The 72,089-nt window shown below is 40.3% G+C and overlaps 1 long non-coding RNA gene, 2 other non-coding genes and 1 pseudogene across 3 annotated transcripts; 3 read left to right on the forward strand and 1 right to left on the reverse strand.

Moving 5' to 3' along the window:
- Positions 1-13,550: 13,550 nt before the first annotated feature.
- LOC145590422 (small nucleolar RNA R71) lies at positions 13,551-13,646 on the forward strand (annotated as a pseudogene).
- An 11,096-nt stretch (positions 13,647-24,742) lies between these two features.
- Positions 24,743-24,848, forward strand: LOC145590472 (small nucleolar RNA R71). Its single transcript, XR_014102066.1, has one exon. It is a non-coding gene; the product is annotated as a small nucleolar RNA R71 (small nucleolar RNA).
- A 4,800-nt stretch (positions 24,849-29,648) lies between these two features.
- LOC145587669 (uncharacterized) lies at positions 29,649-31,101 on the reverse strand. Its single transcript, XR_014101347.1, has 2 exons — positions 30,624-31,101; positions 29,649-29,969 (listed from the first exon to the last, which is right to left on the reverse strand). It is a non-coding gene; the product is annotated as an uncharacterized LOC145587669 (long non-coding RNA).
- A 29,781-nt stretch (positions 31,102-60,882) lies between these two features.
- LOC145590288 (small nucleolar RNA R71) lies at positions 60,883-60,988 on the forward strand. The gene has a single exon (XR_014101924.1). It is a non-coding gene; the product is annotated as a small nucleolar RNA R71 (small nucleolar RNA).
- Positions 60,989-72,089: the final 11,101 nt, after the last annotated feature.

Raw genomic sequence — 72,089 nt, forward strand, 5'->3', positions numbered from 1 at the left:
CATTTCTCATGGTTTACGGTGCTGAATTCGTCTTGCCCATCAAGCATCATGAGCCGACTATATGAGTCATGCCATATAATGAAGAGGCAAACTGGGAGGCCATGCGGCTTGCATTGGACTCACTCCCAGAGCGCAGGGGCAATGCCGCCTTGCGTCATGAGATTTACCGTCTGAGAATGACTCGTGCCTATAACAAGAGAGTACACAAACAACCCTTGAAAGTTGGGGACTTTGTGTTACGAAAAATGGAGGCAACCGGTAGGGTCAATGAACAAGGAAAGCTAACTCCTAATTGGGAAGGCCCCTACCGGATCTATGAAGAAGTGAGAAACGGCACCTACTAGCTGGAAACCCCAGACGGCAGGCGGCTGCCTAGAACTTGGAATGTAGACAAGTTGAAAAAATGCTACTTCTGAGACTAGTAAATTTTTGTAAATAAAAAGCCCACCAATGAAAAGTTGATTTTTATTTCCAATTGCTTTGTATATACATGCGCAACAATCTACTACCGACTATGGAAATCACAGATGGTCTATTGAATAAATAATCTAGGATAAATACCTAGCGGCTAACCTGAAATAGAGGCCAATGGCCGGATGCAAATTTATTTTATAAATTCATCTGCTCCAATATGAGTATGGCTTTCTGCGATGCCCCTCCGGGTGTTATCGTCGCAAAGGGCATTCTATCGTTTGCTCTACCAGCATATACAGACGGCAAATATTGAATGACCTAATTGGTTAACTCATAGTTGTCTGACAAAAATAGTCTAAAAGAATGATTAAGCTTAAAACCGGATGTCAAGTGACATCAGCCGATTAATTACTGTTCTCTATTAGATTATTCAACGAAGTTGTACCAGTCACCCTAATGGGGCAGACGAACCAGGTGCAATGGATTGCAGGCACCCTAGACGTCCTTTAAGCCGTCTGAGGACCATCAAGCAGACGAACAATATGTTCCCTATTCCATTAACTACCAGGCGGCAAGTTCTCGTCTGGCTCACAAAGAAATGAAATGTAAATGCAACAAAAAGGGGAAATAAGGCTTTGATCCAGCCTACTCCCCGATTGGGTAAAACGGCTACTTATTGATTCTGTGGACGGCTGTGTATTTGGTTTGGGGTAATCACTACTGTGATTGATTAACTTAGGAACATTCCATACTCTTTAAAGTATTAAACATTCAAAAGCCAATCAATTAAAGTAGTACTGAAACCAACCACACAGCCGCCAGGGGCAAGAATAGCCGGTACACTATTTGAATTACCGCATGCTCTAAAAAGTTAGGCAAAAATTCAAAAATCAAAATTAAATTTGAAGAATTTAAGTGCAGAAATTGAAACAAAATCAGCAAGCCGACTTAGTCGGCAAACTTCATTCAAGTCGGTAAAAACCGGATAGTAGTGTTAACAAGATAACATCCGGGACAAAGAAAATAAAAATTGTCACCCGACTCCTTAGTCGGTAAAAATATACAAATACTCGGCACGCAGGTCAGAAAAGCTAAAAATTTGGCATACTGCCGCAGAAAATTCAAGGCTAGGCCGCCTGGTTCTCCTTTTTGTGATTCTCCCCATCAGATTGGAGTTCAATGGTTTCTCCTTCTTCGAGGAGCTCCTTGGCAGGCTCCTCAAGATCTCTGTTTGCCCAAACCTCGAAGGACTCGAGCTCTGGCTCTCCTTTTTCTCTTAAATACACTACATTTTCAGCATATCGAAAAGCCAGAGCCCACATACCATGGTCCTTATTGGGGTAGAGAGCATTCCAGGAGATCTTCATCCGGGCGTCGGAGTCCGCTTCATTTTCAGCAATCAGGCGGTCTTGCTCCGCCTCGATTGTTGCCTTGATATTCATTTGGACTCGCTCCGCATCCTTCTTCAGCTTCTCAACCTCCGCCTTGAGATTAACATTCTCCTGAAAGGCACCGTGCAAGGCCTTGAGGTCTTCCTCTTCCTTCTTGAGCTTGGTTTCAGCTGTGTTGGCCTTCTCCTTGGCCTTATCCGGGGCTTTTTGAAGACCCTTGATCTGATCCGCCTGTTTCATCAATTCGGCTTTAGTTTCAAGTTCATTTATTGTACATTGATATTCAACAATATCTTGAGAATCCTTTACTGATCTAGTGGCTCTCTTTACCTCCTCCCTCTTCCAGGCATATGGCCGTTTGAGTCCATCAACCCTGAGCATGGCCTGCAGACACAAACGGTGTTAATCATGTGGGATGTATTATACTTAGTTCCAGAAAAGGGGAATTAGGTATACCTCAGACAAGAGTGCAGTGATCCGTTCAACATTGAATGTCTCAATGCCTAGGATGGCATCCTTCTTCTTCTAAGGGACGACCGCCAGCATGGACCGGGCATGCGCCTAGACGTCCAGCCATCGGGGGGATTGATCTGCACCATATGTGAAAGGGGTTGAGCGAACTATATAGGCGGCACCAGCTTGATGCCGGCTGTCGGACGAAGAATTCTGTTGAGAGTGAGATTTCACTCGCAACGGCCATCCTAGCTTAGGCGGAGATTCGAAGGGATTGTATTTACCTTCAGGAGCTTGTGGGATTGCACCACCCACAGGTGCAGAGAGGCCGGATGGGACCATATCAAAGCCCACTCCAAAGCCTCCGATGGTAACATTTCTCCCCCCGATGCGGAGGCGGTTCCTCTCAAAAGAGCCTTCGAGGCTCGTCTTACCTGAAGCCGCTTTAGCGGACTTTACAGGCTTGGTTGGGGTGGAGGCGGTCTCATCCCGTCCCCGTTTGAATAGGTTCTTAGTCAAGGACCTAGGTGCCTCTCCACCCTGCATTTAAAGAAGTATTAAATATACAACCGGCAATACCTGTTGGAAAAACAGTGCAAGGAGCTAGACGGTTCTTTACCTCAGCCTTCAGCTTGGCGGCCTTAGCCTCTGCCAAGTCTCTCCGGATTTGTACAGAGGACCGCTTGGGAGTCTTCTCGTCAGCTACCATATTCAAAGCTTCTTCTGCAAAAATAATGAACACATGATTAGTGCAAAATCATAATTGGCTAACAATAGTACAAGCGGAATTAAACCGGATGTATATCAAACATACGCTTTGGAAACATCGGGTTAAGCCCACAGGCGGATAAGAACGCCTCATCTCTAAACCATGCGCACATGGGAATCCAATTATTAGGGACCTTTATTACGTCCCCGGTTGAGAGTGTCTCCGGATGGAGCTCAAAAAATTTTGTTTCCATGATAGCGTCATAGTCATCCCTTGGGATCCGAGGAAGGGCACATTTGCGACCTATTAGGTTGGGCTTTTTATTATACCAGCGCAGCTCCCGGTTCTCTTGATGGGTTGGGGAAGACAGCAGGTAGAAACGGGTCTTCCAACCGTCATATTTGGACACCTTGTCCAAAGTCATTTGATAATTAGCGAGGGTAGTCAAGGTGTACCACGCCCTCCAATAACCTGGGTTGCGGCTGAGATAGTTCATGTGTGCAAAAGCCTCCCAGCTAGGATTCAAGTTTTGCATCTCACAGGTGGCAACATATCCTAGAATGTTAGCCCATGAATTTGGGGAGAGCTGCCAGATGCCTAGGCCATAACCCCTGAGTATGGCTCTCACAGCATTGTGAAGCGTGAACCGGAGGCCTGCCAGGAATGCTGCATCATAGCATCCAAAGTAGGCATTGGCGTTTTCCTGGTCATCTTTCCAAGAGATGGTGCGTAGCTCAGGCGGCACCTGGATGGTATATCCATTCCCAAGGGGCCGCTTCTTTACAAAGCTTTCAATGCCCTTTAGCATTGTCCGCCTGTCTTTGGCGGAGATATGGATCTGAAAGGGATCATCCTTTGCTTCCCATTTTTTCCTCTCTTCGGCCTCACTATCCTCAAGCGGGGAAAGAGGGGCATCACTATCATCCTCAGGGCTAGACCATGAGGTGGAGCTTTCACCGTCTCCCTCGTCACCGACTGACCCCGATGTAGACTCTTCTCCGTCTCTATCTTCGGGGCCAGCTTCATCAAGGTCCATTTGGGAGACGGCTCCCTCTCCGTCTCTACCCTCATCGTATAAGATTGTGTCACTTGGGGTTTTAGGAATCCCAGACGGGGAATATTCCCCTGAGCCTTCATTGCTCTCTGACCCCTCAACTGGGGTTACCTCATTAGACGGAACTTCCAAAGTACCGTCTCTTCGACGCCGTCTAGTGGCTGTCTGTTTAGTTCTAGCCATCGTGTCCTACACAGACACATAGATGGTCGGTTGAGGAGTAAAAAATTGCTCCACACACCCAGAGCCGGCACTCCTAGTCCTAGACTCAGCCGTACCAGGAGATCGGCTGACTACTGACCTAGGCCGTGTCGTGTGTGTTGGTAATGAGTCCATTTATTGAATGAATGGAAGCAAATGTAAATGAGCTGAAGGGGGTAGAGGCGGTACCTTACGTTTGTCTCTAAAAGGGGGGCAAACGGTGATGACTGATTGAGATGCTGCTGGAGTTGACTTTGCTTGCTTGAGGCACAGGCGGTTGTTGAACAGCTGAGGCAGGCGAAAAATGAGCAGAGCTTGTGTTTACACACGGACAGACGGCATACTCTCTCTCTAGAATTGGTGATTTTCTCTGTCTAGAATGTTTTGGAAATGTCCAAATAGAGGGGGGGGGGGGTAAATCGTGTATTTATAGAGGGTTAAAAAACAGGGCATCCTGGTAATTTCCTCGGAATGTGAAAGGTTAAACTTTCACAGTAAAAAAAAAAACTTTATTACTATTCCTATGGCTAAGTGACTTGTGTCACAGATGCCACGTGGCGCGCCACGTCACATCTATAAGGGGCAAATGTTTTGGGTAATTTTACCCATGCCATGTGGGCTAATCATGTCCTGACACGTGTCATGCTCTGGTTGGTCCGAATTGGACCAATCTCCATTTGACATGTATCCTTCCTAGAACTTGGGAGAAAAAGGCGGCCTTCAAGGGCCCAAATCCTGAGAAAGCCGTAATACAGCGCAGCCTAGCAGAATTAGGTCAAAGTGACCTAATTAGGGACACGTTTCCCAATGACCCTATAAATGGGGAGATTCCCCCCATATTTGTGGCATCTACAATTTATTACAGCATACCCTACATTCTCTTACATTAGAGAATTACCTGATCTCGGAAGCTGAGAAGATTTCATTTCATTTTCCGCACCTTCTCCTACTCATATTCAAGTACTAACTTGACCGTTGGAGGCGGAGCTCCTATCACCCGGAGTCTCCGTTGTTTTGCAGGTACAGGCCGCGTGCAACCAGTCTTCGAGCCGTAACTCTCCCAAGGGACGAAAACACCCAAAACACTTTCAATTGTAGAATCATGTCTTCAACTATCGACAACAATCTAATGTGCCCGGAACTTCCCGAAACGTTACCATTTTGCTTGAATTTGGTGAACTTTAAGGAATGGGAAGAAGAACTCTGAAAGACCCTCCGAAATTGCTACCTAGAGCATATTATGGATACGCCCATCCCGAGTTTCTACTTAAAAGGGGTTATGAGTGATGAGGCTCATGAGGAGTGGAGTTATGATTGCAAGAGAGTCTCACGAGTCATGGAAAAGTCCATTCCGGAACAATGGAAGGGGATATTCTTCAACTATTTTCCGAATATGCTCCTCAAAGCTCTAGAGGATGTAGTCAATTTGAGGGTCATGAAGAGCGTTAGAGGCAACTATGATGGTCATGTGGAGGAGGTGACTAGGTCACTCTCTAACATGAGGATCAAGCCACCGCAAGATGGGTTTCTCAGCAAAGAGAGGCAAGAAGTATGGGCTAGGGTCTATAGTGTAAGACCCGGGATGCCACTTCAAGCCCATGTGCTTAAGATGACAAGGTTATTCACCCACTTGGAGCTAATTGGCAAACTGATGGAGGATAAGCAAGTGGCTCACATGCTTCTAAGCTCCCTTTACTCGGGCTATGTTGCATTAAAGATGCGACTTACTGCCAAACGGAACAAACTGTCCTTAGAGGAAGTTATCCAAGAGCTTCAGAAAACCTATTCTTGCAAGGGAGCTAAGTTTTCTCTGAGGCCTAAGAGGAAGGAGTTCAAGAACAAAGCTAAGATGCGCTGCTTCTATCCTTATAAGCAAAGACACTACAATAGAGAATGTATCATGTATCTAGAAGATGAGGGAAGAGGAAAAATAGCCTCAATCTCAGGTATCATCTTTACACTTGAATATAAGCAATTTATAAGGTATTAGATACCGGAAAATTAACTCACTATGTGCTCCTATTTCAAGAATAAAGTGAGCAGTGCTTTTTAAGTGGATATGAGTACACAAGTGGAAGATGAAGATAATCTGTCCAAAGAAAGCTTGTAATCTCATGTTTTGTCTAGTATGAAAACTTGTTTAGTTTTATTAACCATACTTTGATCTCTTGGCGTTGGACGTCATTTTGACTTCTTTGATCATAAGACTTATATTTTATGTCTTGCTTATATTTATGGAATGAAACGTTTATGTGTGTTTAGACAAACATGTTTACAATGATACCAAAGCTAAGAGTCAAATTAAACGTACTTGTGGCATTGTTGTCTTGGCCACATTAACATCGAACGCATCAACAAACATGTTCTTGACTCATTCGATTTGCAATCGTTTGAGAATTGCGTAGCATGTTTATTAGGCAAGATGATTAAGCAGCCATTCTCCAAGTTAGGAGAAAGGGCAGGAGACTTGTTGGGTCTAATACACACCGATGTATGTGGACCAATGAGCTCTGTTTTGGATAAAATTACCCTGTCCACGTGGACCAATCTGAGAGGACCACGTGTCAAGCCTAGGTAGGTCCATTTGGGCCAATTGCGAGCTGACACATGTTAACCTCAGATGCTTCCTGAATTGCGGCCTTCAAGGCCCAATTCCCAAGAGCGCCGCAAAACGGCGCAGCCCACCAAATCTAGGTCAAATGACCTAGAAGGGGCACGTTCACCAATGACCCTATAAATAGGGATATATTCCTCAAAATTTAGAGGATAAACAACCATTTATTACACCTACCCTACATTCTCTCACATAAAACAAACAACTGATCTCAGAATCCGAGAAAATCTCATTTCATTTTCCGCACCTTCTCCCACTCATATTCAAGTGCTAACTTGATCGTCGAAGGCGGAACTCCAATCACCCGGAGTCTCCGTTGTTTTGCAGGTACAGGCATAGTCGGATCAGTCCTCGAGCTATAACTCTCCCGAGGGACAAAAACACCCAAAACAAGCTCTGCCACAAGGAACGGACATCGATATTTTATCACCTTCACAGACGACTATAGTAGATATGGCTATGTCTACCTTATGTCGCACAAATCTGAATCGTTTGAAAAGTTCAAAGAATTTCAGAGTGAAGTTGAAAATAAACTTGGCAAGAAAATCAATGCCCTTCGATCGGATTGAGGTGGTGAATGCTTGAGCTAAGAATTTGATGACCCTCTAAAAGAAAAGGGTATACTTTCAGAACTGACACCTCCATGAACTCCACAATGGAACGGAGTATCTGAAAGGAGAAATCAAACCTTGTTAGACATGGTACGATCTACAATGGGTCTTAGTGATCTTCCTATCTCTTTCTTAGGACACAAAATTCTAACTGTGGCACTAACACTGAACCGTGCTCCATCAAAAGCTGTAGAAAAGACTCCATACGAGTTATGGACGAAGAAACCTCATAGGTTGTGTTTTCTAAAGATATGGGGATGCGAAGCATATGTCAAGAAATTGATTTCTAACAAACTTCATCTCAGATCTGACAAGGTTTACTTTGTGGGCTACCCAAAAGAAACCAAAGGGTATTACTTCTACAATAAATCCGAGAACAAAGTGTTTGTTGCTCGCGATGGTGTCTTTTTAGAGAAGGAGCACCTTTCCAAATGACAAGTGGGAGGAAAATTGAACTCGATGAAGTTCGAGAGGACAAGCAACAAAATCAGATTGACAGTCAAAGTGCTCAAACAACATCTGTTGATGCTACTCAAATGGTTAAAATGTGCAATGTCAAACCGAATTTGCAAATGCTCAGTCCGTTACCCTGCATAGGTCTCAGAGGCCGAGATCTCAACCTGATAGATATCTTGTTATTGTATTAACCGAGAATCAGGACATCCTAATTATGGATGGAGATGAACCGGCAACCTACAAGCAAGCGATGACAAGCACCGACTCTGCTAAATGACAAAAGGCCATGAGATTTGAAATGGATTCCATGTTTGAAAATCAAGTCAGGGACTTGGTTAACTTACCCGAGGGTTACACACCTATCGGGTGTAAGTGGATTTTCAAATAGAAATCCAACAAAGATTGAAATGTATTAATTTACAAATCTAGATTGGTAGGAAAAAGGTTATATGCAAGTTCATGGTATTGATTACGATGAAACCTTTTCTCCAGTCGCAATGCTTAAATCCGTTTGGATCCTCCTAGCGATTGCTGCATATTACAATTATGAAATATGGCAGATGGATGTCAAAACTGCCTTCCTCAATGGGATTTTCAAAGAAACTGTGTATATGACACAGCCTGAAGGTTTTGTCAACCAAAACAATGCTGGGAAAGTTTGTAAGCTTAAAAAGTCCATTTATGGGCTAAAGCAAGCTAGCAGGAGTTGGAATTTGTAATTTGATGAAGCCATCAGTAAGTTTGGTTTTATCAAGAATCCAGATGAATCTTGTGTTTACAAGAAGGTCAGTGGGAGTGACATCGCCTTCCTAGTCTTATATGTCGATAACATATTTCTTATTGGAAACATCATTCCGGTGTTAGAGTTTGTAAAGGCCTGGCTCGGAAAGTGTTTTTCAATGAAAGACTTGGGAGAAGCTCAGTACATATTGGGTATCAAGATCTATAGGGATAGATCAAAAAGGATGATTGGATTGAACCAAAGTACTTATATTGATAAGGTACTGGCACGATTAGCCATGGAGTAGGCCAAGAGAGGTCACCTACCCATGTCACATGGCATAACCCTAAGCAAGAAGCAGTGTCCACAAACACCTGATGAGCGGGAAAGGATGAATTAGATTCCATATGCTTCGCTAATTAGATCGATCATATATGCCATGATATGTACTAGGCCAAATGTATCGTATGCCTTGAGTGCTACGAGCCGTTTCCAATCAGACGTAGGAGAGGCCCATTGGACTATGGCCAAGAATATCCTAAAGTACCTGAAAAGGAACAAGGATAAATTCCTAGTGTATGGTGGCTCAGAAGAATTAGTTGTTGAAGGTTATACCGACGCAAGCCTCCAGACAGACAGAGATGATTTCAAATCACAATCTAGATATGTGTTCTGTCTAAATGGAGAAGCATTTAGTTGGAAGAGTGCCAAGCAGAGCACAACTGCAGATTTTACAACTGAAGCCGAATACTTGGCAGCTGCTGAAGCGACTAAGGAGGCTATTTGGATTCATAAGTTCGTTGGTGAACTTGATGTTGTACCCTCTATCAAGGGTCTAATAGCCCTCTATTGCGACAACAATGGAGCTATTGCCTAGGCTAGAGAGCCAAGGGAATATCAGAAGGTCAAACATGTCAAGCGGTGATATCACATGATTCGAGAATGGAAATCAGAAGGTGAAATCAGAATTTGTAAAGTTGGAACGGATGACAATGTAGCCGATCCACTTACTAAACCTTTTCCTCAAGTGAAGCACAACAAGCACGTTGAGGCAATGGAAATCAGGCACGTTGGAGACTGGCTTTGATTTACCTGTTTAGTGTTTTAGTTGATTTTAAACATTTTAATGTAAGACACTAAGAAAAACCATACAAGTTTTAAAGTAATTTAAATTTCATGCAATTTTATCACTCTGTTTGCTATTTAATTGTGGTTTATGATTAAATAATGAGTCCATTCGATTTTGAGAATATTCAAAATAGGGTATCAAGACCAGTCTTGATAAGGAAACACCTATTAAGTGAACATTGAATATTATAATCGAAAATTATCCCTAATCGAGGTCATTTAAATGATGGACGATTAATGACCACTTGAGATTAGTGTGTAGTTTGATTTATAGCACCGTTTCTTGTGCTACAAGGACATGATTGTCGTAAATCATTTGCACAGGTATTGGTTTGGAACCATACTGGATCGACCTATGAGAATACTTTAAGAGAATTAAAAATCGTTATAAGTATACTTCTCGTTATGGCTGTCGGAACCTATTTCCTCGACCATGAGTATTGTGAGTTCTCTTGTATGAGTACGAGTCCGCTTTGATGTTGTCAAACGTCTGCCGTAAAAGGGGATTATAACAGCAACACTCGGGCGACTAGGTCCTCTCAGTAAGAGAAGCTGCATTACAAGACTAGGAATGTCTCCCTACTAAAATAGGGAACAAGTCTTTGTTGTTTACAAGGCCTCTCGAAGAGTGAGACTGTAAAAATACATGGCCGTGCTTAGATGAATTTTAGAAATTATCTGTTTATTAACAATCAAACTCGAGATCGAGAAACAACTTTGGACATAATAAGGATGACGAATAAATCTTACCTTATAGTTCATGAATAGACATTAAGCAACATAGGAAAGAGGCTATACACTAAATGCTCACTTGTACGGAAGGACAAGTGGGAGATTGATAGGAATGGTGTCCTTCGAACAAGTGTATTATTCCGATAGAGGGTTCGAAATTATTAGAAAGCTAATTATTCAGTGAGGTCAAGTGATCGGAATGCCTAGCTGGAGGCCGCTTCCGATCAGTGATATTAATTTATAATTAATATTATAGCTTAATCTTGACTGAACCGTTCGGGTCACACCCAAGAAACAAACGGACCGACACGGCGAATTAATTTGGAAAGAATTAATGAGTCACTCGAGTAATTAATATTTAGACATCGGAAATTCGAGCTTGGAGCGTCGAATTCGAGCGTCGAAAGTCGAGTCAAAATAATAAAGGACGAGACGGTAAAATTACTAATAAATCAACAATTTACCGAAATACCCCTAGGATCGGAATGCCCCGAGCAAACCGATGCCTAAGGGCATTAAGTAAAAGTCGGGTGGTTACAAAATGCACCAACCCGAGCCTAGGCTAGCTGGTGCATGCTAACACACCACGGCTAGCATGGTGCTAGCCACGGCAGCCGGCCAAGGGCAGCAGCCGCAACCAAGGCCAGCAGCTAGTTGGGTCGAGGCTACAGCCGCAAGCCGCGCCTTGGCCGCAGCTGCTGGGCCGTGGCAGCAGCCAAAAACCGTCTACCTTGGTGCTCCTCTTGGGGTGTCACGTGGCAGCCGGGGATTGTCATGTATGGGGATAGGTAGCCGGCCAAATGGAGCTCCTTGGGGATCAAGTTTGGTCCCCTCCCCTCCTTGTGGTCCTCACCAAACTCTTCTCCTAAATATGCAATTTGTTGATTTATTAGTTGCCTGATAATTAATTTTATTTTTGTTTTAAAAATAAAAGGAATAATCAATTCTCCCACATTGATGGAAGAGCAAATCTCACTCATGCTTTTCCCTATAAATACCCAAGTTGTGGTATTAGGAAAATCACTTGAGTAAGGTGTTAAAAAATGCATCTCCATTGAGAAGACCTTTAAACACATATAATTACTCGAGTTTAGGTCGGGCTTAGCTAACCTCTAAGCATTGGACCTTTTCGGGGTCGTGTTGTGGGTGGACTTCCGTTGGAGGTCTTCGTGCGAGCGAGACTAAAAGCTTTGCGAAGTAAGAGCTCTTGTAGTGAGCGAAGCACGCGTCAAAGGTATTAATCTTTCCTTAATTCTTGTTGTTTAAGTTAATTATGTCTTGTGATTATATTAATTGTGAGTGTGGTCTTGGCTCGGGTTTTCTTCCGCGGTGATTTAGAATCAACGAAACCCAACAGGAAAAACGTTGCCACTCTTCTTTCCGATCTTGGTTGCTTTTGGGTCCATTGTTTGATTCTATAGCTGATGTAGCTTAACTCCATCTCTCGTATTGGCTAATCAATGAGTGGGGGCATGAGAAGTAGGCTTAGCTGCTCTCATGCAAAACAAACACTTTCTAGGCTCTTAAAGGATGTCTTAAAAGATAAGATATGGCTATGCGCACACAAGCTAACTTTAGGTATGAAGTTAGTTCTCAAGCGATTCCCTTGTTTACTTCGCATCTGAGGTGCAACCTTAGCCTTAGAGAGCTTATTTTGGAAGCTACTCTCCTATAGTGAGGAAACAAGGTTAGGCGTTGGGTAGCAAAGCGCATCTATTTCGATTACAAAAGCGACGAGGGGTGCTAACCCAACCACCCAACCCAGCAGGTCAGGGGTGGGCCGGTCATGGGTTCGAATCCTGAAGCCTTTCTTGTGGATCATCTTGTTGTTACCAGATCATGGGAATAACAGAAATTTTTAAATGAGCACGAAATGTCAATAAAAGAATTATTTCATTATTCGTTATTTCCGAGTCTTTTCATTGCATTCACTTACAACAAGAAACAACCACCTGCATTTTGGTGTATTCTTTTTTCTTTCCTTAGTATTTTGTTCTGTCATATTCCTAATAACTTATCCAATTACAACGTATTAACCGCTAATGCACCTTTCTTTTATCAAATCTCAGGGACATGGTCTAATCATGAAGGTAGTATTTTATTATGGTGTAGAATCCCAAGTTTTTATGGATTCCTTCTTTGTCACCGGGGTTAACCCCAAAGCCATAATGTCTCAACATGAGGAGGTCGTAGAGAAAGTCTTCTTTTTTACTTTATCTTAAACTTCGTGAAGAACTCTATTCTATCTCTTCCTCGTTACGAACAAAAAAGTAAAGTTCTTCACGAACCCCAGTTATACACTCTCTTCGTTCTACGAACTCTGGTTGATTCTAAACTTTGTTCGTGAAGGAACCGGACTTTTAACGGGTCAGTTATTTTTGATGCGCCACTTTACCCTGAAAGGAAATGAGCTTTGCTCGTTTGGGCGCTAGGCGCTCTTGTGGTTCACGAGAAGGAAAAAGGACTCATCCTTTGTTGCATCTGGCACGAGATGATACAGAGAGAGCTTTGTCTATCAATGAACAACAGATTAATGGAGCTCTTGGCATTGCTTTCTTTTTCTTTCCTTTCCTATCAGCGAGTTCCGATCCTAATTCATGTACAACATCGAAAGGGGTTTGGGAGTCACACAAATTCATGTATTGTTGAGAGGTGTGATCATAATTCTTATAAATTTCACAAGATATAACACATAAAGGCATTGAATTATAATCATGTGAGTTAAAGCCAATACCATGGCCTCCCTTGGAGGAAGAGAAGGTGTGACATTATTAAGGAGTTGACTTTTTGGCTCATGAAATCCTCCATTTTCTTGGACATCTTTGTAAATTGGTTAGTGAGATTGGCGATTGCATTTGCATAATCTAAAAAATACACCGCTTCTTTGCTTGAGGAGGTCTCTCTTTCACCCTTATACCAATATTCATAATGTTGTGAAACCTGCTCGATGATGCTCTCTACCTCATCTTCTCCGTTGTTCATAATAGGACCATCCGCACCGGTATTAAGGCTTGTCCTCACTTAGTGTGAGAGGCCACAGAAGCTTTGAATAATTTCGAACCTAAGGATCCATGATGAGGGCATTGACGTTGAAGTTCTTTATACCTCTCCCATGCCTTAAAGACTCTGTGTTCTTTTGGAAAAAACCTTTTATCTTGGATCAAGCATCGACGATTTTTCTATGGTTGTAGAACCGCCTCAAGAACGTTGAGGAAAACTGATCCCATATTGTAAGGGAATTGGGAGGCACCTCCTTCTCTAGCCATTCCAAGGCTTTCCCAACAAGAGAGAAGGGAAACATCTTGAGCCTTATGTATTCTTGGATGACACCATTGATCTTCATTGTGTCGTGATACTTCACGAACTCCTTACGATGCTCATGGGGGATTTCATACTTTCCAGCAGAAAATTGTTTACGCACAATCAATGTTATCAAATGTGGCTATATCTTAAAGGTCTTTCCTTGTATATTCGGTATCAAAATCCCACAATCAATATGACCATTGATCTGCTACTCTTTGTTGAGTGTTGCTTCCAAATTCTAAGCCGAAGAAAGGATTGGAATCTAAGCTTGAAGAAGAAGATCTTGGACTAAGTTCATCCTCACTTGAAAAGGATGAGGGAGTTGAGGTTTGGTTGACCAGCATTGTAGGAGTGTGGTGATGAGTGTTGATGCATCTACTTCAGGATTTTGCTTCTCTTATGAGTAGGGATAGAGAACGTTCCAATTTGAGATCAATATGAACAAAAGATCTTGAACAAGTTTGTCCCCTTATTCATACAACAAAGTTAAGCACAAGATGAGCAACGACAATTAACTAAAGTAACTAACATAAACAAAAAACTATGGACTGGTCTCAATAAGATAACACAAAATGGAAGTTGTTCCTTGGCAACGGCGCCAATTTGGTAAAGGATTAAACAGGTCGTCAAATGAAAACCTCTAAATCAAATACAATTTATAAAACCTAAGCAAACCTAACATGAGTATAGCGAAAGGAATGGAGTCTATCGAACATGTGTATTATTCCAATAAAAGGTTCGGAATTAATTAGGGAAGCTAATTATTCTATGAAGTCAAGTGATCATAATGTCTAGCTGGAGGCTGCTTCCGATCAGTGAGATTAATATACTACTGTATAGGATAGCTCCTGTTGAGCTATCACCAGGCTCCCAGACTGGCCCACGGGTTGCGCACTCACTGCTGGAAGAACAATCAGAAGGGCTCATCAGCCCAATAGAGTCAACCTGCAGGCTGACCAAGTAAGATACTCCTCAAAGGAGATCATACACCTATAAATAGAGGTTAAAGTACAACGGAAAAGAGGTTAGACACATAAGTTATTACACTTTATACATCTCTCTAAGTACACTTTCTCTCTCTAAACACATTCTAACTTAAGCATCGGAGGGGGGTTCCTCGAGCCACCCCCGAGGTCAGTTCACGTGTGTTACCTTGCACAGGTCATCAACGGGACCCAGCTTGTGCCAACAGAACCCTTAGATCCACACCTGGAACAGTTGGCGCTAGAAGAAGGGGTAGGATCATCTAATCTGAGGTTCACCAGCTGAGCAAGGGACTAGTAGTTGACAGAGCGCCATGGCCAGAGAAGAAACTGTACAAACACCGGTCTCTAAGGCTATCGAAGGCAACCAAACACCACAAAAAACAGCGTTAGTAACTCTTGATCCAAAAGGATCGATTAAAAACCCAAATCCAATATCTCTCAGAAATCTAACCCAACCGGATCGGCGTCTGCTGCAGCCAAAGCGGCGGCGAAGCCAGTAGATCTGGTGGGGTCTAGTTCCTCTTTTAAGTTTCGAATGCCATTGATAGGCGCGAACAATGAACCCATCATTTCAACACCAATAACCTAGAAACCGCAGCCCGTCAATATGCCAGCCATCCTGCAGAACCTCTCTAAGTGTAGTAAAGAGCAGTTGGTAGCCATGACAACAGTCCTTACTAATTTCGATAAAGGGACAGCCTCCCCACCAGTAGCTACAGCTACAGAGCCAACCGTAAAGAAGGCAACACCTATAACTCTCACCCCGGAGCAGAAGGAGCTGGTCCAGCTGAGGAAGAAGATGTTGGAACTGGAAGCTCGAAATCTGAATCGAGAGTGGAGTGTAGAGGAGGCAGCCTAAGATAAGGGCAGCCCGGAGACTCGAGTCTCCCGCGGCAGATCACCAGCCTCTAAGCGAGGACAAAGCCTAGACAAGGAGAAGCGAGCGCAGATCCAGGTGATTGCAGATGATTCCCCATTTTGCACGGAGATTCTGGAGGAGCCGATGGAGAAAAAAAAGATGCCTAGTTGTAAGTACAATGGTACCAAAACACCTAAGAACCATGTTTCAGCGTTTGAGAACCACATGGAAATCTACACTATGACAGACATAGTCTGGTGTAAGGCATTTCCACCGACCTTGGAGGGGTTGGCAGCTGAATAGTACGGAGCCATCCCGAAAGGATCCGTTTATTCTTATAATCAGCTAAAGAGAATGTTCATGGAGCACTTTGTCACCCCTAGTGGATCGTACAAAAATGACCACCGAGTTGATGTCATTGGCTCAAGGAAAAGATGAGCCCCTAAGAGAGTTCATCACTAGATTCAACAAGGACGCAACAACCATCCCAAATATGAGTCAAGAGGTAGCGCTGCTAACAAGGCTCGCCATTAAGAGCGTACATGGGGCAAAAGAGCCTCAAAACGCTAGCTGAAGCGTTGGGAAAAGTGCACAAGTTCAAAAAAACAGATGAAACCGACAGGGCAATGTTGAACAAAAACGCACCAAGTGACATAATTAAGCGAGCTGAAGCCACTCGAGCAGAAAATACAGCCAGGGTGGACCAGCCCAGCAAAGCTGAGCAAGGTCGCAGGGATGCAGACACGGCAGTGGGAGTAAGAAGATCTGACCAGAAACAAGGAGGCAGGCCTGGAAGCTTTGATCAATACACTCCGCTCACCCATTGTCAAAATTGTTAATCGATTTGTGATTAAGCGCAATTAAAATAGCTCAAATAAATAATGAAGCTCCCACTAAATTCCGCTTCCAACTTAATTAATCCGATTAATTAAGTCGGTAGACCTAATATTTTGCCAAATTAAAAAAAAAAATTGCAAGTGCCACTCAAAACCGAGGCTTATCCTACAAAATTTATCTAAATTAAATAAACATAATAAAATAATTAAAACGGCAATAAAACGCAAAATTACATAGTCGACCGCACGTAAGTGGAACGCGCACCTAGACTAGCTAGGCGCGCGCCATTGTGAGACATGGCTGCGTAGCAGCTCGGGCAATACGGCATAGTGCGTACAGCCGTACCACACCAACACATCACTGCTAGGTGCTCCCGTGGGCATCCTAGCAGAGTTTGCTTTGGGCTGCAAGGTGCAAGGCGGCACGCACTTGGCTGCCTGCCCATCGCACCACACCAAGGCTGCGCACAGCAACCTGCTCGAACACAACGCACACACAGCATGCACCAAGCTTTTGCCCCATGCGCGCACCATCGTAGCACTGCACACACCGATGCGCACAGCACGCATCGTCAGCAGCCACATGTGGGCTGCTGTGTAGTCCGGCTGGTCGGGAGATGCTTGTGCTACTGTGCCTCGGTTTGTGTGCAAGTACCTCAGGATTATTTCCCGATTTTCCGTGTGACATTTTTAATCAATTCTAAATTAATTTTAGAATCAATATTTTTAGCAAAAACGAAAATTAAAACAAGTCCAACTTAATAAACAAGTCCAACTTTACTTGTGAATCTTTGAAAAACTACATCCTCCAATATGAAGATTAATTAAAATTCAATCACAAGTTTGAAACTTTATGATTCCAATCAACTTAATAAATGATTAAATCAAGAAAGTTCAAGAAACAATCATGGAATTTAGTAACACAAAGTTCCAACTAACTAAAATAATTAAAGGTTAGATCTTTAGTACTTAAGAGCCTCAAAACACAAACTTTTCACACTTAAAGCAATTTATTTGCAATTATGTGAAAATTTGAACCAATCATTAAACACCAATTACTACAAAGTAATCATGCTCAAAAGTAGTCTAAAATTATAGAAGTATAAAGGAAAGAACCAAACACAAAATCACAATTAATATTCCATTAAGATTCAAGGTTTAAAAGATTTAAAAATTTTCGTCAAAACGAAAAATCCCTCGAAACTGGCATTTCTGGGCAGAATTTGGCTTTTCCAAAACCCTAAAAGGATCAAAATATTTCCAGAACATCGATTCCACCCAAAATATGTCTCGGTTTCACCCTCGGTCTTGCTCGTGTTTATAGGTGTGTTCGAGGGTCAAGGCATGTGCTACAATTTCCAAACGGACTGAGTTTCGGGTTTGAGACAAGGGCATCATGAGCTGCCCTGCTTCTTGCTGCCCCCTTAGCCTTCACCCCATCTGTCCCTTATCCTCCACCACACCAAAACAGCCAAACTCCCCTGCTCCCTCACTCAATCACTACTATAACCCACAACCAAACCAGCCACCATTCCCAACCAAATCATAACCCACAATCACCACCAGACCACCATTTCAGTCCACCGAAAATAGCCGCATAAACCCAATAACACCACCTGCACCACCGTCAACCTCCAACCGCACTCTACTACTCACCAATTACAACAACCAACTGAACCTCACCAAACCACAACTCCGACCATCAGCTCCCTATCTCCTTTCTGCCCTTAATCATCTCTCACTCCCAAAACACCGAACCAACCCCCTTCACTTCACCAAACTAGCAGCTCCTCACCGCCACCAGCACCACCGTCAACCCACACCAAAAACAGCCACACAACCTCCACCTTCCACCAGCCACCGAAATCACCATCAATCCTAGCCGCACTTCACCTCTGCCCCAACCTCACGCAGCAGCAACCGTGCAATTCCAAACCGCCAACAACCAGAGCAGCCCGCATCTCTAATCTTCACCTGCCATCATTTCGCATAGAAACCACCCAGCAGCCCCTACACCTCTCTAGCCACCAACCCGTATCATACCTGCTGCTTTCCCAAACTGCAGCCCATCTATAACACCCAAACATCCCTCACAACAGCCACCTTAACCTCACGTTCAGCCACAATAAACACCCATGACTCCACCAAACCATCTCCAATCACCACCGCAGCCAGCCAAACCTCCCTGCTCTCTTGTACATTCCCTCACAACCGCAACATGCCGCATCTCAGCCCACGACTCCACCTGTTCCCACTGACCCACTCCCTCACGCAACACCAATTTCAGCCACATCAAACCACTGCACGCCGCACCCCTGCACCAATCTCCACCTCACGCACACCACAACAACAACCACCAGTTCGCAGCCCTGACATCTCAAGCCACCGCAACAACTGCAACCGCAATTCGGCCCCTTAATTAAGCCCCAAAATCAGAGTAAATTGCAAGTTCATTTGGGTTCGGGCAAACTGCATAAAAGTTCGATCGAAGTGCCAAAAGTGTCAAAAACGGTCAGGAAGTCATGACGTTTTCTAATTTGAAGAGGTGTGGTCGAACACACCCGTGGTTCGATCGAACCAACCCATAGTTTGGCCGAACATGCCCTTGGTTCGACCGAACCACTTCACGAGCTTCGCACATGATAATTAATAAGATCTAATGGTTGAGATTGAAGATCGAAGATGATATTCAATGATAGCCATTGATGATGTTGATGAGCGGCGGTGATGAAAGTTCAGAGCAGCGAAATTTGAAGAAGAAGAAAATGAGTTTGGGGGGGTCAGACGGTTTCATTTTGGTGGGATTTGTTTTCTTTCCATTTTCATTTTTTTGTTTTCCTTTTCCTTTTATTTATTTTCCTTTTCTTATTTCTTATATCTTCTCTAGTTTTATTTTATTTTGTTTCTCTTTATTCTATTTTCCCTTATTTTATTTTTCTATTTTTATTAACTTCGTAAAAATACCCATTTTGAGGGTAATCATAGAGAACTATTATTCTACACTCTTAATTAGTTTTAGGAGAGCTTCTCTCTCTAGGTTTAGATTAGGTTTAGAGTAATTTAGAGAGAGAAAGTGAGGATTTCTTCATTGTTGATCTTGGATTTTGAAGAAAAAGCTTATTCAACCTCTTTGTAGATCTTCAACCTTCAATCAATGAGCATGTCCTTAATCTTTTCTCATTATCTTGCTATTTGATTATTATTGTAGTTGTTAGTATTGCTTGGTAATCATGTTTATGCTCGATTATTTATTGATTAATCTTGTTGTTAGCATGATTAGTGAGTAATTTCCACATTAAGGGGATGGTTGTTATTTAGTTGGATCTTGAGTATATTTTGGGTTTGGAGTTGATTTGTTTGTGATTAAAGTCTTTATATGCTTAACGTTCTTCAATCTACTTGCAAAATGCATGTTATTATTTGATTGAGGGTGAATTATTGCTTGATGATGCGATAGCGAACTTAGCAAGATTCATTTGTATCAATTGCTCCTTGATTGCACCTCTTAGTATATGGTCCTAATGTGAGAACATAGAGGCTATGTTAGGAGAAGTCAATTGACCCTGAAAGTTGGATAGATTGAACCCCTTATATTGATATTCATGCATGTTTAGTTCATGATTAATTCAACTTATATGCCTTTGTTTATGTTTGAGTGAATGTTATACCTAAACCATTACCCTTAATGTTTTATTTCTTGTTTTAGCATCTTTAGACTTAAGTTTACTTATCTCCTATTCCAGACTAGCTTAGTTGTCGATAACATTTGGTGGTGATTATTCGTTCCTTGTGGTTCAAACCCTATGCTTGCCTTATACTCGTATTGGGTTTGTTTAGGTTGTATAAATTGTATTTGATCTAGGGATAGGCATTTGACGACGTGTTTATTCCCTTGTCAAATTACTTGATTTCACCTTTTAATATATGGTTCTAATGTAATAGCATAGAGGCTATGTTAGGAGAAGCCAATTGACCCCGAAAGGTGGCTAGATTGGATCCCTTACATAGATATTCGAGCATGTTTAGTTCATGATTAATTCAACTTCTATGCCTTTGTTTATGCTTGAGTGAATGCTATACCTAAACCGTTTCCCTTAGTGTTTTATTTCTTGTTTTAGCATCTTTAGACTTTAGTTTACGTATCTCCTATTATTCCGGACTAGCTTAATTGTTCAGAACATTTGGTGGTTGACAAGAGGAAAATGTAGGTCGTTATCAACCTCTCCCTAGAGCCAAACCTAATTTGTAAACACTCGACCAACCTAATACAAGTATATGGTAAGTCAAGGGTCGAACCCAAACGAATGAGTAGGAACGATGCTATAGCCTATGTCAAGCTAATTCGAAGAATATAAATGGTTGTGGTTGGTAACTAAAATGTCAAAAAGCTAGACAAATCGAAGAATTCAATATGCTAAACACTAGGGATATAGGTTCCACATGCAAGCTTAATGAATATGCTAATTTATAGGTCACTCAATCGATTCAACATCACAAGGGAAAAACAATAGTTGCAATCAAAGGAATCCAAAAGCTATCTCCTATAAGCCAAGCTAGGGTTCACTATGAATAGCTAACAAGGGAAATCACAATCAAATTCAATCAATTAAAGCAATTCTCAAATAAAGGGTTCATGTCATTGAAATTTGCAATGCAATCTAGATTACTCTTATAGGTTGATCACTCCTAGTTTAATTAATCACATGCACAACTATGTCAACCAATTTAATTACAACAATCCAATCAATTTAGTATCATCAACTAGCAAAAATCATCAATCAAGCATGCTTCCCCTTCTCCCTAGCAACTAATCTACTCACTAATCATGGTGAAATTAAGGAACAAAACAAATTCAATCAAATTCATATTCTTTTAAAGCTTAATCAAAGGAAAATTAATCAATCAACGAATTCTAGAGCAAGGAATGTAATCTCAATAAAAATTCAAGAAACTAGAAAGAATTGCATTAAAAGTAAATCAAAGGAAAGAAATCTTACAAACTTTCATTGAATTTAAGAGGGAATTTCAAGATCCAATTGAAATCTAAGATCAAATTCACTTACAAACACGTAAATCTTAAGCTTCTCTCTCTACTTTCTCTCTCTACTATTTTTGGAAAATCATATCTAAAGTACAAAAGTTCTGTCGTCATAAAAAAGAAAGTCAAAAGCTATAAATAGAAAAGGGGGCTGCATAGGGCCGTGCGCATGCACCACCAGCCGCGCGTGCGCACAGCTGGGTCTACGCGCACGCACCCCTGTGCCGCGCGCACGCACCCTTGTGTGGTGCACGAGGCCTTGGCTCCTTCGCTTTGCTTGATCAAACTCCGCGATCCCAAGCATCCCCATCATCAGTGCACTCGAGATGATGCCCGCGAGCAAGGCAGTCCCAAAATGAGCAAATTGACTTGATTATTCACCTACAACACACAAATAAAACAAAGAGAGAAAGCATAACAAAATAAAACTAAAAATAAAACTATGAATTATTAACTAAAAATATGAAAAACTCGTAAAAACTAATCGAGAACCAAAGTGAATTATAAAAAATGGAAAATCAAATAAAACTAAGAAAATTATATGAAAATAATGAAAGAAAATAAAGAAAATGAACCTAAATCTTATTCTTTTAAGCTCCATAAACGATGCTCATCAAATTCCCCCAAGCTAAACTTTTGCTCGTCCTCGAGCAAAATAAAATCAAACCCAAGGGAAAATGATGACACTATTCAAGCAAAGAAAGAAACAAGAAAACTAGAGAAGATGAGAATATACACTAACTCACTTTCGTAGGAATCACGGTCAATTTTAGCAACTAAAGACAAGCCATTTAAACCCCTAGATCGCCCTAGAGGACGAGTGTTGCTCTCGTAAAGGTTTCCAAAGAGGTTAATCTATAATTCTTTTTATTAAAAGGGAGGCAAAGCATAAGAAAAGAAAAGAGAAAGTTTAAAACCTTGAAAAGAAAAGAAATGCTTATACAATGGACTTTTGCACATGATCAAAGCACGAAGGGTATCAAACTTTCTAAAACAACAATGGTAATCACGTTTTAAGATATCGAGGGTTGATTGAAACATAGGGCATGCTAAGTGTAGAGAACTAATGAGGCACAATCCACTTTCATCCCAACTAATCTAACCGCGTTCCCCCTAATGGCTTCAAATCTTCCCTTAGTAAGCGTCTCTATGGTTCCTCGTAGGAACAGGAAAAGAATAAAATTTGAGGGTTCTCGACATCTTGACCTAGAGAATCAACAAAACATTCTCAAGAGCATCGTTAGAAGTGAGCAATTGCTCATGCATTGAAAACACAACATGATCAAGAGAATCAATCAACATGCAATTTTCTAAAGAAGAACTTGGATACTTCATGCTATCATTCAAATCAAATTCTATCACCTCATCCCCTACTTTGAGTGAATATTGTGCACTTTTCACATCTATCAAAGCACCCAAAGTAGCAAGGAATGGTCTCCCTAGAATGATAGGAATATTAGCATCTTCGTCCATCTCAAGCACCACAAAATCCACCAGAATAACAAATTTCCCAACCCTCAAAGGAACAACCTCTACCTTACCCTTAGAAAACTTAATTGACCTATCGGCCAATTGCAAAGTGATGTTAGTAGGTAAGAGTTCGCCTAGATCAAGTCTTTGGTACACCAAATATGGCATAACGCTAACACTAGCTCCAAGGTCACACAAGACATTCTCAATTTGCATTTTATAAATGGCACAAGGGATGGAAAACTTTCCGGGGTCTTTTAGCTTAGGTGGCATCTTGTTCATTATGATTGCACTGCAATTTTCGGTCAAGTTCACCGTCTCTATTCCATCACAAGTACTCCTACCACTCAAAATGTCTTTGAGTAATTTTGAGTAGTTGGGAATTTGGGTGACAACTTCGGTAAATGGTAGAGAAAGGTGAAGTTTCTTGAGCATGTCAATGAATCTTCCAAATTGATCATCTAACTTCTTTCTCATGAATTTTTTGTGGATAAGGAAGCTTGGGTTTCACAATTTCTTTCTCCACTCTCACCTCACTAGGCTTCTCAATCTCAACCTCACTCAAAGATGCACCATCTCTCTCATATTCAACAAAAACTTCCTTTGGGACTTCCTTAGTTTCACTCTTCTTAGGCAAACTTTCCTCAAGAACCTTACCACTCCTTATAACAATAGCATTCACGGGTCTCTTGGGATCTAAGCCTTGGGAAGGTAAAGAAGAAGGACTAGCATGGTCTTTCAAAGCATTAGCAAGTTGAGAAATTTGGTTTTCAAGCACCTTATTATGGGTCATCATTTCATTAAATTTCTTGTCACTTACGGCCATGTAAGTGTTCAACAACGTTGTTTGATTTTCAATGATTTCTTCCAAATTTGTTCTATGTGAAGAAGAAGAGGATTGAACATAGGAATTATCATTTTGGGCCTTTGGAGCAAAACCGGGTGGAGGTCCTCTTTGAGCATTGTTTTGAAAATTGCCTCTACCTTGATTGTTCCAATTACCCCTATCTTTATTTTGACCATAACCTTGATTATGGTTACCACTACTTTGATTATGATTCCCAGAACCTTGGTTTTGATTACCATAATTTTGGTTTTGATTTTGGCTACTATAACCTTGATTGTTATAGTTACCTCAAGAACCTTGGTTCCTATAACCACCACCTTGGTTATAGTTGTCAAAATTGCCATGATTGTTGTAATTCCTATTCCATTGACCTCTTTGATTCTCAAACCTAGAATCATGATTGTTTGACACATAGTTCACATGCTCATTCACATTTCCATCTTGATCATCACAAACATCCATACATGCATGAGGGCATTTAGAAACATCATGCTCATACGACCCACAATCATCACAAACCAAGCATCCACTAGGCATGTTACTAGAAGAAGGAAGGGGTTGAGAATTAGAAGACGTACCTCTCCCCTTAGTTTGGGAGGGAAGACTTGAAACTTGGTAGGTAGCACTTTTCAACTTTGCCTTGATAGCGGACATCTCCTTCCCTAAGTTCGTCATTTGTGAGGATAGATTGTTGATTGAATTTAGATGATCAACCGAGTACACCAAAGATCTACTCTTGCTAGTTGACTCTCTTTCTCCATCTTGCCAATCTCTATAATACCTTACAACGTCTTGAATTATGTCCACCACTTCCTCTTCTGTTTTGTTCATGATAGGACCTCCGGCTCCTCCATCTAAACATGATTTTCCTAGAGGGCTAAGGCCTCCATAGAAGATTTGAATCGTTTGATAGGTTAGAATTCCGTGATGAGGACATTGTCTTTGATACTCTTTGTATCTCTCCCATGCTTCATAGAGGCTCTCACTTGGCTTTTGTTTGAAACCTTGAATCAAAGCTCTAGCCTCCGCCGTTTTCTTTTGTGGATAGAAACGGGATAGAAATTCCTTGGTAACCTCGTCCCATGTCCTTAGAGAATTCGACTTAACCTCCTTGTCTAGCCATTCTAAAGCACGCCCTATGAGAGAAAAGGGAAAGAGCTTGAGGCGGATGAATTCTTGAGAAACTCCGTTCACCTTGATAGTATTGCAATATTTTTCGAATTCCTTGAGATGGTTTAGCAGGATTTCATGCTAGGCCCCACTAAATTGTCGCCTCTCTATCAAAGTGATCATTGCCGGTCTTATTTCAAAATCATTTGCCGGTGTTGTAGGTGGAGAAATTCCACTCTCAAATCTATATGCACCGGGAATCCCCAATTCTTTCAATGCCACTCTCGGATTTTCTCCCATTCTTGCTTGTTCCTCTTATTGTGGTTCTTCTTCACTTAAAATGCTAGGGCTCAAAGATCGTCTAGTACCCCTTAACCTTGCAATAGTTCTCACAATTTCCGGATCAAATGGCACTAGTGAATGACCACGTGCTCTATGCATAAAATCTCAAAAGAAATGGTTAGTAGCACGGTTACAAGTGTAGCCTAAAAGAAAATCTTTTTGTATTTTCAATTAAAGGTGAAATAGACTCAACAACTATAACAAGGCACCAATATCATTCCCCGGCAACGGCGCCAATTTTGACAAGAGGAAAATGTAGGTCGTCATGATGAGATAGGAGGAGCTACCCGTGTTTATGAGGATCTGACTAACCAGCTGGTTGGCGACCTTGCATTCAATGACGACTTGGTCGTCATGCGGTCGGCGAACTTTGCCCCGGTCCTTCTCATTGATGAGGACGTTTGGGAATGTTCAACTTGAGGACACCTGTCCATCATTAACCGAGTGAATCATCCTCTTCAGATGATCCTTGGTGCCCCGGATGGTCGGGCCACCACTTGCGAATCCGCCTGCTATAGTGTAAATTGGATCCTTGTCGGTATCCAAACTACTAGTAGGCTGGACAGTTTTTTACGACTGCCCCGGATTCGTCTTAGAAGTCGCTTTGGACATCAAGACATAGGACTTCAACAAGCCCTTGTTAGCCAGACGATCCAACGTCCGCTTGAGACTATAGCAGTCGTTGGTGTCATGGCCCACATCCTAATGGAAGTGGCAGAATTTATTCTTGTTTCGCGATTAAACAGAACTCTTCATAGGATTCGGCTTCTCAATAGTCAGTCGGTCCTTCACCTCTATGAAGATGGTGTAACAGTCTTTATTGAATTCATACCGTGAGATATACAGTTTGAATTCCTTCTTCTTCTTTTTGGACGGCTGATCAGGTTCCTCAACCGCCCAGACTTCTTTTCGCTTTTTGCTTTCTTCAGCTTTCTGAGCCGGATAAGCAGTCCGACTCTCCTTTTTCCTGTCGGACTTCTTGGAGTCCGATTGGTGGCTGGACGAGCAGAGGTCGGTGGCTTGAATAAAGCTCTCTGCCTCTATCAACGCCTCTTGAAGGGTGAAAACCCTCTTTCGGACAAGGTCGAACTTAAAGGTCGACTTGTCCTTCAGACCCTTGAAGAAGTCTGTATAGGCTACCTCGTCAAACAGCCCTTGGATTTGAATTCTCACCAGGTTGAACCGCCTGACATAGGAGCGAAGCCCTTCTCTATCTCCCTACCGGATGGTGCTCAAGTCAAGACTTGTTTTCTTGGCAAGGATGTTCATTGAGAAGTTGGAGGCAAACAGGAAGGCCACCTTCCTGAAGCTGTCGATACATCCGACTAGCAGGTTGCCAAACCATTGTTGGGCAATGCCCTTCAATGTAGCCGGGAAGCACCGGCACCACACAACATCCTCCAGCCCCTGCATGTGCATGAGGTTAGAGTAGGCCATGAGGTGGTCCTCTAGGTTGGTGGTACCATCATAAGCACCCACCACCACATTCTTAACCTTGGCCGGCTGTGCGGCCTCGGTTATCACCTTGGTGGAGGCAGAAGTTTGTTCACCAAGTTTGAGCAGATGGAGCTGCTAGTCCAAAGGTTGGACATTATATGCCTCCTTACCCCCAAAGAGGGTCGGCCGCATGAAGTGAGGAGAATACGGACCGTAGACCATAGGAGGTACATACGGTGCATTCCCAATCATCTGAAGGCCAGAATGGACGGTATTACCACCTGTGTGGCTCTCATGTAAGGATTGAATGTTCCTTGCAGATGTATTCTTAATGCTGTCCGAAAATCTCAAAGTAGAGGCTGACTCAGACAGTTGCTGACTCCTCCTACGCTCAATGATTTGTCGAGCGTCAGGACTAGATTTTTTGTTACCCACCAGCTGTTCCTCCCGGCGGGGACTTCTTGGATTCTTATGGGCAGAAGGATCTTGGACCAGTCTAAGGTCTCGGCTGCCTTGTCCTTTGGATGCAGAGTTGGCTGCCTGTCCCTGATTGGCTTCCTCCTCTCTGGAGGAGTCTTCCTGGCCGACTGACCCTTGCTTGGGCCAGCCTTACTTTTGGTGATCAGATCCTTGATTTCACCCTTTAAACTGGTCATGAATTTCATGAGTTCGTCCCGAGTGAATGAGGCGGATCCGTTTGCTCTTTGGGTTTCCCCTTCCGGCTGACTAGGGGGCCTGCTAGTGCCCGCCTGGCTTGCACCCCATTCCAGAGTGTCTGGGACGGATACACTTGGTGATTAGAGAGCCATCTTTGGCTATGTACGTTTCCACCTGAGGATCATCATCCTCGTGGTCAGTAAAGATCTCCGGCTGATTAACCGTTTGGTCAGGAGGCGGTACAGACTCTTGAACCATCCTTGAGGTATTCTCCCCACAGACGGAGTCAACTGTTTTGGGTGTTTTTGTCCCTCGGGAGAGTTACAGCTCGAGGACTGATCCGACTGCGCCTGTACTTGCAAAACAACAGAGACTCCGGGTGTTTAGAGCTCCGCCTCTAACGATCAAGTTAGTACTTGAATGCGAGTACGAGAAGGTGCGGAAAAGGAAATGAGATCTTCTCGGGTTCCGAGATCAGGTGTTTCTCTGATGTGAGAGAATGTAAGGTAAGTGTAATAAATGATTGAATGTCCCCTAAATTTGGGGAATATCTACATATTTATAGGGTCATTGGAGAACGTGCCCCTTCTTGGTCATTTGACCTAGATTTGGTGGGCTGAGCCATTTTACAGCATTCTTGGGAATTGGGTGCGCCGCTCTGGGTCCCTTTTTTTGCTCGGTTTCGTTTCGCGCCTTCTATAAATATCTACTTGGAACCCGATTTTAAAAGAGATTCTAGACATATTTTTTATCATATTCTTAGCTTAGTTGAGAGCTTCTCTCTATAGTTTTAGGGTTAGTTTAGGTGTAGATTTAGAGATAGAAGGTAAGGAATTTCAATGGTGATTGAGAGATTGAAGATTCAATGGTGACAATTGTGTTGAAGATCTTCTCTACTATCAAAGAGCATTTCTAACTCTATCTCATTTTATTGCTTTGTTTAATATTCAAGTTTGTTTGGATTGATTTTGATGTTTGATGCTTGATTAGTGTAGTTGTTCTTCATATATTGTTGATTTGTTATTTCCTTAGTTGTTAATTGATTAGATGATGATGTTAGAGTAGTTGTTTAGCTAGGGATTAGGTGAAACTTGGATGATTGATTGATTGTGCTTAATTTGGGAATTGTGTTGATTAATTGTTGAGATTAAAGTGATTTATGGATGTTGTGCATGTGTGTAATTCGATTAGGGCTTGAGAATTATGCTAGATTGCATTGTGAGTCTACATTGATACGGACCATTGATTTGTAGCTCATAATTGTCGATTAAGTTCGGTTAGTGACATTCCTAGTTAGAGTCTATCGTAGTTGGCGCTAGTTAGACCTCTAGGAGATAGCTTGTTGAGCTCTTTTGATTGCTCTTACCATTAGTCTTCGCAACCTTTGATTTGCATGTTGTTCAAGAGTTGCTGCAATTGTCATGATTACTTGTTGATCCCCGTTCCTAGTGTTTTATTTCCTTGGTTAATTGTTTTGTTAGTTGGTTAGTGTTTACCTTTTATCCTTAGACTTTGACCTAGCTTAGGCATTGATTGAAAGCATTTGAACATTACCGTTCCTAGTTGTTCGACCCTTGACTTACCTCTTTAATTGTATTTAGGTTTGTTAAGTGATTATAAATTTGTTTGACACTAGGGAGGATTAGTCAACGACCTACATTTTCCATACGTCAAAATGGCGCCGTTGTCGGGGAACGGTGTCTATGTTTGAGTGTTTTTGATTGCTTGAGTCTGGGTCTTTGTATATACTTTTTTTTTATTTGATTTTTGCTTTTTTTGTACAAAAAAAAAAAGGCATGTTTCTCATTTCCTCAATATGATTATTAGCCTTTTTGTGAATATTTCAATAGACTTAAGGGATTTTTAGACTATAATCACTACTACAAAAATAGGCTAACAAACCCGTCCAAATTGGCTTTAGAGACCCGTCTTGAACGGGTCTCTATCTCAGAGGTCTGTTTGATAAAGAGACCCCCTCATTTAGAGGGGTCTGTTTTTAAAAACAAAATGACCTGATATTAGAGTTAGGCGGTTTGTTAGGCGTGGTGTATAATAGTTATATTAGAAGGGAAAAAGACCCATTATGTGTGACATGGGGTCTTTTTGAGGGGAGTGAAATAGACCTGTTATGTTATATAACGGGTCTGTTTGATCCCTTTATTTTCCAAAAAAAAAAAAAATTTAGTGTAATATTTATTTGAATTTTGAAAGTTTTAATTTGTTACCGCTCCATTTAAATTACTGAAATTTTAAAATTTGAATTACACCAATACAATTCAAGATTAAATAAAATAACATTAATAGTATAGAATTTTACAACTACAATTACTCAATCACCAACATAAAATTAAACCTCTTTGGTTCAACAAGTTTAACAAAGACACTTAGCATTCAAGAACACTAACAAAGTATTGTAATTGATGTGGAAAAAAAAGGTATTGCAATTCATAAACTTGCCAATTGTGATTATTTGGTAATGGAAAGCTAACTAGCTGAAGAAGCCTCAACCATAATCATATATTTTCTTCTCATAATCGGACTTTTGCTCACCAAGTCACCATCTCCATCCAATTCATTTCAATTACTGCAATTGTCACGAACTGGAAAACAAATCAAACACAAAAATTCAAAATATATTAAAAAATCAAATTAAACCAAGCATAATTTGGAGTAAAACATCATATTTTCACCAACACAACATTCAATTAATAGATCATGAGCTTCTTATTTTAGTCATTGTCGCTGGAAATAAGTAACAAAATGTATTGAAAACTCAATCAAGTCACAGAATATAATGACTATTGACTATTCTATTCAAACCAAGGTAATTGAAGTTTAAAATCTTTGGGAATTTAGTCACAAAGCTAGCTGCTTACTGAAAATTTAAGTAACAATTAAGGTTTATGACATACTGTGATGCTACCGAAATTCCATAAAATCGGTAAAATCAGAAATAAGACATTTGGGGAAAAAATGGAGAAAAAAAAAGTCAAGAACAAAATTAAACAATAGATCTAGACATTAAGTCTTAATTTAATTAAAAAAGTTTAGATTATAGAAGAAATTAAACCGAAAAAAAACAAGGAACAGTAAATATTAATATGAAACGAGGATTGAATTGGAAATGGAAACTCAATAAAATCCAAAATTCAAGATAAAAAATTTCAAAAAAAAAGATAAATTCACCAAATATGAAAACCCAATAATCTTCATGTCACATATAAACTCTAATAACATAAGAAGTATAATTATACTTAGATTAATTGAGGTTGTAGAAGGATTCGAAGTTAATAAGGTTGCCGAGCCTTTTACAAACTCTTCTCGTCAAAACACCGCAGATCCAACGGCGACAACCAGGACAAGAAGTACAAACCAGCAGCACCACCCATACGAGTCGACAGAAAGCAGTGAACAAAAGCAAAGGGTGTTGAAGCTAAGCTGTAAAAATGATTGTTCCATCCTCAAAGTGCAAGCTCGGGGAGGGGGGATTGCTCCAGCTTTTGGGTTAATAATTAAAAAAAAATGGAGGAAATACATGAAATAAGAGATAAGAGGATAGGAAAAAAAATAATGAGTGGATGAAGGGAGGAAGAGTTATGTTTGTGAAAGTATGAAACTTTAGCAGCTATGGAGTTAATTTCAAGGTGAGTAAATAAGGGAGAGATGGGGGTAGAACTTGTGACTTGAAACTTTGTTAGGAATTCCAAAAAAGGTTTGATTTAAAAAAAATAAATAAAAAAGAAATGCAAGAGACCCTTTTATTTGGACAACGGGTCTCTTATATATCTCTACTTTTTTTTTCCAAGTAAGAGAAGTGGGCCCTCGTGCACATAAAAGACCTGTAACAATGACAACGGGTCTCTTATATCTATATATATTTTTATCCACCAAACATAGTGGGTCCACATGCACATATGAGACCTGATATCATTGTTATTAGATCTCTTATTTCAATCAGACCCGTTGATTGAGAAAACGGGTCTTTAGTTAGGGGTCTTTTTTCCAAGTTTTGTAGTAGTGAATTGTTGTAGTCTTTGGGAGGCTTGTCAGATTTGTTATTTTGGTTTGAATGTGCAAACTAGGAATGAAGTTGAATGCATGCATAATGGTGAATTTAGAGCATTTTCAATTAATGATGCTTGGGATTTCCATGTTTGGTTTGCTTGGGATGTTTACAATAAGGGTAATCATGTTTCTAATGTTGATGTTCAATGTCTTGATTCTTCTAATATTAGCATGATTTCCCATGGTTTGTCACATGATCCCATTAGTGAACCTAGAACAAATGATTTCAATTCTATTTCCCCTTTTGTTCATGATGATGAGGTGCATGCTCAAGTTGATGCTAATGGTGCGTTTCAATTTTCTCCATTATTTACCATGCCTTCTTGTAATGTGCTTCGTTCCCTCAATAATAAATCTCATATGCTTGATTGTACCCCCACTCCCCAATGTGATGTATATGCTCATGATCTTAATGTTGATTCTTCCAATCTTGGTTATACTTCTTCTTCTTTTGTTGAACCTTAATCTTCTACACCTTTTGAATCTCTTGTTGCTACTTTAGAAACTCAAATTAGGCATATTGAGCTTAGTAATGATCTTGGGCCTAATAAGGAGTCAATTCTTAATTCTATGAGAAGTCAATTGGAGATGATGAAAAAGAGTAAGGAGTGTCTTAAAAAGGGAAGAAGGAGACGTGGAGAGCTTGATAGCCAATTGTCATCTTTGATGCTTGTGTGTGAAAACTTCAAATCTAATGTGTGTATTGAGGATGATGATGAACATTTTGAACAGCCAAGAGAGTGTAAGGATCCCATTGTTGATCATTTGAGTGATGGTGAAGAAGTTGAGAACGAAGAGAGTGTTAAATTTGAAAATCCTAACCCTCTTTCCCCATCTTGATGAGCCTCAAGTGTATGTTTGTGAGCCTTCAATCTATGAGTACATAGACTCTTTTGAGGTAATGTCCCATTTGTTTTTTGAGAGTCATAAGACGACTTATAGATTTTTGGATGAGTTCATCGAGAATGCTTTTTGGGACTTTGATGAGTTTGTGATGACTTTACCTCCATTAATGTACGGTTTTAAGGAGTTGGGTTTTGAGATAGTTGAAGGAAAGGTTGTTTATTGTGGTGGAAAGGAGGTTGAGGTTGATTCCCTTGGAGTTTTTGAGCTTGAGGGAGGTGTAGATTGTGAGAGTTCTTCATTTGAGGACTCTATGATTGATTTTCATGCCCTCATTGGCGATGTGAGACCTTGTGTTGAGGGAGTAGCTACCCCTTTTCCCATTTCTCATACCCCTTTTTCTCAAAGGTTTGACCACATCCCTTCTTGCCCTATTTTTCTCCCTTCCTATCTCAAAGGGCCTATTGGGGAGCCCTTTTCTATAGAAGATTTTCATGTCCCTCATTTCATCATTGTTGAGGAAGAGAGGAAATATGCCAGCCAAAAATTTAGTGAGGAGGATTTGCCTTTTTCTTTTTCTTTCCATTCTTCTTTTCCCCCTTCTACTTCTTATTCTCTTGAATTTCCTTTTGATCCTTCCTCTTCTTTCTTTTGGCATCTCTCTTCTCACTTGCGTGCAATGATCTTGTTGCACGTTCTCTTTTTGTCATGTGCCTACTTGTTATCTTACGAAATGTGTAGTAGTGCATTTCACAAGCTCTTGCGTGCGTTGAATTATTATTTTCTAGAGCGGTCAAGCTTGGACCTTAAGCAAGCCTTTCTCGGGAAGTAACCCGTGTTTTATTACTTTCATTTTCTTTTCTTTTTAGAATAAATTTTCTCTCATTGAAATGTTTGTGTGCCTTTTTCTAGGTACATGACTCGATATACTTTGGTGCATTGGTTTGAATCAAGAATCAAGGAAGATTGACTCCTATTTGGCTAGCATATGAAAAACAAGATTCAATTCTAGAGGAAATTAGCTTTGAAAGGTTTAATTGGGTCATTTGCGAGTATTTACACCCACCTAAATCCAGTAACATCTTTCCTCGCTCTTTCTCTAATGGTTGATGATTTGTTGGACATGTGTTGGTATTGTTGGTTTGATTTCTTTCTTTTCCCTCCCATGGAATATTTTATTTATGTTTGAGCATGTTGTCTCATTCAAGCTTGGGGGAGGGTATTCTATCATGTTTGGTGGGATTTTTGATTCATATATGTCATGTACATTTGTATATGCATTTCCATGTTCTTTTATCTTGAAAAACTCCAAAAAGATTTTTGTTTCTTTCAAGGCAAATTTGCAATGTGTTTTGTTTTGTTCTTGCTTTGGACATCATACTTTTGGACTTGTATAGTTAAATGTTTTTCTTCTTAAATGGTAACGGTGTGAACGGTTTGAGAGTATCTTTGGTTGATTCTAAGATAGAGTATGCTAAGGTAGTCGTTTAGAACTTTTGGGACCTTGAAGCCGGATTCTATTGTTTTTGAAAATTTGCAATTGCTCCCTTTTAGTGAATTTGAAACTAATAGTGAGTTATTGCTACAACCATGTGAGGTTTTATGTCTTCTTGCTTTCAACATTTTTTGATTGAGCGGCGCATGGATCCTTGGCTATTGTATGATTTATCTAGAATTTGACTTTCATCTCCCGAGATCGCGACCGAGCCATTTAGGAAGGACAAAGGCATCTTTTCGGGGTGGTAATTTTTCCCTTTCTACGATAGTTTTCTTTTATATATTTTTGGTTTTCATTTTCTTTCTTGCTAACCATTTGAGCCATATACCCTTCTCTTCAAGCCACATCTTTAGATCTTGAGCCTTTTGTTTCATTCTTGTTCCTATCATTGGTTTTTGTGAAGCACTTGGTCTCTTATGTTGGAGTTTTGGTGTATGAGAATGATTGTTTGGTTCTTATGCTGTAAGCAAGTTTGTGTTGTATAAATTTTGTGAATAAAAAGCAAATGCAAAGTTGAAAAAGCCGTCCATAGTTAAAAGACTCGAGGACAATGAATAAAGTGAAAAATTGAAAAAATTGAAAAAATGAGAAAAATCAAAGAAAATTCAAAATGCTTTGGAAAAAGTAATTAAAAAGTGAAAATGAGAAAATTCAAAAAATATTTTGATGTAAGTGTCTTTCTCCCTATTTTAAGCATTGAGGACAATGCTTTGTTCAAGCTTGGGGGGGAAGCGTTCGTACGCTTTTTGTACATATGTTTGTGATTCTTAGCTTTGAATAAGCTTGGGGGTGATATGTTTTTGTTTGGTGAATACTTGCTTTTGGTGTTAAGATTTGGCCAATCTTTGCTTCACAATTTAGGTATACCACCAAATTTCAAATTTTAGCCTACCCTCGCCCTTCTCGCCTTTACATTACAACTCTTTCCAAGACCTTTTGACCTTTGTGGTTGAGTCACTAGTCGGTGGAGGGAGATGTAGGTCAAGCTTATAGAGCGGGATGCAATAGTTGAGACATCAAGTAGCCTCAAATCTCTTTCTTTTTCCGGTTCCTTCGAGGAACCATTGAGATGCTTGCTAAAAGTAGATTTGAAGCTAATTGGGAGAATGTGCTAAAAATGTTTTGAGATGAAAGTGACTTGTGTCTTGATAAGTTCTCTATGCTTAGCATGTCCTATGTTTCAATCAACCATAGATATCTTGAAACGTGCACTCCCTTACTTGTTTAGTAAGATTTGGATTCATTTATGCTTGTACATTTGCAAAAAGTCCACTCATGAACATTTATTTTCTTTCCTTTTCTTTTTGCTTCTTTTTCATGATTTTCCTTTTTTGTTTGGTTTATAAGAGTTACGGGTTAATCTCTTAGGAAACCCTTACGAGAGCATTACTCGTCCTTTAGGGCAATCTAGGGGTTTAAATGGCTTGTCTTTAGTTGCTAAAATTGTCCGTTATTCCTACGAAAGTGAGTTAGTGTATATTCTTGTCTCCTCTCTTCTTTTTGTTTGTTTGAATAAGCTCATCATTTTACATCCCTTGGTTTTGTTTTGCTCGAGGACGAGCAAAAGATAAGCTTGGGGGTAATTGATGGGTGTCATAAGGCACCCATTTGATGAATATTTAGGTTGTTTTTACCTTCTTTTTATAGGTTTCATTCTTAATAAATGCTTAGTTTTATGCTTTTGCTCTTTGTTTTACCTTTTCTCTCTTATTTTGTGGTTTTGTGCATTTCTATAGTTTTTCTAGTCTTTTCTCCTTTATTTGCTCTCTTTTCATGGTTGTAGGTATTGTACGAGGTCCGGGTCTTGATATTGGTGGTTTACTGAGGTGGAAGATGCTTTTGGAGCAAGAACATGGTAATAGGAAAGCTCAAAATGTAAGGAAGTGGATTCTCCAAGTTCTAGCTCTTGTGCTCTCAAGCTGTGCTCTCATGAAGATAGGGTGTTGAACCCACTGTCAAGTGCTTTTTGAAACTGCCAATCTTAGTGTTCATCATCATCATATTGTGCGCTCATTCGAAGCCATTAGTGAACGCACGAAGCCTCGAGAAGAACCGAAGAAACCCAGAGGAGCGCGGGTGCATAACCCACGGGCGCGGGCACGCCACTCCGGGTCCCTGTTTTTGCTCGGTTTCATTTCGCGCCTCCTATAAATATCTACTTGTAACCCAATTTTGCAGGAGATTCTAGACATATTTTTGATCATATTCTTAGCTTAGTTGAGAGCTTCTCTCTTTAGTTTTAGGGTTAGTTTAGGAGTAGATTTAGAGAAAGAAGGTAAGGAATTTCAATGGTGATTGAGAGATTGAAGATTCAATGGTGACAATTGTGTTGAATATCTTCTCTATTATCAATGAGAATTTCTAACTCTATCTCATTTTATTGCTTTGTTTTATATTCAAGTTTGTTTGGATTGATTTTGATGTTTGATGCTTGATTAGTGTAGTTGTTCTTCATATATTGTTGATTCGTTATTTCCTTAGTTGTTATTTGATTAGATGATGATGTTAGAGTAGTTGTTTGGCTAGGGATTGGGTGAAACTTGGATGATTGATTGATTGTGCTTAATTTGGGAATTGTGTTGATTAATTGTTGAGATTAAAGTGTTTAATGGAAATTGTGCATGTGTGTAATTCGATTACGCCTTGAGAATTATGCTAGATTGCATTGTGAGTCTTCATTCATACGGACCATTGATTTGTAGCTCATAATTGTCGATTGAGTTCGGTTAGTGACGTTCCTAGTAAGAGTCTATCGTAGTTGGCGCTAGTTAGACCTCTAGGAGATAGCTTGTTGAGCTCTTTTGATTGCTCATACCATTAGTCTTCGCAACCTTTGATTTGCATGTTGTTCCCGAGTTGCTACAATTGTCATGATTACTTGTTGATCCTCGTTCCTAGTGTTTTATTTCCTTGGTTGTTTGTTTTGTTAGTTGGTTAGTGTTTACCTTTTATCCTTACACTTTGACCTAGCTTAGGCATTGATTGAAAGCATTTGAACATTACTGTTCCTAGTGGTTCGACCCTTGACTTACCTCTTTACTTGTATTTAGGTTTGTTAAGTGATTATAAATTTGTTTGACACTAGGGAGGATTAGTCAACGACCAACATTTTCCCTACGTCAGGTGTAGGAGTGAATCTAAATCAAGGACTTAGGTTGGGTAGGATAGGGTCCTACTGTGTAGCAAGTTCAGTCTGGAACTTGTGAGTAAAGGTCTGAGTATAATAGGTTGTAACTTGTGTTCTTGCCCTATTATAGTGGATTGGTTTGGTTTTGGAAATCCCTTAGAGGGTCGAAATTTTACTTCCAGTTGGGACCTGGAAGGTTTCCTTGTAAAATATTGTGTGCATTACAAGTTCCTTTGCATTTTGTTTTAAATTCCGCAAAAGTAGTCAATAAAACTCACATACAATTCACCCCCCTCTTGTAGTGTTCATCTCAACTAACACTTTCCGTTTAAGGCTGCATTATGTGCCACTTACCTTAGGCCATATTCAATAACATAAATGTCACAATCAGTACATTTTGATCATATTGCTGAATTTCTTTCTCTTGTTAAGTTTTGGCCTGAAAGGAATAGTGTCCTTCGAACAAGTGTATTATTCCGATAGGGGGTTCGGAATTATTAGAAAGCTAATTTTTCAGTGAGGTCAAGTGATCGGAATGCCTGGGTGGATGCCGCTTCCGATCAGTTTATTAATGCATAGTTAATATTACAACTTAATCTTTACTGAACCCTTCGGGTCACACCCAAGCAACTAACAAGCCGAATCGACAAATTGATTAGGAATTAATTAATAAGTCGACCGAGTAATTAATACTTAGACGTCGGAAATTCAAGCTTGGAGCGTCAAAACTGAGCGTTGGAAGTGGAGTCCAAAATGGTAAAAAGACGAGATGTGAAAACAATAATAAATCAACAATGACCAAAATACCCCGAGTGCTAGGGGCAATGCCAAGCTAGCAGCCCGCACCTAGTTTTGCGAGTGCTAGGGGCATTGCGAGTGCGGCTTTGTTTTTGGGTTTGTTTCCGCGGTGAGTCGGACTCACCAAACCTCAACAGCAGTATCGGAGCCTCACTCGTTTATTTTTAAAATCATAATATTTTTCAAGGTGTTTTTATGGCTTAATTTTTCTGGTTTTAAGTTGCTAATTAGATTAGTAGCTCGTTTTATCCATTTTAACCTCGTATTAGAGCTGACTTCAGCTCCCGAACCTAGATTTTGACCCAAAAATAATGAATTTTGGGTGGAAAAGGCGTTTTGGAAATGGTAGTAATTTGTGTTTGAAAGCTTGGTTTTATTTTTTCACATAATTGCAAATTAATTGCATTAAGTGTGAAATTGTTGTTCTTTGAGGCTTCTAAGTACTAAAAATTCAATCTTTAATTATGTTAAGTGATTGAAACTTTAAAATTACTAAATTCCGTGAATTTTTGTTGAACTTTGTTGATTTAATCATTTCTATGTTGATTGGAATCATAAAGTTTGAAACTTGTGATAGAAAATTGTTTATCTTCATATTGGAAGATATAATTTTTCAAGGATTCACAAGTATTAAAGTTGGAATCTTTATTGAACTTATGTTCATTTTTCCCAAACTCCCTTTTACTTTGTCAAAATCTCAAGATTAATTTAAACCAATTTTATTAAAGAATGGTTCTTGGTAATAATTTTGGTTACATGCACTTGGATGATTTTTATTTAGGAAATTTTGACTTTTACCACCTCCAAAAAACGACTTAATTGATTTTACCACCTCCATAAAAAAAAAGATTTATTTTACCACCAACAAAATTTCCGAAAATTCGATTTTACCACCAAATAACGGATTCCGTCCATGAAACCGTTAGTAGGGCCCACCTTTTTGACGTTTCTTCTTCATCTTCCTCGATCTTCCATGTCAACCAACCACCAACGAAATCAACTACCTTGGTTGTCGAAATTTCGTGTGGGGCTAAGGAGGGGCCGAAATTTGGTGTGTGGGTTAGGGAGGTGGTCGGAATTAGGTGGTGGCTAGGGTTTTAGGAGTGCGGAATTTGGTGGTGGCTAGGGTTTAAGAGTGGTCGGAATTAGGAGGGGCTTTATGGGTGGTCGGAATTTGGTGACTAGGGTTTTGAGTCTGAAATTGGTGGAAAGGGGGTCCAAATTCGGTGTGGTGGCTGTGGTTGTGCAGTGCGGTGCGGTAGCTGTACGGTGGTCGTTGTGTGGCGAATAGGTGGTGGGGGCTGGTAACGGTTAAGTGGTGGGGCTGGTCATAGTGGCGTCGCACCACCAGCCCCAACCCACCTGAACCCACCACCTCCCTTTCGCGCAACCCTGTCGCCCCCGAAAACAACGAAATCCAAAACCCTCGTTCCCTAAAACGGCCACGAATCTGGCCACAAATGGCCGACATCGGCCGATTTTGGGGCTTAGTTGCCTTAACCGGCTGATTTCGGCTTTTTTAAGGCCGGATTCGTGGTCGTTTAGGGGGGACGAGGGTTTTGGGTTTAGTGGTTTTTGGGGGCGATATGGTTGCGGGAAAGGGAGGGGCTGGTGGTGCGACGCGGGTGGTGGTTTCAGGGAGGGCTGTGGTGAGTAGGGGGAAAGGCGGCGGTGGCGCGGGGGTGGCGCTGTGATGGTGGCTGGGGTGGTTTTAGGTTTTTTTTTTTGTTTTTTAATTTCTCTTTTTTTTAACAAATAAAATGCTGACACATATTACTGTGGGCCAATAATATGGCGACAGGTGTGCAAGGTAGGCCCCACTAACGGATTTATGGATGGAATCCGTTAGTTGAAGGTGATTGGTGGTAAAAGCCTACTTTTATTTTTTTATGTGGTGGTAAAGTAACTCTTTTTTTTATAAAGCAATCAATTATGTCGTATTTTGGAGGTGGTAAAAGTCAAAATTCCCTTTTATTTAATTTAGACTTGTTTAAATTTAAAATTTTTGCTCTTTAAAATTAGTTCTAAAATTAATTTAGAATTAATAAATTGTCACGCGAAATTTGGGATTGAAATCCCGAGGCTATGGCACGCAAATCGAGGCAAAGCCTCCCTTGGCTAGCCGGGCTGCATAGCAGCCCGCATGTGCCTGCCAAAGGGGCTATGGTTGCGTGCAGCCTTGTGCGTGGCATGCGCGCCCAGCCACAGTAGCAACGCAGCAACACCAGCCAAGCATGCTGCGGTTGTGCTACGTGCGTGCGTGCTGCTGCCACAGCGCAGCACATGGCTGCTGTGGTGCGGTAGGGTGTGCGAGCATTTTGAGTACGTGGCTTGGTGCGGCAGGGGTGTGCGTGTGGGCTGTGCTGCGAGCTTGCGGCATGGTGCGCATAGCTAGTAGGCTTGTGCGGCCTCGTGGCTTGTGTTCTTGCACGCCCCGTAGAAGAGTCGACACGTATGCGGTGTTCTAAGCTATGGGTGTGACGCTTAGCATGGGTCACGGCTATGCGCACCTCCCGTTAATTAGAACATATACCACAGTTTTGAGACGATATTATTACTTTGTATTTTAGCCGTTTTATTTATTTTAATTAAATCTTGTTTATTTTAATTAAAATTTTGGAGGCTAGGCCTTGTTTTTTTTTTTTATGATTGGCATTTGCAAAATTTTATTTTGGACAATAATTGGGTTTTACCGGATTAATTAATTAGATTAATTAAGATGGATGCGGAATTTAGTGGGAGCTTCAAATATTAATTGCGCTTATTTACATAATCGGCTAAAACAACTTTGACTAGTTTTAATTAGGCATGTCAATCGGATTAACCACCTAGATTAGTTACTAGTTATCGCGTGTTTATGCATTCTTACTTGTTTTATCGTTGTAAAATGCATGGGCCATTCACAAATAGTGAATGGATGAATGGAATGTATATTCTCTCACAGGTTTAATAAAATGTCAACTAGTGGGGCCCGATTAGGATAGAAAATACGGACTGCGATCCGTGATGTATTTTTGTAAATCTAAATACGGTCTGCGTAACGTTGAGTATTTTTGTACCTTAATATTTAGATTAGTCCTAATCGTAGATACTAGTAGTTACATAATTTTGGTCAAGTCTTGAAGACGGAGGTTCTTGGAAGACAAAGCCATGAAGTTGCAAAAGAAGACCTTTTGAAGACTTGAAGAATTCAAGGGGTCATGCTAGTTGCCAATATGCATCAAAATGCTTATGCTTTACATATTTATGATCATTTATATATGAATTATATGTTAGATGCAAGTTTAGGATTTCAAATATTGCGATGATTAATTAAGTTCACTTAAATCAACCAACATAGAAACCCTACGTCTCTAAATATTGAGTAAAATTGTCATTCCAAAACACCACTTATCGACCTATTGAGAGTAGTGATGGGCTACGCCAAAGCGAGTCAACCCTACTACTCCCTAGACTCATAAGTCATACCGGGTATGCAAGTTGGTTTTCGTTGTACTCAACGATATGAGTGATGAAGTCCTAACATGTCGTGGAAAAGTGGGTAAATTGTTGAGAGAGCATTAGATGCGAAGATTTATTCAACCAAGAGTGGCTTGGAGCCATTAGCAAAGCGTTTCTTACCTTGGGAGATTGAATGCTAAGACAAGCCAAAGCATGCTTAGTCACTCTTTGTTTCCTTGGATCTTGGAATCGACTTATTTTCACAAAATAGGGACAATTTTACGTGTAAATAAGACTTTAAATAAGTTTAAAATATGCATGAATTAAATTCAATCTTATTTAAGCATCATGAATGATTTTTCATTAAAAAATTTTCAAATTGTAGAATCATGACTTCAACTATCGACAACAATCTAATAATCCCAGATCTTCCCGAGAAGTTACCATTTAGCTTGAATTTGGTGAACTTCAAGGAATGGGAGGAAGAACTCCGTATGACCCTCCGCAATTGCTACCTAGAGCATATCTTGGATACACTCATCCCGAGTTTCTACTCAAAAGGGGTTATGAGCGATGAAGCTCATGAGGAGTGGAGTTATGATTGCAAGAGAGTCTCGCGACTCATGGCAAATTCCATCCCGGAACAGTGGAAGAAGAAATTCTCCAACTACCTTCCGGATGTACTCCTCAAGGCTCTAGAAGATGTGGTCAATCTGAGGGTCACAAAGAGCGACAGGGGCAACTATGATGGACTTGTGGAGGAAGTGACTAGGTCACTGTCTAACATGAGGATCAAGCCACTGCAAGATGGTTGTCTCAGCAAAGTGAGGCAAGAAGTATAGGCTAGGATCTATAGTGCAAGACTTAGACCCGGGATGCCACTTCAAGCCCATGTGAAAAAGATGACAAGGTTATTTAACCATTTGGAACTGATTGGTAGGCCGGTGGAGGATGAGCAAGTGGCTCATGTGCTTTTAAGCTCACTCCAGTTAGGGTACATTACAATTAAGATGCAACTTACCAACAATCAGGATAAACTATCCTACAAGGAAGTTGTCCAAGAGCTCCAGAAAACCTATTCTTGGAAGGCGGCTAAAGTTGCTCCAAGGCCCAAGAAGAAGGAGTTCAAGAACAAGGCTAAGATGCGCTGCTTCTATTATATTAAGCAAGGTCACTACAAAAGAGAATGTAGCGAGTATCTGGAAGATGAGGCAAGAGGAAAAGCAGCCTCAATCTCAGGTATCATCTTAACACTTGAATACAAGCAATTATAAGGTATTAGATACCGAAAAATTGACTCACTTTATGCTCTTGTTTCAGGAACAAAGTGATCGGTGCTTTTTCAAGTGGACATGAGTACATAAGTGGAAGATGAAGATAATCTATCCAAAGAAAGCTTGAAATCTCATGTGTTTTGTTTAAATTCTAAAACTTGTTGAGTTTTATCTACCATACTTTGATCTCATGACGTTGGACGTCATTTTAACGTTGATCACAAGACTTTTGTTTCATGTCTTGTTCATATTTATCGAAATGACACTTTTGTGTATTTAGACAAAATTGTTTATTATGATACCAAAAGAGCTAAGACCATGGAGTCAAATCAAACTTACTTATGGCATTGTCGTCTTGGCCCCATTAACATCAAACGCATCAAGAAGCTTCTACAAGAAGGCGTTCTTGACTCTTTCGATTTAGAATCTTTTGAGAATTGCGAAGGATGTTTATTAGGCAAGATGATAAAGCAGCCATTCTCCAAGTTGGGAGAAAGAGCAGGTGACTTATTGAATCTAATACATACCGATGTATGTGGACCAATGAGCTCAGCCATAAGAAATGGACATCGATATTTCATCACCTTCATAGACGATTATAGTAGATATGGCTATGTCTACCTCATGTCGCATAAATCTGAATCGTTTGACAAGTTCAAAGAATTTCAGAGTGAAGTGGAAAATCAGCTTGGCAAGAAAATCAAAGCTCTTCAATCGAATCGAGGTGGTGAATACTTGAGCCAAGAATTCGATGACCATTTAAAAGATCATGGTATACTTTCAGAGCTGACACCTCCAGGAACTCCACAATGGAACGGAGTATCCGAACGCAGAAATCGAACCTTGTTAGACATGGTACGATCAACCATGGGTCTTAGTGATCTTCCTATCTCTTTCTGGGGACACGCACTTTTAACTGCGGCACTAACACTGAACCGTGCTCCATCGAAAGCTGGCAAAAAGAATCCATACGCGTTATGGACGAACAAACCTCCTAGGTTGACTTTTCTAAAGATATGGGGATGCGAAGCATATGTCAAGAAATTGATTTTTGACAAACTTCATCCCAAATCTGATAAGATTTACTTTGTGGGCTATCCAAAAGAAACCAAGGGGTATTACTTCTACAACAAATCGGAGAACAAAGTTTTTGTTGCTCGCGATGGTGTCTTTTTGGAGAAGGAGCACCTTTCCAAAATGACAAGTAGGAGGAAAATCGAACTCTACGAAGTTCGTGAGGATTAGAAACAAAATCAAAATGACAGTCAAAGTGCTCAAGCAGCATCTGTTGACGAAGGTAAAAATGATCAAAATATGCAAAGTCAAATCGACAATTCAAATGCTTAGTCCATTACCCTACGTAGGTCTCAGAGGCCGAGATCTCAACCGGATAGATATCTTGGATTATTTTTAACCGAGAATCAGGACATCCTAATCATGGATGGAGATGAACCGGCAACCTACAAGCAAGCGATGGCAAGCATCGACTCTGCTAAATGGCAAGAGGCCATGAGATCTGAAATGGATTCCATGTTTGAAAATCAAGTCTGGGACTTGGTCTACTTACCCGAAGGCTACACACCTATCGGATGTAAGTGGATTTTCAAGTTAAAAATCGACAAAGATGGAAATGTATTCATTTACAAAGCTAGATTGGTAGCAAAAGGTTATAAACAAGTTGATGGTATTGATTACGATGAAACCTTTTCTCCGGTCGTAATGCTTAAATCCGTTCGGATCCTCCTAGCTATTGCTACATATTACAATTATGAAATATGGCAGATTGACGTTAAAACCGCCTTCCTAAATGATATTTTGAAAGAGACTGTGTATATGACACAGCCTGAAGGTTTTGTCGACCAAAACAATGCTGGAAAGGTATGTAAGCTTAAGAAATCCATTTATGGATTAAAGCAAGCAAGCAGAAGTTGGAGTCTGCGATTTGATGAAGCCATTAGTAAGTTTGGTTTTATCAAGAATCCAGATGAGTCTTGTGTTCACAAGAAAGTCAGTGGGAGTGACATCGCCTTCCTAGTCTTATATGTCGATGACATTTTGCTCATTGGAAACAGCATTCCATTGTTAGAGTCTATAAAGGCTTGGCTCGGAAAATGTTTTTCAATGAAAGACTTGGGAGAGGCTCAGTACATACTAGGCATCAAGATCTATGGAATAGATCAAAAAGGATGATAGTATTAAGTCAAGGTACTTATATTGATAAGGTACCAGCTCGATTCTGCATGGAAGGAGCCAAGAGAGGCAAACTACCCATGTCGCATGGCATAACCCTAAGCAAGAAGCAGTGTCCAAAGACACCTAAGGAGCGAGAAAGGATGAATCAGATTCCATATGCTTCGCTTATTGGATCGATCTTGTATGCCATGATATGTACTAAGCCAGATGTGTCGTATGTCCAGGAGAGGAGCATTGGACCGCGGACAAGAATATCCTAAAGTACTTGAAAACGAACAAGGATAAATTCTTGGTCTATGGTGGCAGAGATGAATTAGTTGTTGAGGATTATACCGACGCAAGCTTCCAGACAGACAGAGATAACTTCAAGTCACAGTCTGGGTACATATTCTGTCTCAAAAGAGGAGCAATTAGTTGGAAGAGTGCTAAGAAAAGCACAACTGATTCTACAACTGAAGCCGAATACTTGGCAGCATCTGAGGCAGCTAAGGAGGCAGTTTGGATTCGCAAGTTCATTGGTGAACTTGGTGTTGTACCCTCCATTAAGGGACCAATAGATCCCTATTGTGACAATAATGGAGCTATTGCTCAAGCTAGAGAGCCAAGAGAACATCAGAAGGTCAAACATGTCAAGCGGTGGTTTCACGTGATACGAGAATGGAAATCAGAAGGTGAAATCAAAATTTGTAAAGTTGGAACGGATGACAATATAGCCGATCCACTAACTAAACCTTTGCCCCAAGTGAAGCACAACAAGCACGTTGAGGAAATGGGAATCAGGCACATCGGAGATGGCTTTGATTTCCTTATTTTAGTGTTTTGATTAATTTTGGACAATTTTAATGTAAAGCACTATGATGAACCATTTAGTTTTGGAGTAATTAAATTTTTCATGCAATTTATACCACTCCGTTGACTATTTAATTGTGGTTTAGAATTAAATAATGAGTCCATTCGATTCTTGGAATATTCAAAATAGGGTATCAAGACCAGTCTTGGTAAGGAAACACCTATTAAGTGACTGTTGAATATTATAATAAAAAATTATCCCTAATCAAGGTCATTTAAACCATGGACGATTAATGACCCGTTGAGATTAGTGTGTAGTTTGATTCATAGCACCGTTTCTTATGCTACAAGGACATGATCGTCATGAATCATTTGAACAGGTTTTGGTTTAGAACCGTACTAGATCGACCTATGAGAATACTTTAAGAGATAAAAAATCGTCATAAGTATACTTCTCATTATTGCTATCGGATCCTTTTTCCTCGACCATGAGTATTGTGAGCTTTCTTGTTTGAGTACTAGTCCACTTTGATGATTGTCAAACGTCTGCCGTAATAGGGGATTATAACGGCATCACTCAAGCGCCTAGGTCCTCTTAATATTTCCTTGAACAAGGGACATGAGAAGAGGGAATAGGGGCAATGGTCTCACAAATGAACTCTTCCTCACCACCATGCCTCACATCACCAATAAGAGCATGAAAATCAATCATAGAATCCTCAAAAGAAGAACACTCATGATCTTCTTCTCCCTCAAACATCCAACATCCAAGAGAGACTACATAATTTATTTCAAACTCATCTCTCTCCCATGAATCATCCTCAATGAACTCATTCAAAAGGCTATGGGTTTTTATTTTACTCTCAAAGAACACATTGGACATAACCTCAAACGAGTCCAAATACTCATGGATAGGAGAATCACAATCATGCACTTGAGACTCATCATAATCAACAAAGGAAGGGGAGTTTAGATTCACAAAATCATCCTCATCATCATCACTCTCAACTCCCTTTCCTTCACTCCTATGCTCACTAATAGTATCCTCACACACTCTTGGTTTCTCAAAATCACGATCATCATCCTCAACACACATATTAAAATAAGAACTTTCACAAACAAGCATTAAAGATGACAATTGTTTTTCTAGCTCCTTTTTCCTTCTCCTTCCTTCCTTAAGACATTCCTCATTCTTTTTCATTATCTCTAATTGACTTCTCATAAATTTAAGAATCAACTCCTTACTAGGCCCAAGATCATTATCAAGATCAATGTGCCTAATTGAGATTCAAAATTATCAACAAGAGATTCAAAAGGTGTAGAAGAATGAGGTTCAACAAAAGAAGAAGGAGTACAAATAAGATTGGAATAACCAAAAATCATGAGCATATTCATCACATTGGAGAGTGGGGGCACAATCAAGCACATGAGATTCATTATTAAGGGAACGAAGAACATCACAAGAAGGTATGGTAAATAATGAAGAAAATTGAAACACATCATTAGCATATACTTGAGCATGTACCTCATCATCATGAACAAAAGGGGAAATAGAGTTGAAATCATTTGTTCTAGGCTCACTAATTAGATCATGTGACAAATCATGGGAATTCATGCTAACATAAGAAGAATTAAGACATTGTACATCAGTATTAGAATCATGATTACCCCTATTATAGACATCCCAAGCAAACCAAACATAGAAATCCCAAGCATCATCAATTAACAACGCTCTAAATTAACCATTATGCATGCATTCAACTTCATCCCTAGTTTGCTCATTCATACCAAAATAACAAATCTCACAAGCCTCCAAAAGATTACAACAATTGTAATCCAAAAATCCCTTAAGTATATTGAAATATTCACAAAAAGGCTCATTGTCATATTGAGGAAATGAGAGACATGCCATTTTTTTTTTTAACAAAACACACAAAAATCAAATAAAAGAAAAGTATATACAAAGAACTAGACTCAAGCAATCTAAAACACTCAAACATAGACATCGTTCCCCGGCACCGGTGCCATTTTGACGGGGGAAAAACTAGGTCATTGACTAATCTTCCCTAAGCCAAAAAAAAACTTATAAACACCTAACAAACCTTAATACAAGTATAGAGGTAAGTCAAGGGTCGAACCCAAAGGAACAGTTATATTTAAGTGCTTTCAATGTGCGCCTAAGCTTGGTCAAAGTTGAAGGTGAAGAAGAAATGCTACCAACTAACAAAACAAACAACCAAACAAATAAAACACTAGGGAATGGGGATCAACAAGTAATCATGACAATTGCAACAACTTTGGAAGAACATGCCAATCAAAGGTTGTGAAGACTAATGATAAGAGCTATCAATTGGAATCAAAGAGCTCTCCTAATCGTTAAGCAAGTGGCCTCTACGAATAACAAACTAGGAGAATCACAATCCAAACCAATTGATAATTGCAATTCCTAAACTAATTGGTCGTGTCATTAGCAATTATAATGCAATCTAGCATAATTCTCAAGGCCTAATCGAATTACACACATGCAAACTTACATTAATCACATTAATCTCAACAATCAATCATCATAATTCCCAAATTAATCACAATCAATCAATCATACAAGTTTCACCCAATCCCTAGCCAAACAACTACTCAAGAATCATCATCTAATAACAAACAACTAAGAAATCAAGAATCAACAAAATATCAAGAATAATTACTCTAATCAAGAATCAAACATCAAAATCAAATCAAACAAACTAAACAAAACAATAAGATGAGATAGAGTTAGAAATGCTCATTGATAATAGGGAAGATCTTCAACACAATTGTCTCCCTTGTATTATCAATCTCTCATATCACCATTGAAATCTCTCACTTTCTCTCTCTAATTCTAGTCCTAAACTAACCCTAAAACTAGAGAGAGAAACTCTAAACTAAGCTAAAATTATATCAATATTATGTCTAAAAACTTCTTACAAAAATCGGTTGTCAAAAGGTATTTTTAAGAGGCGCGGAATACGAAATCCAGCGAAGCCAGAAACAGCGAGGAGCGCCCGCGCAAGGGTTGTACGGGCCCTCGCAGGCAGTGGTGTGCGCCCGCGCAAGGGTTGTGCGCGCCCACGCTCTTCTGGGTTTCTTTGACTTCTTCGTCGCTTCGTGCGCTCGCAAATGGGTCTCGTACGCTCCACTTGATACATGTTGGGGGTGGTAGTTTCCAAAGGCCTCCACGGTGGGTTCAACACCATCTTTCATGAGAGCACGACTTGAGAGCGCAAGATCGAGCTAGAACTTGGAGCATCCACTTCCTTGCATTTTGAGCTTTCCCAATGCTACGAGCTTACTCCAAAAGCATATTCCAACTTAGAAAATCACCAATATCGAGACCCAAACCTCATAAAATACCTACAACCACGAAAAGAGGAGAAATAATGGAGAAAATACAAGAAAAACCGTAACAACACAAAATAAGAGGGAAAAGGGAAATAAAGAGAAAATGCATAAAACTAAGCATTTATTAAGAAAGAAAGCTATGAAAAGAAGGTGAAAACAATCTAAATATTCATCAAATGAGTGCCATAAATGACACTCATCAGGCTTGTTTTCCCGTCAGTTTTGGTTGGAAGAGAAATAAGTCGCCGATGTGTTATCTGTGTGGACGGTGAACATCGATCCCAATAAGTAGTGTCTCCATCCTCTAAGGCAGTGCACAATGTCTAGCAATTCTTTCTCTTGCCCCGCATACCTTCTCTCAGCATTATTCAACTTTTTGCTTTCGAACACAATAGGGTGTCCTTCTTGGAGGAGCACTCCTCCTAGTGCGAAGTCCGAAGCACCTGTCTTGACCAAAGACGGTTTGTTGATGTCAGGAAGGGCAAGGACTGGCCCTTCCATCACTGCCTCCTTGAACTTTCGGAACGCTTCCTTCTGTGGCCCTGACCATTCCCAACGACTTTCTTTTGGCAATAGATCGATGAGAGGGCTTGCGGTCTCTGAACATCCTTTAATAAATGTTAGGCAGTAGTTTGCCAATCCCATAAAGGATCGCAATTCGGAGGAGTTCTTGGGGTCTTGCCAATCACGAGTAGTACATATCTTCTTTGGGCCATCCTCAATCAACCCTTCTCCACAAAGTGTCCAAGAAATCTGACTTCTTCCTACGCAAAAGCATACTTTTCTCGCTTCACCAATAGGTGATGTTCTCTCAACTTCTCAAACACCAACTTTAGGTGTTCGAGGTGCTTATTTGACACGAGAAAAATGTAAGTCGTCCTCTACCCTTTCCTAGAGTCAAAGAAAATTTATAAACACTCGACCAACCTAATACGAGTATAGGGTAAGTCAAGTGTCGAACCCAAGGGAATGAATAGGTGTAAGCTATAGCCTAGGTCAAGCTACTTCGAAGTTTGCGGAAGATGCGGTTGGTAACTAAGGTATCAAGAAGTCTAAATGAATCGAGGAATTCAATATACTAAACACTAGGGATATGGTTCCACATGCAAGCTCAATGATTATGCTAATTGAAAAATCACTCAATCAATTCAAACATTGCAAAGGACAAGCAATAGTTGCAATCAAAGGAATTCAAGGGTTATCTCCTATAAGCCAAGCTAGGGATCACTATGAATGGCTAGCTAGGAAAATCACAATCAAATTCAATCAATTAAAGCAATTCTCAAATCAAGGGTTCATGTCATTGAAATTTGCAATGCAATCCAGATTAATCTTATAGGTTGATCACTCATAGTCCAATCAATCTCATGCACAACTATGTCAATTAATTTAATTACACCATTCAAATCAATCTAGCCTCATCAACTAGCAAAAATCATCAATCCAACATGCTTTCCCTTCTCCCTAGCAACTAATCTACTCACTAAACATGGTGGAATAAAGAAACAAAACAAATTCAATCAAATTCATATTCATTTAAAGCTAAATCAAAAGAAAATCAATCAATCAACAATTTCTAAAGCAAGGAATATAATCTCAATCAAAATCCAAGAAACTAGAAGGAATTGCATTAAAAGTAAATCAAGGGAAAGAAATCTTACAAATATCCATTGAATTGAAGAAGGAATTTCAAAATTTAATTGAAATCTAAGATCAAATTCAAGTACTAACAAGTAAATCTTAAGCTTCTTTCTCTACTATTTCTGGAAAAATTCTCTCTCTAGTACAAAGTTAAATCGTCACCAAAAAGAAAGTCAAAAGCTATAAATAAGAAAAATCGAGCGAAGAAGGCTGCACAGGTCATGCGCACGCACAGCCCAGCCGCGCGCGCGCATTGCTGGGTCTGCGCGCACGCACCCCTATGCTGCACGCGCGCACCCCTATGCAATGCATGGGCTTTAGCTCCTTCGCTTGCTTGATCAAACTCCGCGCTCCCGAGCATCCCCAACATTAGTGCACTCGCGATGATGCCCGCGAACATGGCAGTCCTAAAATGAGCAAATTGACTTGATTTTTCACCTACAAAACACAAATAAAACAAAGAGAGGAAGCGTAGCAAGGCAAAACTAAAACTAAAATTATGAATTATTAACTAAAAATATGAAAAATTCGTAAAAACCAATCGAGAACTAAAGTGAATTATAAAAAATGGAAAATCAAGTAAAACTAAAAGAATTATATGAAAATGATGAAAGAAAATGAAGAAAATGAACCTAAATCTTATTCTTTTGAGCGCCCAAAACGACGCTCATCAAATTCCCCCAAGCTAAACTTTTGCTCGTCCTCCAGCAAAATTAAATCCAAGGGAAAATGATGACACTACTCAAGCAAAGAAGGAAACAAGAAAATTAGGGAAGATGAGAATATACATTAACTCACTTTCGTAGGAATCACGGTCAATTTTAGCAACTAAGGACATGCCATTTAAACCCCTAGATCGCTCTAGAGGACGAGTGATGCTCTCGTAAAGGTTTCCAAAGAGGATAACCTATAACTCTTTTTATTAAAAAAAAGGCAAAGTAAAAAGAAAAGAAAAAGTTTTAAAACCTTAAAAAGAAATGCTTATACAAAGGCTTTTTGCACATGATTAAGGCACAAAGGATATCAAGCTTCCTCAAAACACAATTGTAAGCACGTTCTAAGATATCGAGGGTTGATTGAAACATAGGGTATGCTAAGCGTAGAGAACTAATGAGGCGCAATCCACTTTCATCTCAACCAATTCGACCGCGTTCTCCCTAATGGCCTCAAATCTTCCCTTAGTAAGCGTCTCTATGGTTCCACGAAGGAACCGGAAAAGATTAGAATTTGAGGGTCTCGACATCTCGACCTTGCATCCTTTTTCTTTAGGCTTTAACTCATAATGCCCTCCCTCGGTGAATGACTTAACCACTAGGTCGAAAGGACTTTCCCAAAGGTTGTAACGTAAGGGCAAAAGGTTAGGGGTACTTTTTTAAAATTTAAATTTCGTGGTACACCTAGATTATGAAGCAAAGGTTGGCCACACCTCAACACCAAAACCAAGAAGTCACCAAACAAAAACGAACTAATACCCCCAAGCTTATTCAAAGCTATATCCACAAGCATATATACAAAAAGCGTGAACGCTTCTCCCCCAAGCTAAAAGGAAGCATTGTCCTCAATGCGAGAAAAGGGAAAAGAATGACAACAAACTAATTTTTGTATTTTTCATTTTCTCTTTTTTTTATGTAATTTTCATTATGTCAAAGCAATTGCCCGCGAGAAAAGGGAAAAGAATGACAACAAACTAATTTTTGTATTTTTCATTTTCTCTTTTTTTTTATGTAATTTTCAATATGTCAAAGCAATTGCCCTCGCCTCTTTTAACTTGGGACGACTTTTTTAATATTACATTTATTATGTCCTTGCCTTTTTTTAACTATGGACGGCTTTTTCGATTGTATTCATGTGCCATTATTCACAATATGTACAATAGACGAGTTCGCAAACAAATAAAACCAACTTCCAACTTTCTATATCACAAACTCCAAAGGCATGACCATTTGCTTCACAAAAACCAATATTGAAACAAAAAGAAACAAAAGGTTCAAAGTGCTAAAGATGTGGCTAGAAAAGAAGGGGAATGGCTCAAATGGTTAGCAAGAGGGCAAATGTAAACCCAATGAACTAAAAAGAAAGGAGAAAATCCTAGAAATGAAAAATTACCACCCCGAAAAATGGCCTTTGTCCTTCCTAGTTGGTTCAGTCTCGTGTTTGAGAATTATGAGTCAAGATTCAAGATTAGGGATGCAAAGGTGGAGGATCCATGTCGCACAATCAAGAGTGATGAAGGCTTGAAAAAGAGAAACCTCACATGGTTGTAGCAAAAACTTACTAAAGGTGTCAAATCCCCCAAAGGAAGCAACTCCGTCTTACCATAAACCAAAAGAATCCAGCTTCAAGGCCCTAAAAGGTCGAAACCGCTACTTAGCATACTCTATCCTTGAATCAACCAAAGATACTCTCAAACCGTGCAAACCATTGTATTTAGGAAGAAAAATAGCCAATGTGCAAGATCAAGAGGTATTAAAGCCAAAGTGAAAGCAAAGACATTTATTCGTATTCACAAAAGCAAGGTTAATTTTTTTTTTTTTTTTTTGTTTTTCTTCTTCTTTTTTTTTTGTTTTTTAAGAGGAAAAAAAAAGAAAAAAAAATAAGACAAAAGAATAAGAAAAAGAGAGAAAGGAAAACAAGAAGAAAAATGAAAACAAAAGAGAAAGAAAAAGAAAACGAAGAAAAGGAAAATGAAATGAAAAACTGAAAGATATAGGAGTAGTAGAATGCAAAAAGGAAATAATGCTAACACACATAAATCCCAATCAACAAACAAGTGAACATTCGGCCACAATGCCAATGTTCCCAAACACACTAGGGTGTTAGAAAGCAAACAACCTCGAAACATTCAACTTCTCCTAAAACTAAAGCTAGACTAAACAACCAAGGGAAGAAAAAGAAAATAAATAAAAAGATCTCACCGGGCGCCAAAGCTTTTGCACATTAAAAAAGGTGAAAAGCACCTTGAAGAATCGTCGAAATCCAAAGCATAAGCAATAGAGCAAGGTGAGGAATAACAAAAAACTATACACAAAGAAAATTGTTAGTAACTTCAATACAAAAGAAAAGAAGAAAATAGAAAATAAAATGTAGGAAAAATAAAGAAAAAGCCAGTAATAGCAGCAGCAAGGGTCAGAATCAACAAACAAAAATAGTATCAGGAGATTAGAAATCAGACAGTCATCATCGGGAATCATCATAAGAAAGACATAGAGAAACTCAGCGGATAACAATCAGCGAAACAAACAACAAACCAATAACCGGGCAGAGAAATCAGCAGAAATACAGCAGCATCATCATAAAACCGAACAACACAGAGATCAATATCAAAAGCATAGGAGACCAGGAATTAAATACAAAAGCAGGGGGGAATATGGGAAAGCACAGAAACAAATGCAGAAAGCACCCCCAAGCTTAGACTAGACTACCCCCCTAACTCTAAACCTAAAGACATATAGGCAATCGAGAAACATCATATAAAGCACATAAGAAGGGGGGGTAGCCATGGTAGAATCACTTCGCACTATGGTAAGGGGAAGAATGAGAACTCCCCTTACCGGTCTCCATCACATGACTAGAGCTAGCCATCTCACTCACGTCCATGGGTGCCTTACCCCTTAACCTACCATTCCTCCTAGCTCTATCATCCTCAAAATATTGAGACCAATCATCTAAGATCGGCTCACCCGACCTACCCCACCGCCCAAAAGTCTCAGGGTCCGAAAAGGGCGAAGGATTAGCCGGATCATACGTGTAATCACAACCACCGGGCCGCCGATAGTCGTAAGTGGCCGGGGTGGTGCCCATGATAGAACTAGGGTGAACATGAGGGCCCTCCCAATAAGGGTAGCAAGGCCGAGGACCAATGGTAGGATCAAAAGGTTCCCACTGAGGAATAAGTCCTTGTTGGACCGGGAGATAAGGGTAGTTCACATATGGCTCGATTTCCCCTCTTCGAACATGCATATCGTACAATTAATTTGTATGATAGTCATAACCAAGATTAGAGGGTTGCATAGAAGGCATGGAACATAACACATTAGCAATATAATCAAGCCTAGCATGAATGGTTGACAAATCAAAAGTAGAAGGAGTGGAAAAGGGGGAAGGAATAGGTGTACCTTCCGGTTCAACTGGGGGAATAGCTTGAACATTCGATGAGAGAGCGTTGGTCGAGCGGCCTCTTGTTTGTGTCGTCCTACGCCGAATAGAAGGAGGAATATCTTGCATTGGAGGCCTCCAAGAAAAGGAGTCTTTCACTCTTGGACGGGTGGTTGCCTCTTTGCATGGGATTAAAAACCATTCTTTAACCCGAGAAACTTTCTAAATGAATACATCATCCTTCTTCGTACGATCAAATTACAAGTTAAAGGAACCAACAATGGAGTTCTACCATGAAAGCAAAAACAAGGTTTCAAGCTTGAACAAGGAGGAAGAAAATGACTAGAAAATAAGAAATTATACCTCAATGTTGCCTTGAATTACTTGCAAATTGCCCAAAATGAAGATTTAAGAACAAATAGAACACCCAAGATAAGTTCCAAACCTCACACAAATTCTCAAAATTTCGAAAATAACCCAAAATTTTCGAATTTATGGTTGGAAAATCTGGAATTTTTTGTTAAAAATCGAAAATGTGATGAATTTGATGTAATTTGGTGTTAAAATGAAAATAAAAGAGGGGAAATTGAGGTGTAATTGCTAGAAAGGATGATAGGGTTTTATTAGAGGATAAAGAAGCAAGAAATCGGGGAGAGAGAAAGGGGAAATAAGGTGGAAACGTTGGGGTTTTAAGGGAGGGGCACGCGCCAGGCTGCTGCGGTTGGTGCGTGCGCACCAGTGCAGTGGGCTGGCCTGCGTTGGCTGGCGACAGGGGGCAAAAATCCCTGCCCTCCTGGTGCGTGTGCGCAGGCAGGGGTGCATGCGCACCAGGTGGGCCTGTTTAAGCTGGAAAATTTGGCCAATCCCTGACCCCTATGGTGCGCGCGCGCAGGGTTATGATGCGTGCGCACCAGGTGGGTACGGGGATGGTTTAAAAACTTGCAATTTTTCCAAAAGTAGGGAAGAATTTCTGACCCCTTTGGTGCGCGCGCGCAGCCTATGGTGCGCGTGCGCCAAGCAATAATATGTCGGCCATGAATATACTCTCGTGTTTGCATAAGGGGATATTTGAAAGCTTGAAAAGTGCAAACATGAGAGCATAAAACCTTTAAAATATTCCACTTAAACTTAACCAAACCTCGAGAAAGCTTGAAATAACACCAAAATTGTTGGAAATTGTCTCCGAATCAATCTCATGGTACCTAAACTCAAGAAAACAATTAAAAAGAAAGAGAAATAAGAAAAATCTCAAAGATAAAAGAAATAAAGAAAAATGTAATATCAAGAGAAAAAGGTTAGAAAACCGGGTTGCCTCCCGGGTAGCGCTTGTTTAACGTCACAGCTCGACTTTCTTGACCAATTAAGGTGGTTGCCGGTAAAGCAATGAGTGAACAAGGCCAACAAAAGCACCATCGAAGTACTTCTTGAGACGATGGCCATTGACCTTAAATGGAGAAGAAGAATCCATCATTGAGACCTCTACAACACCACTTGGGAAAACATTCTTGACCAAATAGGGACCGCTCCATCTTGACATGAGTTTTTCGGGAAACAACTTCATTTTTGAATTGTAGAGAAGAACCTTATCGCCAACACAAAAATCTTTCTTCTCGATAAGCTTGTCATGGATTTCCTTGGAACGAGCTTTATACACACTAGCACAATCATAAGCATCAAACCGAAGCTCCTCTAACTCATGAAGATCTAACCACCTTTTCTCCCCCGCACTTGCCAAGTCAAAGTTTATCTTCTTGATTTCCCACAAAGCACAGTGTTCGATTTTAACCGGGAGATGGCATGACTTGCCGTAGACTAGGCGGTATGGAGTGGTACCTATGGGGGTCTTAAAAGCCGTTCGATAGGCCCAAAGAGCATCATCCAACTTATCCGAACAATCCTTTCGATTTCTCGCAACCGTCTTTTCAAGGATAAGTTTTATTTGACGATTAGATACTTCTACTTGACCGCTTGATTGAGGATGATATGGGAGGCCGAATCTTTGATGGACTCCATGCTTTCTCAACATCTTTTGAAAGGCATGGTGAATAAAATTAGAACCGTTGTCGCTTATCACCGCCTTGGGAACCCTAAATCTTGGAAAGATTATCTTCTTAAACAACTTCATAACCACCTTGTGATCATTAGTTGGGGAGGCAATGGCCTTAACCCACTTAGACACGTAATCAACCGCCACAAGAATATATTAATTTTCGAAAGATGAGGGGAAAGGTCCCATAAAATCAATACCCCACACATCAAACACTTCCAACTCAAGTATGGGTTGTTGAGCCATTTCATTTCGCTTGGAGATGTTTCCAACTCTTTGACATCGGTCACATGTCTTGACAAAGCCCCATGAATCCTTAAAGAGATGTGGCCACCATAATCCGCATTGAAGGACCTTAGTGGCGGTCCTAGAGGCGCCCATATGGCCCCCGCTTGGATCCGAATGGCACATTTTCAAGACACTAGGCACTTCTTCGTTTGGCACACAACGTCTAAGTAAACCATCGACTCCACGCTTGTATAAGATGGGATCATCCCACACATAATGCCGTGCCTCTCTCTTGAGCTTCTTTCTTTTATTCTTAGAAAAAGATGGAGGAAACTCCCCACAGGCGAGAAAGTTCACTAAATCGGCAAACCATGGGAGTTCCCTTGCTTCAATAGCGTACAAGAAATCATCAAGCATTCTATCTTCAATTTGAGAACCATCATCTTGAATTGGAAAATCTTCCAAACGAGAAAGATGGTCCGCCACAACATTTTCCGCTCCTCTTTTATCCCTAATCTCAATGTAAAAGGTTTGGAGCTCAAGAACCCACCGAATCAACCTTGGCTTGGACTCTTTCTTAGCAAAAAGATACTTGAGAGCCGCATGATCGATAAAGACAATGGTTTTGAAACCCAATAGATAACAACAAAACTTCTCAAAAGCATGAACTTTGGCAAAAAATTCCTTCTCCGTTGTAGTGTAATTCCGTTAAGCTCCATCTAGAGTCTTGGACATATAATAGATCACATGAAGTTTCTTGTCCACTCTTTGACCCAAAATACCTCCTATTGCCGAATCGCTTGCATCACACATCAACTCAAATGGTAAATCCCATCTTGGAGCTTGTACAATAGGAGTAGAGATTAGAGCTTTCTTCAAATTATTGAATGCCTCCAAACACTTATCATCAAACACAAAGTCGGCATCTTTTTGAAGAAGATTATTAAGGGGCTTTGCAATGAGTGTGAAATCCTTGATGAATCTTCTACAAAACCCGGCATGCCATAAGAAAGATATCACTCCCTTAACGTTCACTGGAGGTGGAAGCTTTTCAATGACTTCGATTTTAGCTTTATCCACCTCTATCCCCTTATGAGAGATCTTGTGGCCAAGGACTATGTCTTCCTCCACCATGAAGTGACATTTTTCCCAATTCAAGACCAAGTTCACCTTTTCACACCTTGCAAGACACTTTTCATGGTTTTCAAGGCATGCCTCAAATGAAACACCTCCTACGGAGAAGTCGTCCATAAAAACCTCCATCTCCTCTTCCAACATATCTCCAAATATACTCATTATGCATCTTTGAAATGTCGCGGGAGCATTGCAAAGGCCGAATGGCATTCTCCTATAAGAAAATGTACCATATGGACAAGTGAATGTTGTTTTCTCTTGGTCATCCAGGTGGTTAGGGATTTGGAAAAATCCCGAATAACCATCAAGAAAATAATAGAACTTGTGCCGTGTTAGTCTTTCAAGCATTTGATCAATAAAAGGAAGGGGGAAATGATCTTTCTTTGTTGATGTGTTTAGACGTCTATAGTCTATACACATCCTCCATCTTGTGACCATACTCGTCGGAATGAGCTCACCTTTCTCATTCTCAACGACGGTCATACCTCCCTTTTTTGGGACAACGTGAACGGGAGAAACCCACCTAGAACTAGAAATGGGGAATATGATTCTCGGATCCAAAAGTTTGGTGATCTCCTTTTTCACTACCTCTCCCATTGGGGGGTGTAGCTTTCGTTGCCTCTCAATAGAAGGTGAAGCACCATACTCAAGAGTTATGTGATGTGTACATAAAGCGGGGCTTATACCTTTGAGGTCATCAATGGTATAACCCAAAGCACTTCGGTGTTTTTTGAAAACACCACACAACTTTTGAGCTTGATGCTCACTCAAAGAAGAGCTAACAATCACGGGAAAAGTGGAGTTGGGTCCCAAAAACTCATACCTAAGGTGTGATGGAAGAGGTTTGAGATCAACCATTGGAGCACCTTTACCTTCCTTCGATGTTTCCACTTGCAACGCTTCTTGGCTAGAAATGCTCAAACACATTTGTTCTTCATCATCCTTAAAGCTTCCATTGAGCAAATCTTCATACAAACCCATCTCCTTGTTTGGGGTACCTATCTTCTCCTTATTTAACAAAACATTCTTAAGAGCATCGTGAGAAATGAGTAATTGCTCATGCATGGAAGACACAACATGATCGAGAGAATCAATTAACATGCAATTTTCTAGAGAAGAACTTGGATATTTCATGCTATCATTCAAATCAAATTCTATCACTTCATCCCTTACTTTGAGTGAAATTTTAGCACTTTTTACATCTATCAAAGCACCCGAAGTAGCAAGGAATGGTCTCCCTAGAATGATGGGGATGTTAGCATCTTCATCCATCTCAAGCATAACAAAATCCACCGGAATAACAAATTTCCCGACCCTTAAAGGAACATCCTCTACCTTACCCTTAGGGAACTTAATTGACCTATCGGCCAATTGCAAAGTGATGTTAGTAGGTAAGAGTTCTCCTAGCTCAATTCTTTGGTATACCGAGTATGGCATAAGGCTAACACTAGCTCCTAGGTGACACAAGACATTCTCAATTTGCATTTTATAAATGGCACAAGGGATAGAAAAGTTTCCGGGATCTTTTAGCTTAGGTGGCATATTGTTCATTATGATAGCACCACAATTCTCGATCAAGTTCACCGTCTCTACACCATCACATGTTCTCCTACCACTCAAAATGTCCTTGAGGAATTTTGCGTAGTTGGGTATTTGGGTGACAACTTCGATAAATGGTAAAGAGAGGTGAAGTTGCTTAAGCATGTCTATGAATCTTCCAAATTGTTCATCTAACTTGTGTCTCATGAATTTTTGTGGATAAGGAAGCTTAAGTTTCACAATCTCTTTCTCCACTCTCACCCCACTAGGTTTCTTAATCTCAACCTCACTCAAACATGCACCATTTCTCTCATCTTCAACCAATGCCCCTTTTGTGCCCTCTTTAGTCTCACTCATCCTAGGCAAACTTTCCTCAAGGACCTTACCACTCCTTGTGACAATAGCATTGACCGGTCTCTTAGGATCTAGGCCTTGGGAAGGTAAAGAAGAAGGACTAGCATGGTCTTTCAAAGCATTAGCAAGTTGAGAAATTTGGTTTTCAAGCATCTTATTATGAGTCATCATTTCATTAAATTTCTTATCACTTACGTTCATGTAAGTGTTTAACAACTTTGTTTGATTTTCAATGATTTCTTCCAAATTTGTTCTATGCGAAGAAGAAGAGGATTGAACATAGGAATTATCATTTTGGGCTTTTGGAGCAAATCCGGGTGGAGGGCCTCTTTGAGCATTGTTTTGAAAATTGCCTCTCCCTTGATTGTTCCAATTACCCCTACCTTGATTTTGACCATAACCTTGATTATGGTTACCACTACCTTGATTATGATTCCCATAACCTTGGTTTTGATTACCATAATTTTGGTTTTGATTTTGGCTACTATAACCTTGATTGTTATAGTTACCTCGAGAACCTTGGTTCCTATAACCACCACCTTGGTTATAGTTGTCAAAATTGCAATGATTGTTGTAATTCCTATTCCATTGACCTCTTTGATTCTCAAACCTAGAATCATGATTATTTGACACATAGTTCACATGCTCATACGACCCACAATCATCACAAAACAAGCATCCACTAGGCATGTTACTAGAAGAAGGAAGGGGTTGAGAATTAGAAGACGTACCTCTCCCCTTAGTTTGGGAGGGAAGACTTGAAACTTGGTAGGTAGCGTTTTCCAACTTTGCCTTGATAGCGGACATCTCCTTCCCCAAGTTTGTCATTAGAGAGGATAGATTGTTGATTGCATTTAGATGATAAACCGAGTACACCGAAGAGCTACTCTTGCTAGTTGATTCTCTTTCTCCATCTTGCCAATCTCTATAGTACCTCACTACGTCCTCAATTATGTCCACCACTTCCTCTTCCGTTTTGTTCATGATAGGACCTCCGGCTCCTCCATCTAAACATGATTTTCCTTGAAGGCTAAGACCTTCATAGAAAATTTGAATGATTTGATAGCTTAGAATTCCGTGATGAGGACATTCTCTTTGATACTTCTTGTATCTCTCCTATGCTTCATAGAGGCTCTCATTTGGCTTTTGCTTGAAACCTTGAATCAAAGCTCTAGCTTCCGCCGTTTTCTTTTGAGGATAGAAACGGGATAGAAATTCCTTGGTGACCTCGTCCCATGTCCTTAGAGAATTCGGCTTTACCTCCTTGTCTAGCCATTCCAAAGCACAGCCTATGAGAGAAAAGGGAAAAAGCTTGAGGCTCATGAATTCTTGGGAAATTCCGTTCACCTTGATAGTATTGCAATACTTCTCGAACTCCTTGAGATGGTTTAGTGGGCTTTCATGCTTGGCCCCACTAAATTGTCGCCTCTCTATCAAAGTAATCATTGCCGGTCTTATTTCAAAATCATTTGCCGGTGTTGTAGGCGGAGCAATCCCACTCTCAAATCTATATGCACCGGGAATCCCCAATTCTTTCGATGCCACTCTCGGATTTTCTCCCATTCTTGCTTGTTCTTCTTGTTGTGGCTCTTCTTCAATTGAAATGCTAGGGCTCAAAGATCGTCTAGCACTCCTCAACCTTGCAATAGTTCTCTCAATTTCCGGATCAAATGGCACTAGTGAGTTATCACGTGCTCTATGCATAAAATCTCAAAAGAAATGGTTAGTAGCACGACTACAAATGTAGCCTTAAAGAAAATCTTTTTGTATTTTTTTTTCAATTAATGGTGAAATAGACTCAACAACTATAACAAAGCACCAATTTCATTCCCCGGCAACGGCGCCATTTTTGACACGAGAAAAATGTAAGTCATCCTCTACCCTTTCCTAGAGTCATAGAAAATTTATAAACACTCGACTAACCTAATACGAGTATAGGGTAAGTCAAGGGTCGAACCCAAGGGAATGAATAGGTGTAAGCTATAGCCTAGGTCAAGCTACTTCGAAGTTTGCGGAAGATGCGGTTGGTAACTAAGGTATCAAGAAGTCTAGATGAATCGAGGAATTCAATATACTAAACACTAGGGATATGGTTCCACATACAAGCTCAATGATTATGCTAATTGAAAAATCACTCAATCAATTCAAACATTGCAAAGGACAAGCAATAGTTGCAATCAAAGGAATTCAAGGGTTATCTCCTATAAGCCAAGCTAGGGATCACTATGAATGGCTAGCTAGGAAAATCACAATCAAATTCAATCAATTAAAGCAATTCTCAAATCAAGGGTTCATGTCATTGAAATTTGCAATGCAATCTAGATTAATCTTATAGGTTGATTACTCCTAGTCCAATCAATCTCATGCACAACTATGTCAACCAATTTAATTGCACCATTCAAATCAATCTAGCCTCATCAACTAGCAAAAATCATCAATCAAGCATGCTTCCCCTTCTCCCTAACAACTAATCTACTTACTAAATATGGTGGAATTAAGAAACAAAACAAATTCAATCAAATTCATATTCATTTAAAGCTAAATCAAAAGAAAATCAATCAATCAACAATTTCTAAAGCAAGGAATATAATCTCAATCAAAATCCAAGAAACTAAAAGGAATTGCATTAAAAGTAAATCAAGGGAAAGAAATCGTACAAATATCCATTGAATTGAAGAAGGAACTTCAAAATTTAATTGAAATCTAAGATCAAATTCAAGTACTAATAAGTAAATCTTAAGCTTCTCTCTCTACTTTCTCTCTCGACTATTTCTGGAAAAATTCTCTCTCTAGTACAAAGTTAAATCGTCATCAAAAAGAAAGTCAAAAGCTATAAATAAGAAAAATCGAGCGAAGAAGACCGCACAGGTCATGCGCACGCACAGCTCAACCGCGCGCGCGCACAGCTGGGTCTGCGCGCACGCACCCCTGTGAGATGCATGGGCTTTGGCTCCTTCTCTTGCTTGATCAAACTCCGTGCTCCCGAGCATCCCCAACATCAGTGCACTCGAGATGATGCCCGCGAACATGGCAGTCCTAAAATGAGCAAATTGACTTGATTTTTCACCTACAAAACACAAATAAAACAAAGAGAGGAAGCGTAGCAAGGCAAAACTAAAACTAAAATTATGAATTAATAACTAAAAATATGAAAAACTCGTAAAAACCAATCGACAACTAAAGTGAATTATAAAAAATGGAAAATCAAGTAAAAGAATTATATGAAAATGATGAAAGAAAATGAAGAAAATGAACCTAAATCTTATTCTTTTGAGCGCCAAAAACGACGCTCATCATTATTAAAAGTCTTGTTGTTGACCACAATATCTTCAAGGTACTCGATCATAAACTTATCCAAGTATTCGCGGAACACCTGGTTCATTAGAGTGCAGAAGGGATCAGGGGCATTCGTCAACCCAAGGGGTATGACCAGCCATTCGAATGCCCCATACCTCGTTACACAAGCGGTCTTTGGTTCATCTCCTTCAGCGATGCAAACTTGATGATAGCCAGACTTTAAGTCTAACTTGGTGAAGTAAACTACATCCCCTAACTGATCGAACAGACCTTCCACCAAAGGAATGGGGTAGTGATTATGCACCGTTACCTTATTTAATGCTCGGTAGTCGATGCAAAATTGGAGACTTCCATCTTGTTTCTTCTGAAAGAGCACCGGTGCCCCGTACGGAGCTTTTGAGGGGTGGATGAAGACTGCTTCTAGTAAGTCGTCTAGTTGTCTTCGGAGCTCCGCCAATTTTGTGGGAGCCATGCGATAGAGGCTACGTGCTGGAGGTTTCGTCCAGGCACCTGTTGGGTTTCGTGATGTCCAAAACCACGCGAAATCAAAACCCGACCCCAAGAAACGCACATAAATAAATGCAACTAAACAAGCATATTAATTAACGACATAATTAATAAAAAAAGAAAAGGGAAAGACGAAACTACCCTCGACGCGTGCTTCGCTTCGAATGAGCTCTTACTTGAAAGCTAGCGTAGCTTTGGAAATGCAAGAGTCTCCTACGGCTAACACCCTCAAGCTCGACCCGTACGACCCCTACCCCGGAGCTTAGCCGGGGCTAGACCGAAAGAACTTATAGTATTACAAGCAAAAGTGTTCACACTTTTTGTGATCCTCTTAAGCTCACAACTCACAGTGGATTTTCTCAAATCCCAAAGCTTGGTATTTATAGCGAAAAATCCCATGAACATTCCTCTCCCCCACTAATGTGGGAAAGTTGGTAAAATCCCTTTTTTCTAATTTAATTTAAATCAAAAATCAAAAATCAAAAGAAAAAGGCGAACAATCAACAATCAACAAGTGTCATTATATTACCAAGGGTAAGTGAGGACCATAAAGGGAGGTGACCAATTTCCCTTGCTCCCCAAGCATCCTCATAAACCGACTTTCCCTTTAGTGCACGGCCAATAGCCGCGGGCCAGCTGGTGATGCCGGCCTTGGGAGCCAAGGTGTAAGAAGGTGTGCCCATCGTAGGGGATCCTTCTCCTTAGATGCCCATGGCCCTTTAAAAGCCTAGGACTTTACACTTGTTAAGGTGTATTAGGATTTGAATTCCTGAGTAGTTGGGAGACCTTGAATTAGAGTTGATCATATCACTATGCTTTGTTTTGTAATAAACTAGTAAGGAGTCGCCAATGAGTTTTAGGAAAACTCATAAACCTCGTTCATGCCTTTCTCCCAAGTAGAGTTAAAGGGATATTTAGCACGAATCATGAGTTTACCCATGCCCAAATTGGTCTAATTGTACCAGAAATGAGTTCGGGAGCGAGGGTACTAAAATAATGTTCCCTTTAGGGGGGAATCGTTATTCTAACCCTAGTGCGGCCTCTACTAGCTCTTCCTTTTTCACAATATCAATACCAAACAATATATGCAACGTGATACCTAAAAACTAAGTTAATTGATTTTATTTACTAGCATAAATCAAGTAGGAATTATATTGCAAAAGTCGTTATTCTTTATTTCATTAATATTCGTGAAAAGAACAATAAATGAACAATATTCGCCTTGTCTTAATTGATCAAACAACAATTAATTATTCAATTCTATTCTTTATTTAACGTAAGATACTATGTGAAATTAATTAATTAAAAGTTTGTTTAAAGTGATCAAACAACACTAATTAATCAATTCAAGATTGTTTAAACAAGAAAAGCAAAGATGATTGATCTAAGTGCTTGTGAATTTACCACTTTTGCTTGTTAGATCTTCGTTTAGAACACTTATGGACTCCTTCTTGTTCGAGAACCTCCACCGTAGTAACAAGTAATAAAGGGGGTGAGTGTTTAGGACACGAGGGTTGTTAGTACACAAGTTCACAAAGTTTCTGCCAGAATTTCGGGTTTTCTGTCTGTCTAAGCCTCGTATTAAGCCTCTATTTATAGGGAATGGGTGCGTTTAGGGTGTCGAGTGTTCTGCCGTAGCAGGTTTCACGTGCATCTTAATGGGCTTCGTGCGCTTGCTCAGCGTAAGTTATTCAGGTGTGCTACTACAGGTAGCGCAACGGAACGTCTTGCGCACGGTATTATGGTAAGATTCGATTTTATATTGTTATAAAATTATGAATCTTCTGCGAGTGCATCACTAGAGGCTGCGCTGGACGCCACGCGCAACCTTATGAGTTGCGCGTGCCAGACCAGCGCGACTCTTTGAGATGCGCGTGGATTTTTCTACGGCAGCTTTTATTTTTAACCTATGCGCCTCTAAGTCTGTCAAAATTAGGTTTAGACTTCGGGTTTATGCCTAATTTGTGATCGAGCTTAGTTAATTGGACTTTAATTCATTTTGTTTTTGGTTATGCTAAGTATTTGTATTCTTGTGGCTTAATCAGTTGTCCATATGTATTCATCACGTTGATCCAACACAAAGATGGTTTTATTTATCGTCATAGCACTTCCGGACGGGACAGGAGGCCAAAAGTAGATGTCTAAAGTTAGCTCCCACTTTGATCGAGTCTAGAATAGACGAGGATCAAAGTAGTCAAGGAAATAAATCCGAGACTCATTCTGCGAAGTTCCTTTGAGAAGAAGAAATCTTTTAGTAGTGTTGAGACTATCAAAACTATTCTCGATTCGCTAAATGTTCAAGACAAGAAGCTACTTAGGCTAGAAAAGGTATTTTCTAGTTTTAGTACGCTAAATAATTTAGATTGACTTCTTGTAAATGTAAAACGGTTTTACAAGTAAAGGTTGTCCTGGGCGATGTCATGTCATGAGAAGATATCGATTTAAAAGAGTAAAGACGATGATATCATCTCAATTATGGCATCGTTGATCTAAAGCCCCTCGATATGTCATTGAAACTTTAGTCCATGATTTTAACAAGTTAAAAGATGATAAAAGAGAGGTGTTTCGACATTCGTAGCCTAACACGTAAATAGAGGTTTTGACACTCGCTTGCCAAAACGAAGTATTCGGGGTCCACAAGATAGAAATATATGTCTCAAGATTGGTGTCATATATCCAAATCTAGTGAGAGAGAAAAAAATTGGTTACTCTTTCTGCAGCTTTGTCCACAAGATGAAAACAAACATCTCAGGACTGGGGGCACGTGTCTAAATAGGTGCGACTTTGGCATGTCGCTCTTTTATACAGGGGGTGGACGAACACCCTAATTGTCCGGTATGCTAGTAAGCTAACTAACTACCGTATTTGCTTCCAATCGAGAATGTGTCTGTTCACGATGGTTCGGCGCGCCCAGTCGACTCGTAAAGCTAACGCCTAAAGTTTTGGAAAGAAGTTCTACCATTTTCGTTATGGGGGGTAGATCACATTGCTGGGGAAGAGGATGCAATTTTATGCAGCACCTACGCCATACAATTTTACGATGTACGATACGCCATGCAATTTTATGCTGCACGATACGCCATTCTTTTTGCTATGGACGCCCAAAAAAACCGAATACAACGTGACATTTCTAAATTTAGTATAATAAAATAACAAACGACAAACCTGTCTATGGGAGCTCTTACGCAAAGCATCACTCCAGAACGTTTTAAGACACGCTCACGAAAAACGTCCAAAACGTATGCTTGGGTCAGGCACAAAGCACGGTGTGCATGCAGGATGATGCAAAAAAATATCAAAAAAGAAAATAAACTACACGATGCAAAAAAATCAGAAGATTTCGATAATTTGCGCGCCGTTACGCCTAATAACGAGCAAAAACCATTAAAAATAAATCAAACGGATTGAAATAAAAATACCGGTCTTTTAAGTGACCAATATCCGCGCGCAACTCAGTGGGTCGCGTTGGCCAGGTGCGCTCATCGTTCTTGGTTGTGCTGGGTTTTCACTTGCAACAGATTCAGTTGCGTGCGACACTTAAGTCGGTAAAAGAAAATCGTGAAGCGCGATTTTTCATTTCACCTTCTCTTCTTGTTCCTTCACCATTTTTTATTCTCTCTCTCTCTAAAAAGCTCATAATTCTTTGTTTTTTGAAGCTAAAGGAAGTAGATCTTGTCTCCTATTCATATTTGCCACAATCCAATGTAAGTTTTTGCTTTTTACTTCGTTTTTTGGCAGAATTTGGGGAAAATCAAACCGTTAAACCCCAAAATTCGAATTTGGGGGTTTTTAATTCGGGCCATTATTCTTGAAATTGTTTGTTCCATGTTGTCATGCTATGTTTAAGGAGTGTTTTACAACAAATTTCATGAAAAATGGTTGAGTATTAAACTTTTTATGAGCATTTCTTTATTTAAGTGCGTTCTTGGTATTTTGGTCGAATTTTAGTTCGAATTTGTTGTTATTTGCTTGCTCATTTGGTTATACTTGTTGTTTATGAAGTGAATTATAGTATTAGAACTACGATTACTTTCATGAATCATGTTTCGAAAATTTTGAATCCGAAAAATGGCGCGAAGTATACACTTTAGCTTATTTTTGCCATGTTCGAACCTTAAGATTGTTTGTTAGATGATAATTATGTTTATGTTATTATTATTTGCCTGAAAAATAGTTGATTCTTTGATATTTAGGAATATAATCTCTAAAATAATTTAGTTGAAACTGGTATAGGATGGCTTTTGTGGGTGTTAAAGCCCCCATTTACTGAGTTTAACTGCAGGTATCATAGCCCCCAAGCGTGGGTGACATTCGATTTTTGTGTTTTTCCCTCTCGGTAGTCATTATGCTGCCAAAATGGGTTTAGAACACGTATATTAGTCTTTTAAGAAAGTAAACTAATAAGGAGTTTTATCGATTATAGTATGGACCCCCCTCCATTCGTCGATGCCGAGGAGGATCTAGGAGGAGTGCCTGACGAGGCGACTCTCCCTCGAAACAGGATGACACGTCCTCGTGAGGAGGTTCCAGAGTGACGTGTCGGGGCTGATCGACGTCGTCATGAGGATGTGGTCTTGGAGGCTCCTTCCAATTGGGACCCTCGAGTCCTGAGGTGGGACCTAGACCATCACGTTTCGATCCGAGATTAGCGCGGCATAGTGATTTCTTTTACGCCTCCGTCCTTTTATCATTTCTTTCTTTCTTTTTTTTGAAAAGTCATAACTGCATTTTCTCATATATTTTATTTAGAGCGAGCCTAGCATGCATCTGTATGGTTCGGGTGACTTGAGAGGCCATTTCGAGAGTTTACCCGATGTGATGAAGGAGGTGTTGGAGCTTTCGGGGATCAGCCCCCGCTAGTAGCTTTACGGGACTTATCGAGTCGGCCTGCATCGTCAGCTTTCCTTCGCGGGTTGCTAGTGTTTTGGTGGGTTTCCACCAATACTTTCCACTTCTCGTGGGGGGCGATAACAGTTACCCCTTTTGACATCTCTATGATCACGGGTTTTCCTTTCAGAGGTGAGCCTTTGGTTATATCGACCGTGAAGGGGTCAGACGTGAGGCTGCGTGACCTTGTGGGGGATCGTCTTGCGGTGACCCTTCATATGTACGCGCAGTCTTGTTCGTATTCCGTTCTTACCGACGAGCTGTCGGTTGACGAGGTTGATCGGTAGTGTACACCTGAACAGCTGGCTCGGATATACATTGCCCATGTTCTTTCTGTCACTATTTTGAGTGATCGGGGAGAGCGTTTCGCTATCAGGTTTCTTGTTTGTCACAGTGACTTGGGGCAAGTGGGTAACTTGAGTTGGGCGGAGGTGTCGTATGCTTGTATGCCCACAGCTGTAGGCAAGGCGACCCGGGTGATGGATTCGTGGAAGCTACTGAGGTGCCCCGGATCTCCATTTCGTGGCATGGTCGTATCCTCGAGGTGCGTATTTATCTTAATCTTTTTATTATTTTTCATCACCATTTTGGCTCTTCTTGATCACATGTATTCTTTTTTAGACTTGGGGGTACTCGTACCTGTCTTTCCTAGCCCCCAGGATACTCAGAGAGTCGTTTTCCTATGGACCATCATTTGGTCATGATAAGGAAGAAGCGAGCTACTATAGCCGACGACTTTCACCAGAGGATTCTTTCGGCGACTCGTGCGTCGGTCAGTAAGGTTTTGACAACACACATATGTATATTTTTTTCGAGTGGCTTTCTTATGTGATTGTGTTTTGTAGATCGATCTTCGTCCTTGGAGTTTGATTGTCAGGGTCCCTAAGGCCGTTCGAGCAGGCATAGTCCGCTGCCGTTTTCGAGCCCTTTATCAGGGACATTCTGTGCTCCAGAGGACATACGCTTGGTTTTTAGACGAGCGTGTTCTCTGGCAGTTCGCGTCCGAGGAGCCTTTGGTTCCTGCGGATCCTCCGAGACGGATGCTGCTTCCGGATTTGCTGTCTACTGAGGATCGAGCTCAGTCGATCCTTGGTTATCCAGCGGAGCAGTTGGTGCTAACGGATGTGTCTTACCCGGCGTTTGTTGCATCCAGGCTGACTCCTTTCCCAGCTTTTGTCCTGGTTAGCATTTTTCTTTTCTCTTTTCCTTTTTTTTTTCCTTTCTTTATCTATTGTTTGGAACTTTGATTCTTTTTATTGTATATATTTTAGCGAGTCGAGCCGGGTGGTTAGGTTTCTGCTACGGCGGAGGTGACGTATACCATCGTTTTTGGGTCGGTAATTCGTGAGACGCTTCCGGCGGCGGAGGATGAGGATCTACCGTTTGTACCAGAGACGGTTAAGTCTGTATGTTTATTCTGTACATGTATATCTTTTGTCTTTCATATATCATATACATTTTTTTTAATACTGTCCTTTGTTGTTATTACTTTTAGAACAGGTTTTGCAGGAGACCGTGAATGGCATGCTGAGGACTATGCGTGCTTTCCGAGCTGCTTATCGGAGAGCCCTCGTGGCTTTGTCATGCCGTGATCATTGGTTGGTCGTTGTAAGTCTTTCTTTATTTTCTTATCAAAGTTATTACACATGTGTGTATTAATCTTTGTTTTGGATTTTGCAGGATGTACAGCAGCCTTTTGGGAACCGCCGAGCATCCTGACTTTCTTTTTTTATTACATTTTTTTTGCCTTATGGTAGATGTACATTTTTTTTATTTTTACTGTTGTACATATGACACATTTTTTGTATATATCATATTTTGTTTTTTTTTTATATTTCCATGAGTATTTAAAAGCGAAAAAATTTTCCGAGGGAGGTAAAGGGTTCCTAACTTACCCCCTTCGAAAAAATAAAGAAAAAAGAAAAGAAAAAGAAAAAACAAAAGGGAAAGAAGAAAAAAAATGAGGAAAGAAAAAAAAGAGCTTAAAAATAAAATAAATTAAAAAGAAATAAAAAGGAAACAATACTGACTAGAAAATACAAGTTGATATCAGATATCAACAACACTTGTGAATATCAAGGATAATTTTGTAAATTTAGCTACCACAAAAGGGTAATTTTGTAATTTTAGCAACCACACCCCCTTTCTCTCCTCTCTATCACCACCGTCCAACCTCTACTACCACCTGCAGCACCACCTTTAGCTTCACTAGCCGACCATCGCACGACCTTTACCTTCACCAATCGACCCCAGCCGACCACCATACGTCCTTTACCTTCACCAATCGACCCCAGCAACCATCGCACGACTTCACCAATCGACCACCGCACAATCTCAAGCACCACCAATCGACCGAGCACCAACATTCGACCGCCGCAAAACCACCAGTACGAGCAAATCCCTTTCCCTAAAGGGTTTGTATGACCCCAATTTTCATAAATTGCTACTAGGGTGTCTTTTTTTTGGCCGGCCGGCCGCTTTAGATCCTCGAATGTTGTCGAACTTTGGCATGGGAATGGAGGAGAGAGAAAGAAGTAGTGGCCATGAGAATTGAGGAGAGAGAGAAAAAATTGGTCATTTGAGGGGAGGAGAGAGAAAAAATTGTGATATAAACATATTTTTGTTGATATCGGTTATCAACCTGTTTTTCCTTAATACTAACAAAGGCAAGCGTATGGATTATTCATAAGATTTTGTTGATATTCCATTATTTGGTTGTCCGAAATACATAAATAAACCAATCAACATGTCGCTACCGAATAGGGCGCGCGCAACTTGACGGGTTGCGTGCGGCTGTCGCGCGCATGTAAATCGGTTGCGTGTGGCAGGCGCGCACAACTTGTGAGATGCGCGTGCCACCTGCAGGTGAAATTTTCTTTGGGCAAAAATGGCCAAAAAATTATCCCATTTCGATTTATTTAAACGCGGTTTCGTGTAGACTTTTGATCATCTCACATTCATTCGTTGATAGTATTATTCATAAAGATAATTGTTGCTCTTTTTCTTTTTTTTTACTCGTTCTTTTTCTCTTTTCATTTGTTTGAACAATGGTGAAAACGTTTTAAACAATGGGTCACTTCCATACTGAGGATAAATTAGCCTTTAAAATATACCACCTTGACCCCCTATTAAGTTATCTGCAACTCAACATAAATTTTGATTTCCTCCATACTGCAGTTAATCATTGGCACTCGAACCACCATCTTTTTATTTTTTTAGGGGAATGCAATTGTCCCATTACCTGTTGAGTTTGAGGCTCTACTAGGCTTCCCTACAAATACTCTCCTTGTGACGTATGCCCCTACCTTGTCAGATTTGAAACCTTCGTTTCAGTGATTCTTTGGCTTGGATGACAATGATATGGCCAAAATTGGGACAGAAGAAGGCGTGAATTTTATTCGATTTATTGAACATTTTGTCGCTCCTCGTGACAACTTGACTAAACAACGTTTTAAAATTCGTGCTTTGTGTTTTTGTCTTGTTGTTAATTGTTTACTTAGGACAGGCAAAGAACATAGGTATTATTCAATGGTGTCCACAGTGGAGCAAATAGAGGGATGTCATTCACCCGCTCTATTGGCTTTGGCG

This window comes from Chenopodium album, chromosome 17, assembly GCF_948465745.1.
Source record: "Chenopodium album chromosome 17, dcCheAlbu1.1, whole genome shotgun sequence".
Lineage (NCBI taxonomy): Eukaryota > Viridiplantae > Streptophyta > Magnoliopsida > Caryophyllales > Amaranthaceae > Chenopodium > Chenopodium album.